Source organism: Solea solea, chromosome 14, assembly GCF_958295425.1.
Source record: "Solea solea chromosome 14, fSolSol10.1, whole genome shotgun sequence".
Lineage (NCBI taxonomy): Eukaryota > Metazoa > Chordata > Actinopteri > Pleuronectiformes > Soleidae > Solea > Solea solea.
This window is the reverse complement of record NC_081147.1, coordinates 5,106,989-5,179,077: the sequence shown is the minus strand read 5'-3', so window position 1 is coordinate 5,179,077 and position 72,089 is coordinate 5,106,989.

Sequence of the window (72,089 nt, the reverse complement as noted above, 5' to 3'; positions counted from 1 at the left end):
AAAGCTGCTGTCTTAGCCAAAATATGTACATTACCTATATGTGTGTAAACAGTATAGTGTAAATGCTGCAGTTTAATAGTGTGTATGTTACTTTTTTGGAAAGTACTCCAAGTAGCTCCGACATTTGCATGTTTCCAAAAGACTGAACAATAAGTTAACTTTTTTTAAAAATTGGTTATGATCTTTATGAGAATACTGATGCAGTGAGGTCGTTTTCCCAGGATCAAATACAGCCAGGCCTGCATTGTTCTCCACATAATGCAATAACGAATCATTCAGTTTTAGTATATATGTGCTTAAATAAGCCAGCTCCTTCTTATAGCCACAGTTTTAGCTTTAACAACTTACTGATAGACAAATTATGATCTTATCTTAGGTATATTTAAAAATAATTAAACATAATTACAGTAACCTATGAGGTGTAAATTGATATTACAAACTACAAACATGAAATAGAAAAAGGGGCCAACTTGTTTGTCCTCTGCTCTCCCATCAGAGAACCTGTGTAAACTCTTCATAAAGTAAGTGTATTTTAAAGTATAGGTATTATATTAAAAAATACTGGTTCTTCCTAACCCTGAGATTATACTGCACGGCGTATCCACCAGCTTCCACCGTCACGTTCCGGCTCGTCCGTTGCTCCCGCAGAAAATATGAAAGTTTTTGAGTTCTATTTTTGCCAGATGACGGAACACAACGCAGCAGTACACTTATTCATTTTTCACTGTATGAAATGTGCAAATGTGCAAATACAAACACTTAATGTTCACAGTGACACAGTGACAGTTTCAACTCAACTGTAAATGATGCAGAACTAATAGTGCAACTTAAGCATTTTCCTTCTAGACACAACAAAAGATGTTTTACACATCACAAACCTTTCCTGTTCTCTTAAAACGATTTCTTACACTACTTCCTATATGTCGCTCTGAAATGTGAGGATTATAAGGTTTGTGTAAAGGAGAACACACAGTCATGAACAGTTATGATGTGTGAGCTCACATTTAGCATCACATCTGATGACAGTGCAACTTCAATTATGGCTGATCTTTGCTTTACATCACACACTACAAGGGTCAAACGAACAAAACGAAACAATGATATTAAGAATTTAATTCATATTCTTTTTTAAACCTCTGAGCCAAGCATTTTTTAAATTAGAAATTGAAGGTTTTGTCAAGGCATTTTTTTCAGTCATTGATGACAACAGCAGTTGCTGTTGCACCTGACACTGTGGATGTTCTTTATAATGGAGTGCATGGACAGGCACCAACTAAAAATATAAGCTAAGTAATAAAACTGTCATTAGATGCAGAGACACACATAATAATTGATATCAATACTTAATATGATACTATTGAGTATACTAGAATGCAGTTATTCATTGATAAGCCTTAACTGTACCAGGGCACATTAGTAAAAGAAAAGAAAAGAATATAATTTTATTAACAAAACTTAATAAATTTAAAGTCTCACTTTAGACAGATGTTCTTGGGAAATTATATGTTTTAAATTGGAACTTTAACAGTGCGGGCGAAGACCCTAATAAGCCTTCACTTCCCAGCCGTAAATGCCAGTGTGCGCCAACTCAAGTGTTCATCTGGTCACTACAGCTAATAAGCTCAGCAGCTCACACTTGGATGAGTTTTACTGTCTTCTTGGATAATCAGGCTCTCTTGGCCTGGTTTCTACTTTTCATCTTTTGAAAAGTTCAGAGGACTCGTATTAAACTTCCTCTTCTCTTGTGTTTGTCACTTTACCACAACTCAAAAGTAATCTGACAGATTCGGATTCATAATATGTATTTCTTTAGCTCGGGTCACATGACGTGGCAGTGATTGACAGGTGAGCTGGCTTTGGTGGCTGGTCCTTTGCCGTAGTCAGATTTTGAAACTTGCTCTGGATGTTCTCAATAAAGGAAATGCTTGGAAAGGCCTGATGGGAAGTGAGGTGACAAAAAGCTTCTCTAAACTTTGTATACAGTATATTCCCTCAACAAATTAAAGATTAATGGCTCATCTCACGTTGTAAAAGTGCAGCCTCTGAAGACGAGGTCTTATGACATTCATTTAGTCAGTGCTGGTGGCTTCAATAATTTTCTGCATGGTGGGAATTCATGTTTCACTCACAATATAACTCACAATATAATAAAATAATACTAGACTATAAAACTAAATTAAATTTTTTATAAAGCAGAGTTACACCAGAATACGGATTTGTATTATATACAAAGTATTCACCTGTTGCTGCCCTCTACAGGAAGGGTCACAGCTCTACCTGTTGAGGAAACGAAGGTCCAACAGTCTCTCTTCAAATTCTCTATATAATAGATCATTTAGAATATATATCCATCCTTTATCCTTCTGACATGATCCAACCAACCTCGTAGCAGAGTGTATCCCGTCAGAAGACCTGAATATGACAGAAATTCATTGGCATGCCATTTCAAGGATGTGGTGAAGACTGTACAGATGCAGCATGTTCATGCTCTTCTCCTGCTTGGTATGAGGGTCTACTGAAAAGTTCATATGCTGACCAAGAAACTTGGCATGCATTAAATCCAGCCTTATGTCAAACTAACTGCATTGTTTCCTCCAAGATAAACGCACATTTGATAGGTAAGTGAGGACTTTAGTACTTAGACATTTTGTGAACATGGACAAAATTTGGCACCATGGTGTTACCAAACATCTGCAGAAAAAAAGGGGTTAGCCTCCAAGGACATTCATACTGACATGGTCGCTACATGATGATGCACCAGCTTTATCAACTGTGCAATAGGTGGCAACGGTATTCAAGCCACCACCCAAGAAAACATTGATCATGTTCACTACACGGTGATGTATGGCAGACGTTTGACTGTTAATCAGACAGCCAGTGCTGTAAGCAGCTCCCGACGAACAAACAACACACTTGGCATGCCGAAGGTTTTAGCTTTTGACCTCTGATCAAAGGCACACCAGACTGGTCATGTTGCAGGAGAAGTTTTAATATAATTCCGGCTGCTTTTCTTTAAAGTTTCCTAATCCGAGGATGAGTGTTGGATCCACCACTGTGTCCATGAAGTGGAAGGAAGCTTTTATTTTCATCGCTGGCGTCATGTCGTCCTCTCAGGAGAAACTACTGTACGTCTGTTCGCCTCAAGGTGTCCAATTATTCTCATGTCCAGCTGCTAAAGAATCCATCTGTATGTTGTACATAAGCTCTGGAGAAAGTTTGCGGCTATGCGTTGTGGCTTCTTCTTCCGTAGCATAGCAGAAGTGAGACCGGTGTCGGCAGGACCAGAAGCATTCGCCTTCATTAAGAAGTAGAGCAAAAGATTTGCGCTGTTACAGCCACAATTTAGTTCTCCTGCAATGTGTTTTTCCTCGTCCAGAAAACACACGCAGCTTCACGATGTAGCAGTAACAGTAACCTGTGTGTCACAGATACATTTGTTGATTTCAGCATCCAGAGAAAGGTTGGCTGGTTTACCTATATTCAAAATAATATTGGGGGTTTCGGAAATGTAAATCTTCAGTAAAAATCAGTCAGAAACATTACATTATGCACAAATGTGGTCCGTCACAATTAAATTACAGTTTGTCATCTGTAAAAAGTGAGTCCCCATAAAAAAAAAAGGTTTGCACATATTTAAATACCCCATTTATAGGGAGAACGATCCACCCTCAAATAGGCTTTCAGAAAGAGTAAGCTGGAAATCAAGTGTGAGTACTTTTATTTAATCTAAATTCGAGTTAGAATACATTAATGAATACTGTAAAATGTACTTTCAGATAGAAATGCACCCAAGGAGTAAATGTTGCTGTGTTATATTGCTGGAGGGAAGCCAGTGGGATTGATAATGTTCTATGATGTAACTATTAAATTAAATAACACTCTTGGGCCATAAAATGAAGTGCATTAACGTGTCAATGCATACAGACTAGAAGGAGAAGATCACACTGTCCCCTACTGTATGTGCAAAGCAGCTATAAAATAGACATTTGTACAGGCAAACATTTATAGCCTGTGCACAAATATGTGGGTTTCCTCATCGATGGGGTTTTTATGCCCCTGTTTTATTTTATATTGTTTATACATTTATTTTATTCTTCTTCCATTGAATTTATTTCTTTGTCTTTTAATTGCCACTTGTTTTATATTTGTTGTGACTCGTATTAACCTATAAAGAATAACAGCAACAAAAAACACTCAGGCAATTAAATAAAAGTGACCCACAACAAATAAACAGTGCTGAATAAAGAATCACTAAAGAAGAAAACATAGATTTTAAGACAATAAACAGGAAGCCATTCACAGAAGCTGCAGCCCACAAACACACAGCAACAGCCTGCACTTTGGCGCAGAAACAAATGTTGTTCTGTTTGTATCTTATTGTCTAAAAATCTTTAAACTCCTCCACAATCTGATCTATGTGCAGTGCACACAACTGTTCCTCACCAAAACTCTCTGTTTTTTGAAACTAAACTGCAATCTTGAATAATCTTGAATTTCTTAATTAACATATTTCCTCACATTTAAGAGCACACTTTTGATATGAAGTACATTTTGTATTTCGGTTTTCATACATGGACTTTAAAGATTAAATATGCTGAGATTGTCGCTGGGAGTGACCAGGATTAGAAATGAGCATATTCAAGGGACAAGTCAGGGTGAATGGTTTGGAGATAAAGTGAGAGAGTCAAGGTTGAGGTGGTTTCGTCACATGCAGAGGAGGGATAGTGATTATACTGGACAAAGGATGTTGACGATGAAGCTGCTGGACAGGAGGAAAAGAGCGAAACTACAGAGAAAGTTAAGAGGACAGTCAGTGTAATAAAAGGGGACACAAGGGAAAGGACAAGACAGAGGCCGATGATCCACTGTGGCGACCCCTAAAAGTTATTGGAGGTGAGTGGATGCCGATCCTGCGTATCCTCTCTTGTGATGGCTGATGATGGGGCATGCTGACAAATCTCTGGAAGGCAGTAAGAGAGGTTTGCTGAAAAAGGATGCAGGTCTACGTCTCCAGGGTCCCAGCAATCGTCAGCAGCTGATGCATCTTGCACAACCTTTGCAGAATGCAATATGAGGAGTTTCCCAAGGAGCAGATGGCAGTGGTGGAAGAGCCGGGGCGTGTTGAAGCTGACTTTGCTGCACCAAATGATATGACAATAGATACCAAGAATGTTAAATGGTCTGTATTTATATAGTGCTTTTCTAGTCTTGATGACCACTCAAAGCTGCCAGAGTGGTCATCAAGTTTCAGATGTTTACTTCCACTGACACTATAGCCAGGAGTGTTAATACCTGCCTAAGAGACAACACCTTGTCTCTGGATGTGGCCCCTCCCATGGCAGGGGTCAATTTTAGAGTGTGAATGAACCCAATCAATGGGGAGCAGTGGGGATTATGTACCTTGCTGTTGGCAGTCAAATCCGCAACCCTCCGATTACAAGCCAAAGTCCCTCTCCACTAGGCCATGTGCTGCCCGGAAACAGAGTTCCATATTGCAGCTTTAACTTCATATGTAGCACAGGTGTTTTAGTCTTTTTTAAAGTAATGGGTTGGCTTTTTAGCATGAGCTCATCCTGCTTTCCAGCCATCAGTAGTAACACAACACATCACTCTGCCTCACTGGGGTGTCATTAAATTGGACAGCGTCGTTCTCCTGTAGTGGTGCTTCCTAACACGAAGCTGCCAAACAAGGTTCACGGAGCCACTCGCTGCCTGCGTTAGCACACTGCATCAGGACAGAGAGGGAGTGTGAGTGTGTCCAGCCATTGAGTGGCTCAAATTGCAGATGCTGTGAAAAACTACAGTGGAGAATTCGGCGTCAGCAGTTTCCTTGCTGCTATTTCTGACAACGGGAGTATTTTCTCCGATAAGGCTCTGGGTCTCGGCTTGGTTCCCTTTCCCCACTGTGATGAGCGGCGCTCCTCAAGGTCAGCTCTGCCCACGGCTTACACACACACACATTCACACAAATGCAGTTTAACATACAGACACAACAGCAGATCCTTTTGTGTTTTTAGCCATGCAGAAACTGCTGTGTTCGTAAAACTGATGAGAGTTGTACACTTTTCAAAGCAGGGACTAAACAATTGATGATGATAGTGTTCCCCCGGTTGCTGTATCTACTGTATGAACAGACCCAGGCCATCCCAGCTTTCTGTTCAAGTTGCGCTGTAAGCACAAGCTCATCCGTCTCCATTAAGAGAAAGTGGCACACATTAATTATATGTACCTAAAAACAGAAAACAGAACTATTCCCTAATGGGATTTAAAAACCCTTTCATGGAAAATTATTGTAATCAGGCTTTTTTTTTTGCGTCTCCTGCCAGTGTTCTAATCTGTGATGAACGTTGTTGTGTTGAAGGTGCTGATGAATGTGTTGCTTTGTTGGCCTCCACTCCTGGTTCTCCTCCTCCTCCTCTTCCTCCTCCTCTGTCTGCCTTACACTGTGGGGTGGTGAATCTGAGCCAATCACAGCCCAAATAAGATCTACACCTGAAGACAAAGAAGCTGCTGGCCATCACTCTGCTGGAAATGTGCAGATTTATGACAGAATGGTTGTGGATGTATATATTAAATCTGTATTTTTTTTCTTTAGTTTTAATTAATATTTAAACCTTGTGTCCTGAGAACATCGGGTTAGTAGCCTTTATAAAACTCTGCTTTGGGTCTCAAACTCTTACTGCTGACTATAGAGATGTTATTGATTAACCATTGGCTAATTGTTTTAAGAATTTAACCTAATAAAAATACGTATTAATCAAATGTAGCGTTGTAAATGTGTTGTTATGAGAGGACGCAGGGTGTTAATGATTAACCAACTACTCTTTTAACAATGATTAAATACATGGAATTGCACCTGTAGTTGATGGCAGGTTTTAATATAGCAAAACCAAGACCTATATCCTAAGACACAATGTTATAAATTAGGTATTAACGACTTCAATGTGGATACAGCAGCATGATAGCCTTTTTCCCAATATTCATCACTGAAGCACCAAGTAAGCATTTAGCTTTTGTAACATAATACAGCTGCTCCCTCCTTTTCCCTCTGGTGCTTTGAATCATAGTGTGAAGTTGGAGTCATTGTGAGGGCGGATGAGAGGGCTCCTTTTTACCAAACATCACAGTCCTACAAGTGCCCTCCCCAGTGGCAAAAAAAGCCACCTCATTAGTTAAATAAGTTGTGAGAATATTGATTGGAGGTGTTTAATTTACCTCACCTCTCTGAGCGGAGAGGGCCTAAAGGGAGAAGAGAATGAAGGCTGTAGAGTTCAAAGCAGAGGCGGCAGAATAGTGTGAGAGCTGCAGCTGGAACAAAAGTATAGATCCAAACACATTCTCAAAAAATCCACGTTTTATTAAGTGATTAATGACATGCCTTTCAATGATAGATCCTAACCTGTGTCAGTATGTGGAATTTTAGAAAGCTGTTTAGAAATGCCTCTCTATCAGCAACACCTGAGTAAAGTGACAGGTGACTCAAATAACCCACCATTACGGAAATACCACCCCCTAGTGGTTGGGGGGGAAACATCCTTTAATACCATATACCATACCATTATACCAAACCAGCCGTCCATTGTCTACAACTTCATCCTCCACATGAGGGTCGCAGGTCACGGGAGGCAATCCCAGCTGATAAAGGGCTATGCTGTTTCTCATCGACTGGTATTGCTACCTAAGTTCCGACTTCCGAGGTTTCAATAGAAATGGAACACAACATTACTTATTATAATGCCAAAATAACCTTTTTAAGCATAATGCAAATGACATGATGAGTCAGAGACCTCTCACTGCCATTAGTCTCTAGTCTCTAGTTTCATCCCTTAGGGAAATCCGGTCTGTGGCTGTAGAGGTCGACTGGAAAAATCAAGTTGATTATTATATTTGTGGCCGTGAAGCTCAAGAAAAGTCCAGGCATCTCTTAACAAACTTTAGGGCATTAGTGCACAGCATGTTTCCTCATCAAATGACTTTCACAAGTGCTTGTAAACCTCCTTCATCCTAATATATACAGCGCACGCCATAATAACACTGTGTAGATCAAACAATTTTGATTCCCTGTGCTCAAGTGTATAAGGCCTAATTAACTCACCTGTTGTCTTGAACTGACTGTTGCAGTGGAAGCAATTTATCTTAGACGTGTAAAATAAATCCTGAAAATAATTAGTTGTTTTCATAAAAAGGGATATGAAATAACTGCTGGGTGACATGTTTGTGAACAGGTTGCCTGGAGGTAATGGTAGCCAGGTTGTTATTCCACGACTTGCTATAGAAAAATGCTAGAAACTGTATGTGACGCTGTAAAGGCATGGTAGTTAGTAGGTAACAATGCAACAATTTTCTTTAACAATTTGTGGTGTCATCCTGTTTCAAATAATTGATTATAAATCATCCTGTAAGGACCGTGGATGGATGCACCAAATTTTGGGTGTGTTATAAATATTGAGGACAAAAGTCAGGTGGGTTTATTAGGATAATAAATGGACAAACCTTCATGGTCGTCAGATTTCAAGTAGTAGATCTGGTGATCTTGTTTACGGGGATAAATAAAAAAAACTATTTATTAGAGATGGAGGAACCCAACCTGTCCTCCAACTGAAACGTACATATAGGTCTTTTTTTTTAACCCCTGAAAACGTACATATAGGTCGACATCGGCGAAGCCACTAGATACGGCGTCTAAGGCGGAAGTGGTTGCTGTTATGTATACAACCACTAGGGGCGCATGTTTTGAAAACGTAAACATAGGTCGTAATTCCTGCATACGACCTATATGTACGTTTTATTGGAGGACAGTCTCGAGGAACCCATTAAAGTGCCATTGTGCTTTTCACTCGTTGTCTGCCCTTTGCCACCTATGATGAGCAAATCATAGGTTGCAAAGGGTGAAAGGCGAGGTACACTAGTCTAGAGTTCTCAACGGGTCGGGTTCAGTGCAAAAAAATATGCAAATGAGGAGGGTTGGGCCGGTACTTGGGCTTCCTTTTTTTCCGCTCATAAAACAAATTTCTTGCAGGTTGTTAATGAAATTGTGCTTGTTGTTAATCAGCACTGTTCGCATGTGGTGAAGAGTAAGTCTAGCTGCCTGCTTGATGGAGAGCGTGCGTAATCCCCGACACTTTGGGCATGTTAGTGTCATTTTTGGAGCCCCTTTATGATGCGCTGCCATGGGCAGAACGACTCAGACATCACTGCCGGCAAAATGCCAACAATACTGCACAGAATGCAGCCGTGCATCAACGGCATGCACACCGGTTGGGGGAAAAAATGGCAAAGTCCATCACCGATCTCCACAGAGTCGCAACATTCCTGTGGCCGAAATTCAATTAGTTGCAGATGCTGCCCGCTGACCAAAGGGCAAATGTACAACAGTATGTGAAGTCCCGCCTGTTAGCTGTCCAGCAGCTTACAGGCTGGACCCAGAGGACCTTCCGGAGGACCCTCCGGAGGACCCAGATGACGCAAGCCAGGAGACGGGTGCTGCGTCAACAGCAGCAGCAGCACCTGCTCCTGCTGCAAAGAAAACAGCGCGCTTCAATCAATGGGAAACTCTATACCAGTCCATGACAATCATAGGGATGAACAATCATTCACTCTCACATTCACACCATTCTGCATGTTTTTTGGACTGTGGGGGGAAACTTGAGTACCCTGGGAGAACCGCACACGCGCACAGGGAGAATATGAAAACGTTCTGTGAGGCAAGAGTGGTAGCCACTAGAACACCATGTGGCCGCTGAATATCACTTTGTTCTTGACATGTGTGCGTGGGTTCGTTCACGTGGAATCAAAGCCCCACTTAAGTCACATGATAACATATTTGAACTTGCTGATGACAGCAGTGGCTCAACATTCTCTGTGTGCCAGGATGTGAAATCTCCAATCTGTTTGGTATAGGAAATGAGCAGTTAACTAAGTACAGTTTTCTTTTCTTTGAGATATGTTTTCATATTTTCATTAGATTTTATAAGGTGAGCCTTTTGTTCAGTGGCTAATCTGTTTACCCTTCTATCCTTGTAGCCGGCTCTGTTATCAGTGAGAGCGTGTTCAGGTCCCTGGCTGGTTCACGGAATGGCAGCGTGCCCTGCAGCTCGGCAAAGTTAGTGTTGATAATTTGCCAATTTAGCCTCATTCAACCACACTTCAAAGAATTTAAATTATCTCTATAGAATTAGTTGCGGATTTGAATATGGGGGCAAATTTAGGAGATGGCTCAGCTGTCACTATGGGGACAGTTGGGCCTTGGCAGTATTTGCTTTACTGGGTGTCTTTCTACTCGTCATGCCTCATGGTGTGATACTGCATAACACAAAAAAACAGCCCCATAATTCACTTCATCTATAATTTCAGCTCCTATGCTCATTTGAAAACTGACTGAAGACATATCCGAACACATCCATGTTGAACAGGATTCTATTTTGCACAGGTTTGTTGAATGTGGAATAACAAATTGCATTCAGGTTAAAGGGGACATATTATGCAAAAGCAACTTTTTAACCATTTCAATACTTATATTTGGGACTCTGGAGGCCCTACCAGTCGCCAAAGTGTGGAAAAAGAATACTCAGTCCTTTTTTCGTGGTCCCCCTTAGTGTAAGTATAGGCGATAAAACACGCAATGTTGAATTCCCTGTGCATTATGACGACAGCATGCGCATTTCACCGCTCATCTTGCCACCCCACCAGTAAGTTTACCTCGAGAGCTCCATCTTAGCTCCGCCGTAGCTCCACCTTAGCTCCACCTTGTCCCTATAAAATGCGAGAGTGCAGGCGAGGGAGGAAGAGTGGTATTATGTCAACGCGGAGGGACAAGTGTGCTGTTCGTGGCTGCACAGTGGAGCACAGTGTTTTACACAAACTTCCAGCCTCAGAGGATTTTATATATGAAGCTAATGTGCCGGATAAAGTCAGAAAACGTGTGTTCGTGTGTTCGCACCACTTCGCATCAGACTGCGGCCAGCGGTCGCCGTATTTAGTCAGCGACCGTATTTCACCGACGTACAAACACACACATTTTTAAGAAAAGGTCAAATAGAGGTCATAACTGACCATTCTGACACGTCCTAATTACAAATATTTGTTCAGTACGTCCTCCATGACCGGAGCACAGACTCAGTCTGCTGTCCCTAAGTGTTTTTAACTGATTTTCAGTTCGGCACTGTTCGGCTTGATCCTTGTGTCGGCCGTCGCTTCCTGTGACGCCACTCAGGCAAAAATATCTTAACACTGCTAAACTGAGAACGAAGAGTCGCGTTGAGCTTAATAAGCATTGTGTGAACTCGTTTGACAAGGGTTTTAATGTAATGGACATTTATTTTACATTTAAAAGTTGAGCGCTACAATATTAACGAATCACCTATACAGTTTTCCTATTTTGCTCATTCTGCTTTTGTCACCGAATTTAAGAGAAACAAGTCATTAAATATGTGCAAATAACAGCCAATTAGTGCTTCACAGTTCAAACATCCTTAAAGTGGTTGGTATGCTGGGGTTGATATTCTAGTGAAACATCATCCTAGATTTATATACTGCACGGCACACTCCTTGCATTTATTCATAAATTAAGCATGGCTGCTTCAAAATATTTACATAATGGACTTAAAATAGCCTCTACTAGGGAATTTACATGCTGTGGCAGAGACGTGTTGCCAATTTCAGACTTTTGAGACCGTGCTGTTCCCTGAGATTTCAAACCCAGCCCCACCCATCCCTTCAACTGTCTGTCCACTCGGTGGTCAGCCGGACAAAATATGGCTAGGAGGGACACAATGACGGAGGGAAATTCTGACTGTCACCACTCTCTTGACCAACTTTCTTAAGTTGCCACTAATCAGCAAAGGCCCTGTTGGGGTTGCAGCCCAGGGGGAAGCCTCAAGCTATTTTCCAATTACTGTCACCAGAGAGACAAATAGGAATTCTACACAGCACACTGAGGCAAGAGAGTGAAAACAAGAAGATGGGAGGTGGAGGAAAGAGGGATGAGAGAGGATGAGGCTGTTTCTTTGCTGAAGAGAACACTGCGAGGACACAGAAAGAAAGAGACGGTACAACAGAAGAAGAGTGGACAATGTCAAACTGGTGTTTCTTTTCTCTGGGGTGAGAGATTAAATGATTGTGACAGCAATTTGGGCAAAACAACATTCATCGTCCAGACGAACAGCGGGCTGAGGCCTGTCTCGGAAAATACTCATTTATTACTGTGGCCATTGGAAGGGAATGTGGAGACGGACAGCACTCCAGCTCTGCAGTATCAATTAAGTGCAGCTTGCTTTGTATGCTGGGGCTACGGATGAAACTCGACTGTCCTCCAACAAGTCCTGTCAGCCTTTCAAAATGCAAGCCCTTTCTATCAAGTGTGTTCTCACAGCTCAAAGGCCTCACAGTGCTCCTCCTCCTCCCCTTCCTAACCCTTGCATCAAAAACCGTGAAGCTCACCTGACAGAGAATGGCAGAACAAGTACATAATATTTTTTTCTAGTTCTATATGTCTTTTTTCTAAACATTTTTGGGTGCATATTCAGATTTTCACAGGCACAGGAGCTTGTTCTATGCTCATTTGATAAGTTTGTGTCACATATAGGTTAATCTCGTGAGCTCCACACAACACAAATCTCACAGGATTGGCCTTTCTGTGCGGGGTTTGCATGTTCTCCCCATGTATTCACTCTAGACTGACTGTAGGTGTGAATGTGTGAATGAATGGTTGTTCGTCTTTGTGTGTTGGGCCTGGCAATTCCAGGGTGTATCCCACCTTTCACCCTATGTCAGCTGCAGTGGGAAGCTCGTGTCAGGCCCAGTTATTTATACATTAATTCAACTGGCCCATAAAGATCAACTGAAGCTGAACTTCCACTGGTTTTAATGTGCCGAGCTACAGGAATGTACGAGAAGATAATCATGTCATGTTTATCTGTGATAAACAATCGTGTTTTAGTAACAAAATGTAAATACAGCAGCACATATTTGACCATTTATTTTAAGCCATTTTAGGGGAAGCAGAGATGTCATACAGCAGTCACCTCTGCTCACCTGGGATTGGCTCTAGCCCCCTCGCAACCCTCATGTGGGCAATAAAGCAGTGGACAATAAGTGAGGGTCAGACCTTAACCCAACACTGATTATCATTTCAAAATAAATAAGCTTTTTGTCCAGCTTGACCATGAATTCTGATTTCAAATCAGCCAAACAGGGAGAAAGACAAACAAGTGGAGTTTGCTTTGCAACCAGAAGATGCTGTATGCATTATGTTTAGTATGTGCTGTGATATACTGTATGTACTTAATTGTGTTCATGTATTTGCAGTTTGTTTTAATGTATTTGATGTATTAAAAGCCCGAATAGGGACTGGAGTTGCAAATTTGAAATAGCTATAAACGTTTAATTGCAGCTTCATGCTGTGTCTTGCAACTGTGTGTTAAATAAAACAAAAAAAAAGACTACATCCATATTTATATACAGTTTATGGTCCAAACCAGGAATTGGCCAGTGACCCACAATAAACAAGCTAGAAGAAAAGGATAGAAGCTGTTAATTTCCAAAATTTACAAAGAGTATTGGTAAATTTGCTCCAGTTATGTTTTCCTTGTATTTCTGCTAGCAGCCATGTTTTCAAAGAAAGCCAGCATCCACCCAGTCAGCACTGATGATGTGTTATGTGTCAGTTCATTGTACAATCTCTTACACTCTTCAAATTCTTCATTTTTTTTTTTAATCTCTTCTAATTTGTACTGGGTTAAAATGCATTCAACATTCATATGACTATAACAGAACACAATGTCCCCGTCATCTCTGCGTCCTTTTCAAAATGTCTCCTTTACTCCTAGGTTTTCAGAGATCCTCTTCATTGTGTTCCCCAAGGTAATTAGAAGAGTGGTTTAACACTGTTGGATTCCAGTTGCAATAATCATCTCCAATGTTCAACAAAAAATACAACATGCTTTTGTCCATTTCTCAAAAGTGTTGTAGCCAAAGTTTCTTCAATGTTCACTCTCCTCAAACCACAGGAAGTTTATTGTCCAAGGGTCAGGGTTACATTGGGTGGCACCCAAAGAGTAATGGAAGCTCAAGCAATGAAAATTGATTTGATTTTTTTTCCTTCCTCTGTTGAGTGTAAACACTTACAGACAATAAACACTTATACTGAATTATAGTCCAGCCTTAATAAAAATGAATTATTGTTGTACCTGGGACAGCTGGCATTTTTCCCGGGCATCAGAAGTTGATGGCAAATGCAGCTGCCAGTTTGATGAGGTGTCAGTCTTAAAGTTACAAGGTTTTTTAACTTTTGTTCTACAACAGTGTCCTCCTCTGCTATCAGGAAGTGCTGTTTGTAGGGTCCAGTTGTCAGTCTTATCCATATTTTGTCCAACTGCATACCACTGCTCTCTGAAGAGAATCATTGCAAAATCTGGAAGTGCCTCATTATCGTGGTTCTAACATACCAAACTCCATTTTAAATGTTTGATATCCTGACTGTTTCAGCCAGAAGCCCTTTGCCAGTAAAATCATCCTTTTCTGTCTGTAATCTCATGGTGACCAGATGCTCTTGTGTGCATCCTACAATGCATTTGTACGCAGATATTGACAAGTTACAATTTTTGTTCGCTTTTCAAAATAGCAGAGCTCATCAAGATCATACTAACGAACCAAAACCTTGTCTCTTAACGTCTTTTTTCTTTTCTTCAAAAAAGTGAAGGCAAGAGCTTGATGTCTGCTGAATAAATTAAGGAAGTTGTCAATCTCAATATGCTTTGCTTTGTATGGAATTGGAGGTAGTATCGCAAGAATAGTTATTCTCCCTTAATAACATCTAATGAATAGGGTCTGTTCTTACATAACAAAATTACAAGTGTCAATAGTGTCCAAATTACTCTAAATTAAGTCTTTGTTACTTAGAATATGTTCTCCATACTGAAGTCACATCTTGATGTCTACTAATTTACTAGTAGTTGAACACTTATTAACCTTAAAATATATATATATATATATATATACCTTATATATACCTTGTATACCTTATAAAGTCCATACCAAGCAAAGCATATTAAGATTGTAATTCATATACAACAGCTTCCTTACTTACTACTAATAAGCAATAATTATAAAGGTTATTGAGGGAAAACGCTTAGTTAATGGTTTATATGGTTGTATAATAAGGCCATGCAGAACAAGGCATTAATAAGTACTTAATATTGACTAATTAAGAGCCAGTATGTTACTAATTTGCATGCTAATAAGACACTAATTAATGGTGAATATGTGTTCCCTAATCTGAAGTGTTACCAAAAATACATATTAGGACCTATACACTGGGATTGGGGGGAGGCACCATTAACCTTATTGGCCAGCATGTTGTGGAAGTAAAATTACGAAGGGAAAGGTCAAAGGTCAGGGATCCAGCAGGTTTGGATATAACTTAGGGACTGGAAACATCCAGATGTGGCTCCGATGAGTTTGGTTCCAAATAATGAGTGTTCTGTTTGATTAGGGAAGTAGGGTAAGGTCGGAGTGACCCTTCTCCCAATATGGTGTGTTTATCAGAAGGTTTGGTAGCCTGGAAGCAGTCATGCAAAAATATTTTTGCAGGAATAAGGAGAAATAACCAAATTACACACACACACATGGGCGAATGCTCATTGAGGGAGGTGTGGGTTGGAGTATAAGAGTGTTCACATTTTAGCTCAGGAGAGGTTATTTGACTGTTGCTCCACTGCTGTGTAACATGTAAATTGTAAATAAAGCTTTGCTTTGTCTGCGCTCTCAATTATTTTCCACAACAATGTCAATGTGGGTCCCATATTTGGACTGACAATATGGGTCCCAATCCTGTGTTTGCCCACATGGGCTTCCTATCTGGGGCCCATGTTACAGACACCATATGAGACCTAATAGTTTGTCCAACAATGGGCAAACCAACTTGGGACCCATATTTTCAACCCTGCTCCCTAATGGGGCCCACATTAACATGCTGGATGGGTTTTTATAAAAGAATAACAGATGACTCATTCATGAATCACTCATTATAACTTATTTGATATAATTTGCGGTCCACATGTAAACAATTGGAGGGCCACATGTGGCCCATGGGTTGTGAATTTGAGACCATCCGTCTCTACTTTACCATTCAATAAACTGAATGGTGTTTTTTGACTACTTTGTGACTACTTCAGCTGCAGACCCTAGCTCCAATTAATTTCCCCACTGCATCTGGCAAAATAAGAGAGAATTCAAACACAGGTGCCTTATATCACTCAAATGACTCTTGAAGTTGACTGGAACATGCTTGGTACAATGCTCCTGTATTTCACAGGATGAAATGGTAGCATGCTGAGGTTTAACATCAGGCTTCATTTCTTACTCAGTAACAGTCGGGTACAGACTCTCCATGATAATTAGGGCCACTAGCGCACTGGGTCTTAATTAAAATGGAGAGCACTTGAAGTGAGGTAACAGCCAATTCTGACAATTCTTACAAAACCAGCTCAACTTGAGTGACAATCAGCAATAGCATGGCCTTACTGTGAAATTATGAGGCAGTACAGTGGTAGTTATCAATACATGGAGAGATGATTTCTCTTAAGAGCAAGTACAGCTGGATAGCTACTCCACAGGTATATAGGTACATATATATATATGTATATATATATATATATATTATATATATATATATGTATAATCCCAGAAGACCCTACAACATCAATACAGCTGATATGAGAACCATGTTCTTCAATTTGTACCAGAACCCCATGTGTCCTAATTACTAGTTTTCAAACCAGCTTTGGTACTGAGAAAACCTTTCTTTCTTTCTTTCTTTGCTTCATTCTCTTTGCATTTTACATGATCTATCCACCTGGCAGACAAAAGTTTGAGAGCAAAGAGAGAATTGTCAGGATGCTGGGACAGTAATGGATGCTGGACTGCTGTGAGTGTTGTTTGGGGAGTAGTCAGTCAGTCTTCTTACGAAATGAAAAGAAGTGGATGCTGTGAAGTGACCTGCTGTGCAACAAATCCTATTTGATTTGCCTGGAAATGGTGATATCCTTGCATCTGTCCATTGTGCCATAGATTTTGATGGTGGTCATTTTCTCTGAGAAGTCTTTTTCTTGTGAAGTGCATTTTTGTTTAGTTTCTTCCTCTTTTAAAACATGCAACTGCATACAAGTGTGACTGCGTTGTTGTTGCCATGCCTACATTCTGCTATCAGACTTCCCAAAGCAAAGCAGTTCTGTTAAATCACATAAGCCTTTAAATAAACTCAGGTTTAATGTAACCACACAGGACAGAGCAAAATCAACTGAATGCCAAATGATAGCCTCTTATGAAACAACCGGTTCATAGTCTGATCTAAAAACTAGACTGGAAACAACGTGCTAGAGGCTAACTGCCATCTGATGATCAAGGCTGACATGAAGATCTACTTCAGGGACTTCTTAAATGTTGCAGTCCTTTCAGTCAAAAATCACACATCCAAGAAAATCCATTGTGACGACACTCTCTGCACCACTGGATTGATTACCCAGCATCCTCTCTGAATGAAGAGCTGGCTATATCTTCTTTCCATCCCAACATGGCTAAGCAGGAAATCAAACTGGTCCTGAACATGTAGTCCAGTTTCAATAATCACTTGAGTCTATGGAAGACTAGAGTGATTTTGTAGGTGTGGTCGGCACACAGCCAGTGTCTTACACAAAGATGAATGAGCTGTGTACCTATTGTGCCTGGAAAGTGCACGAGCCAAGGTTGACATATGCTCAATATATAAATAAGACAAAACATGGCTACCAGCAGGAACACAGGGCAAATAGATTTTAGCTACTTAACCAAAGGCCTATTTAATAACGTTATGCCTGCATAAAGGTGCTATCCATAATTGGTTTCTGAAACACATGACCTTACACAGTTGTGACAAACAATACCCTTTACCAGCTGTAGGCGGACCCCAATAGGAAATATTACTATGTGTAACATCAAATATATTTCTCACAAAGTCTTCACCAGTATTGTTGGAGTCTTTAGGACACACAGGCCACTGGGGATTTTTTTTTTGTTTGCTCAAGGTTGAGCCATGCAACAGACATGCCTTTCAAATATAATATCTCCAACCTCACATAGGACTGTCAATTGTACCTCATGCAACCACCAAAATATCTGACCTTTATCGGCTTCAGTTGCTGCGCAGCACTCTGCAATCCACAGTGTACAAGCTGAAAGATAATCACAAAGGACAGAGTTTCCGCTTTTATCTCACTGATTTTCTATGAAAGTTCAGAAAAATCATTAAAAACAAATTTGAGTAGCTTTTTCAAAACAGTTTACTAGATTGTTTGGTATGATTAGTTTAATTTTGCATATCAATGGTTTGAATGTTGTTTGCATTCATAAATACATTAAAAAAAATGTATTTTAGACATGTTTTTTTTTAGCTCCCTGTCATATAGATGATTTCATTGAGCAGTTACATTCAATGATATGCTTTTTCAATAATGTAACACCAACTATGCTTATGTATATAATATTAAAAGTCCTGGAAGGCAAGAGGACATACATATATACACTATTCTATATTTTATACATGCATGTTTTTTCTTCATCCACAGGCTAACAGGCTAACAAGCACCAGGTCTGCTGTGTGATTGTGAGCTATGAACGGATCTGCCGAGCTCCCGAAGCTCCCGGGGAAGCGTCTCCTTTGCATTCTCTGCTGTACATGCTCCGGCGCTGCACGTACAGCACAGTGTCAAGGGCAGAGAGTAGGTAAGAGAATGAGAGGTGGTACCTGCAGCAGCCCCTGAGTCCAGTCTGTGTATACAAGTTTGAAGAGGAACTGAGAAGTTTCAGCAGGGTGCACATACAGCCTTGTGCCTGTCAGTCAAAATAGGTAAGAATTCCACTTTTTTTTGTGTATCGGCAAAATCAAGAAACAGCCCTCTTGGTTATTTCTCCTAGCAGCACCTACCTAAATCAAAAGCGAGAGAACCACGGTTTCATATTGGTTGGGAAAAATACTACATGCATGGAATCCCATGTTAGGGTTGGAGAGGTTTTTTCGTGTGTTGCCTGCAATCTGTCTCATCCACTGCAATCTGTCTGTTTTTTTGGGTTTCCCTCCATGTGTTTTCACCTTCCTTGATACCCATTCTCTCCTCTACTATTTAATCCCGTTTTCTTCTGTGCCAGTTCCTCACGTATCCTCGCCCTGAAAAGCAGCACTTTTTTAAGCAACGAGTCTTGTGTATGACCATTGTTTTATATCTTTTGTGTTCCATGATTTGCCTTTCATTTTTATGGTTTGTTTGCTTTCCTTGCCAGCCTTTATGTGTGTGACATTTGCTGATATTTTTGGATCACCCATTGTCTGTGGACTTTTGCTTTTGGTTCATTAAAATGTAATTGATTGTTTACTTCAAACTGCTTTTCTCTTTTAAGGACTACATTCAGACAGACTGGGCTCAAATACAAAAACAATCTGTCTATCAAACCTTAAGCCATTAAACTCTCTATATAACTGTACAATTTTAGTGCTATCACTTTTTCCAAAAAATGTCTGAACAAATTCTGCTGGACTCTAAGGGGTACTACTTAAATAGATTCCTAATGAGAATATAGCATTTAACAAATAGGTAATAACAGTGCAAATGTGAACTTTACATCCCATGTTTGAAATTATATTTAATTATATTGAAATTATTTTGAATTTCAAATAAAACATGACACCCTGATACTGTTCTACTTCTGACATAGGAAGCTCTACAATTGGATATTTAACTATGATGTTATGTAACATACATGTAATATCAATATTACATTTATGCATATATAAGTATTCACAAAGGACCGTAAACAATCTCTCCATGTCTTCAAGTTTATTTGCATCTTAGACAGTAGCCAATGCTGGAGAACCAATTTGTCAGTAGTATTCAGAGAAGTTGTCATAGCCCCCTGTCTGTGAACGTCCCTGTGATTGGTAAGATCACTTGATATACTTTATGCGGAAAGACTACTAAAAACGTTTGATCAACAGTGAAAAAAAAAATCCTGCCTACTCTACCTTTTAGATTCATTCTGAAAAAGTCCTCTGTTATAAGAAATAAACTTCTAGAAATAAGATCTATTCGACAGTGAAGCATATACTGTGTATGTTGTGTTTTTATTGGGGATCATGCAGACTTTGCACAGCCACAGACAGCTTCGTGTCATTTCCGTATCCCTTCTTGTCCTGTGATTGGCTGCAGTGAACCACAGAGATCTCTCTCATGGATAACAGTGAAAGTCCATTAGGAAACTATACGGTTCTTTTGTATAGACAGAATGTTGTCGTCAGCAGATAGGGGGTTTCCATAGGATGTCCATCCCACTTACCTGTAATGTCCCCTTTCTTCTCATTGGTTTATGCATTGGGTTTATGTGGGTGGAGCATGCTCTGGCTTGTTTGTTCAGGCTGCTGTATATCATTCCTTTTTCAAGCAATGATATACTTATGCAAACCCACATATGGGTACTCTATCTTTACATTTGCACTCCATTTTGTTCAGCCTTGCTTTATCGTCTGTGTGCTGTGCAGAACAGTGTAAAACACACACACAAGGACGAGTGAAGAAGTCAGAGAAGGTTCCAGGAGATGCGACGAGCCCGCCGAGCATCCTCCCCCTGCCTCCTCTGATCCCATCATCACACCATGCATTAGTCAAGCCTCATGGCCCTCTGACGTCTGCAGAGAATATGTGAGCGAAAAAAAAAGGGAATCCATCAAGAGTAATGGTATTGCTGTATGCCCTCAGGGCAGCCATCTTTAATCCTTTACCCATCATGCCCCGGCCATAAACTATGCAATCACTGCCCCGTTTGTTGGCAACAGGCGGGTCCCACTCAGCGAGCGTGTGGTCTTCATGCTCTATTTAAGAAAGAGTCAGGGGTTCTACTTTAGATATGCCCCCTCTTCTCACTTCTCCTTTTTACCTTAACCAGACATGTCAGGTCCCTAGCTTCTCCTCCATTTTCGCGCTCTCTTTTTCTTTCTTTCTTACTCTCTCTCTCTCTCTCTTCCTTCTCTACTCCTCTCCTCTGCATGGCAGTTGTTCCCTCACAATGCCTGCCATTTCTCTGTCTACCTCCCTTCAGGTATGTTTTCAGCTCACTCTCTCTGTTCTCACAGTCTCCTGCTCACTGGGTTTTGTGGCCAAAATCCTAATAAATCCGAGCACTGCTGTACTCAGACCATGATACTGTGATGTAGCTGCTGAATTACAAGCAGCTGTTGGGAAATGCAAACCATTAGAGAGTTGTAATATCTGTTGTAAAGGAGTCTGATGGAGTTGTGAGGCAAATAATATAAAGTTAGAATGCTTTCACAAATATATATATATATATATATATATATATATATATATATATATATATCAATGTATCAAATCAAGTACAAGCTAAGCACGTGTGGGAGAGTGAATGCTTGATAAAGTCATTCAAACTTCCTTCCTCCATCAGAGATGGCAAGTTAATAGCAGCAATTGATATTTTAGATATAACCCATAATACTTTCTGTGTGAAAGGCCAGCTACTACTTACATTCATGTTTATACAGTAAAATAATAGCACCATCCCCCCACCCCCACTGTTCACCCTTAGCTACAAGCAAAGTAAATTAATTCTGCCCTTGTCCGTGAGATTCAGAACTTCCTCTAAAGTGCAGCATTTAATGAATATATGGATGATTCCTGAACCCAGCACTGGTGTGCACAGCTGACTCCCTGCTCTTAGCAGACAGCATATCTCCACTTTATGTCTAATTTATTGCCCCCATTCTGTCATGTAAGCCCACCTATTTAAAATGGACATTTATTACATGCTGTTTTGTTTCCAGTTAGTGTTAATCACATTCAATTAAAGTCAGGTTCTCTCTCATCCTCTCTGGACCACGACTCTCGTTTGTGTGGTGTGACAGGATGCAAAAAGAAGGGAGGGGGGAGGCCCAAAGCGATGCTGCCACAGCAGCCACATGGCACAAGCACTTTAGTTCACTTCACAACAGGAAAACAACAACAAAAAATACTTTTAAATCTCACTTTATCCAGTTCCAAACGAGAGTTCTCCGAAAAAATATGCAAATGGGAAGGGTCTGGCCTCAGGCTTCCTTTTTTTTCCGCTCATAAAACACATTTCTTGCAGGTTGTAAATGATATGTTGTTTGTTGTTAATCATCACTGTTCACATGTGGTGAAGGGCTGCCTGCTTGATGGAGAGGGGCACCCCTGACGCCACTGCGTGCGTAACCATCGACACTTTGTGCATGTTAGTGTCATTTTTGGAGCCCTTTCATGATGCTCAGCGTGAACTGGAGGGGGACAAATATCCCACTCTGCATCTTGTGCTGCTATGGGCAGAACGACTCGGACATCACTGCCAGCAAAATGCCAATGATACTGTAGTCGCGCGTCAACGTCATGTGTCAGGTCTGGTTGAAATTTTCAGGGCCCGTTGAGAATTCTAGTTCAAATTAACTTTTTAACCACCCCTCTGCAGGACAGTTGACATAAAACTAGTTATGTGGACATGGGACCGATGTCTGGAGCTAAGATTTTCTCTTTTCTTTATGTTAACAAAGTCATAACTTATAATGAAATCCAGCTGATTTAAAGAAAAAAACATAGAAATGTATATGTAACAAGCTTATTATGAATTAAACTGCAGCTCCCACATACAGTGGAGGAAATAAGTATTTGATCCCTCACTGTGTCTGTACGTTCACCCACTGACAAACAAATTAACGGTCTATATTTTTAATTGTAGGTTTATTTTAACAGGGAGAGACAGAACATCAAAAAAGAAAATCACATAAAACAAAAGATTTAAATTATTAAGTTCTTGGTGGAGAAACCCTTGTTGGCAAGTACAGCGGTCAGACATTTCTTGTTGATCACCATGGTTGCACACATCTCAGGAGGCATTTTGGACCACTCCTCTTTGCAGATCCTCTCCAAATCCTCAAGGTTTTGAGGCTGTCACTTCAAAACTCGAAACTCGAAGCTTCAGCTCCCTCTACAGATTTTCAATAGAATTTAGGGCCAGATACTGGCTAGGCCTCTCGACCTGTGCTTCATCTTAAGCCATAACTTCATTATGCCATGGCTGTATGTTTTACTGGAAGACTCATCCATGACCCATTTTATGTTTCCCGGCTGAGAGAAGGAGTTTGTCACCCAGGATATCACGGTACAAGGCCCCATCTATCTTTCCCTCGATGCGGTGAAGTTGACCGGTCCCCTTAGCAGAGAAACACCCCCAAATGCTTGACAGTGGGGATGATGTTCCTGGGGTCATCTGAATTCCTCACTTGACCACATCACCTTCTCCCAATCATTCTCTGAATCATTCAGGTGTTCATTGGCAAATTTCAGACAGGCCTGTACATGTGCCTTCATGAGCAAGGGCACCTTAGGGTGCTGATGGATTTTAATCCATTACGGCGTAGTGTGTTACCAATGGTTTTCTTGGTGGTACCAGCTGCCTTGACATCATTAACAAGCCCCTACCGTGAAGTTCTGGGCTGATTTTATATTTCTTCAATTTTCTAATTATCACACCAACAGTTCTCACCCAGCTTCTTACCAATGGTCCTGTAGCCCATTCCAGCCTTGTGCAGGTCTACAATTGTGTCCCTGATGTCCTTAGAAATGTATTTGGTCTTGCCCATGATGGAGAGGTTGGTGTCTGATTGATTCATTCTGTAGACAGGTGTCTTTTATACAGGTAACAAGTTGAGATTAGGAGTACTTTATTAAAGTGAGAGGAGTAGTCTGTGGGAGCCAGAATTCTTTATTGTTGGTAGGGGATCACATACTCATTTCACTCAATGAAATGCAAATAAATTTGTATCCTTTTTTTAAATATGACGACTACCATTAAAAGTATAGACTGTTAATTTGTTTGTTAGTGGGCAAACTTAAAATATCAGTGAGAGATCAAGTATTTCCTCCACTGTATACACATACACATTAATGTATAGGCCAGTTGTGTCTGTACTTCATATGTATAACAGTTCAAAGTAGTTCTTAATTTCAAAATTCATTCAAAGGACTTTCTAATTGCTCAGCTATGGAAATGCTAACTTTTGTGTCAAAAGGGAAAATACTGGTATGGAAACCATTTGTGAAAAACATGGAATAGCCAAAGTGTCAACCTATCACGTTCTGGAAGAGCACTCCAATGGAAAGTTCCTTGTTTGCTTGCTTGTTTGTGTGTGCTGCAGTGCATGCTCTCAGTAGGCACATTTGGAAAATGTTTTACGTTTGAGGGTTTCAAAAAGGCACAACTTCCGTTTCCCATGGTAACTGGACACTAATCACAAAGAGTGATTGTAAAATTCAACATGCGAGAACATGAACCTGTTACAAGAGATGATGTGATCATTCACTGCTTTCCTCTACATAGTACATTTCAAAACTGTCAAATTAAGACCAATTCTGATTAGATACAACAACCACGATTACACACTAATAATTAAATGTAGCTAAATTGACTCTTTTACTGTTCTTTTAGCGCTTCTAGACTGCTTTACTGTGCATAATTATCACATTAAAACAATGTGATGCAACTGTGTCTGTATTTCCCAAATAATGATAGATAGATAGATAGTGAAGCTATGAACAATCTGAAAAGCTCCAAGGTTGGACACAATCTTATTTATTAAAAGGCAATAATTCTAATCACCAAGCCTGGGTTTTAGTTTCGTCAGGTAATTTTGAAACAGCAGGATGCTCATGTTTTGCAGGAACAGTGTGATCCTGAAACCAAGTAACTGACGCAGCCGCCGCCATGTTTTGCTACTGGAAAGAACTAGTTTACTGCTGCTTCCTCTTCTGCTCCAGAAATTGTACCCATCATCATTGCACCAGCACCCCCAGGAATAAGATGGATTAATTTAAAAAATGGTCGTCAAATGCTATCATTGAGCCCAATTTATACTCCAGTGTGCGACACTTTTAAATGTGTCTAGCTACAGATCTGGACAGAACTTTCCTGTTCCTGACTGGTGGGCACAATCTTCATGGAAACATTTCATCCCCAACTGTCAGACATATTCTCTCTGTCACTCTTGTTTGTTTTAACCACTGCACTGCAACCTGAGATAAGTGCGGAATGACAAAGTATGAAGACTTCTGTGTGGGGCCCGTCAATGGTAGCCTATAAGATTGAACCAGAGTGAGACTGAACCGCAGATGTTCAGCTACATCTTTTTCATTTACTTCATCCTTTGCTGAGTAACAAATGAACATTCAATAATGGCAGCACTCTGTCTGTCACTGGCTCTTTGCCTCCTCCCACTGGGCATAACGCATTTATTTGCAACACAGCGCACACACACGGTGCAGAGCACTGGCACTCGACGGAAAGTTCTTGTGAAGTTCTATTATGGAATATCACACCCGATGAAAGACTGCTGTACTTTTCAGGGTGTTGTTTGATTCAAACCTCATGATGTGGCCCTTCTTCTTCTGCACAACTTCTTAAGTTATTCCAGACTCTGGAATAACCTCCCCCCTGAGATTTGCATTATCACTGGCCTGGGCCTTTTTAAATCTAAACTTAAAACATATTTATTTAGAATGGCTTTTAATACCCAGTAGTGTGGTGACAGTTCCCTTTTTTTTATTATTTTATTTATTCTTTTAGCTCACTTTTCATTCCTGTATTTTTTATTTGGTATTTTATATGCTTTGATTTATGAATTTGTTTTTACTGTCTGCTTTCAATGCTGTGGGTCTTTAATGTTTCTCTTTTGTAAAGCACTTTGGTCAACTGTTGGTTGTTGTAAAGGGCTATAGAAATAAAGTACATTGCATTACATTACAATACAAATACATGTGATGTTGTTGATGTTTCCTAATATGCTACACTTAAACTGTAAAACCTGAAGTGATGGGTATTGACCACATTTGAGGCACATGTATATAAAGATTTAATTCACGGAAGCTTCCTTCATTCCTTCATTATCTAAAGCTTTATCCTGCACATGAGGGTCACATGGGGTTGGAGCCAATTCCAGCTGACATAGGGCAAAAGACGGGGTACACACTGGACAGGTCGCCAGTGTACTGGTCACAATGCTTCTGTGTGACCCCTGAAGCTCACTTGAGGCCCATACATATAACCTGACTTAAGAGGAAATGAAACAACACACTACAAAAGTTAGTTTAGATAAACATTGCACAAATCAGAATGCAAGAACTTTTAACTATACACTGTTAAAGCATCTCTTCAGTGGTTAAAGTTTGTTTAATAGATAAATAGTTAATAGAGATGGATTCTGCAGCATTGGAGGTAAGCAAGTTGACATTTCTGTTGTGGCATCTCCCCTGCAGTTTGAATGTGAAATAATTCACAATGTGCAACCCCAAAAATGCAGAAATATTCTTCTTTCAACATAACTTTTGTAGCCTGACGAACTGCCTAGTACTGTATATACTGTGGATTTGAACAGTGCGGCTTCACTGTTTGAACAGCGTTTGGAGATGCATCTGCTATTAGCTTTGTAATTTGTCTGTCAGCGCCGGGAGGAAATAGAGGTGTGGAGATGGCTAATTAAAGCACAGCTGGGGCTTGTTGGTTATCATGGTTATCAATTTGCAAGACCAAAATATTTCACAACATACATTCATTTGCTCTGGTTATGTTTCACTTGTAAAGCATTCAGCTCCAGCCGTCAAGCTTCCCTGTTGAAAATTGTAAGTCAAGTCCAGTAAGTTAAGTTTGGATTGAGAGGAAATGAGGAGGTGGACAAATTTGCAAAACAATCATGAAAGAGAGACAACTTTTCATTTAACAAGTCAGATATCTAATCAAGAGGAAGAAGATGACTCTGAGAGACTAACTGCTGCCCACACAAAAGGAGACACCTGTCTGGAAACCTCGAAGCATACTGAACCAGAAAGACTCAGACCCAGTATTGTATAATTTGGTTTTATTTTGTTTATCTGGATTCTGCAGTGTCAATAAATCTCCTTTAGCTGCAGCCTGACCTTTCTGAATTGTATCGAGGTAGACTTGCTACTGTCTACAATGACATGACTCACTAAAAATGTGCTTGTTGTGAAATAAGTGATGTTTAACCTCCATCTTCTTCCTTACATCCCCTTCTGTCAAAATAATCCTGTCCACAAGCTAATTATAAGGAAGATTGCTGGATTGTAGCACAAATGCAGTGCACATCAAGTACTCCCCCAAGCAAGGCAGCAGCACACCTCTACTCTGCTGTGAAGGCCTCCACTTTTGTCTGGTAGACAGGGAGTCAGATGCCCTTCAGGTATGTACATTGATATTGGCATGTTGTGAATCTGTCCAAGTGCATTTACTCACCTGTCAATGGTAGGCTAAGAGCCCTAGAACTGAGCTGTGGTGTGGGATATTAGACGCTGTAAATTACCATGTGATACCACTCAGCCAATCGTATCAGTCAATCAGGGCCACACTCGATACATGAGAAGAACTTCCCAGCAAGCGTTTTCTCAGAGCGGGTGAACGGAGTCGCGAGAGACCATTTTGGATAAATTAAAAACATTTCTGATCATTTCAACATGAAAATTAAAAGTATAAACTTTGAAGACGACATAGACCGGAAGCTCCAATTAACGCGTTTGTGTGTGTATCTGCGGCATTACCTCGTTTATGAAACCCTAAAGTTTCAGAACAAACAGTTCAAAAATAGGGTTTTTATTGTTTTCCTGGGCTCTGCGAAGCGGATCGGCACTTCCATATGTTGATGTTGTCATCAGTATACCTCACCACTCCTCTCACCACCGTAGCGCCTCCCGGTGCGGGCACTAGTCCGGGCACATCCGGTTGTGTACATTCAACTGCAGAAGAAGAAGAACTACTCTCGTAGTAGCTGCTGAGATGCAGAGCATCCACCGTGCCAGAAGGGGGAGCTGTGTATCTGAGAGCTGGCCTATCTACGTCACTTCCAGGTAACTGGCCAATCACAGGACAGTGGGAAAGCTCTCGTTGGCTGGCCAATCACAACACAGTCCACGATCTGGGGGGGTGTGATTTTGGTCTGAAACAGCGCGGCTGACGAGAGCATCAGTGAGGAGATATTTTGATCGGCTTGTTTGCAGCGACTAGGAGGTTTTTAACCATGAATACAAGTTAATATATGTAAGTAGACCTCCATAACTAACATATATGTGCGATACGAGCATTCGATATCACCTTTAATATGAGAGAGAAAACAAGTTCAACTAAATGAAAACAGCAACTAAATGCTCGTCCCCTACTGGTTGCTAGGTGGATTACAACAAACAACTCCACAAGCTCACCTCAGCATCAGTCAACACATACATAACAATTAGTTTAAACCACTTTTCAGATAAGGGCTAGAGTTACATTTCTTGTCAGACAGAGCAGTGAAAAGACATGACCAAAATATTGAGTATACACAGGAAGCCACAGAAGACAGAGGTTATCATTATCAGGCAATAGCTGATAGCAGCAGAGAATGCCTTCAGTGTGACCCAGCATCCCAGTTGATGTTAGAGGCTTGAAAAGCTCACATTAACAAATTGTCTCATTGACTTATTGTCGCCACATGTTACTGTAAAGGTTAACATTGTTGCTGCATAGTCAGAAGGTCACCCGCTTTGTGTGGAGTTAGCGTGTTCTCCCTGGGGTGTGTGGGTTTTCTCCAAGTGCCCCAGCTTGCAGATAAGTTAGGTTAATTGGAGACCCTGAAATGACCGCAGGTGTGAAAGTGAGTGCTTGTATGTTGTGGACAATCAATGGTCAATGTCAGCTGGGATTGGCTCCAGCTGCCCTCCCTGACCCTTGAAAGACGATCGGTAGATAAATAATGATCTGTTGTGTGGTAGATCGGAGTTTTCTGCTCTGATTAGAGTACAATCATTACAACCTGACTATTACAAATTGGGACAGCACACTTTTTTTTAATTTAATCTCACCATTTAGGATTTGGAAAGGTATTGGGCTTGTAACAATAGGGTTGCTTGTTCAAATCCTGGGACAGGTCAAGGCGACTTGTGTGGCCAGCTTGTGAGTGTTCAAGGAAGGGTTAAATGCAGAGGTCAAATTCACTATCATGAATTGGTGTGTGTGTGGAAATAAAAACTAATTCAAATTCTTATTTGACTTTATAAGCGCCTCAGAATCATTCACTTACGACTGAGTTTCAATGAGGGGCCGAGGGAAAAGAAACACAATAGTTACTGTTACATTGTCACTGAGCTTTATTGTGTTGGTATCTTCTTCCTCCTTGTACACCTTCAAAACACATATACTAGAGACAGGTGTCTAGGGTCCACTTCGATTTATTTCTTTTCTGAAGCCGTTGCCAGTGTGTTCATGGACTTTTTAGGGGGTTCCTCTGGGTTTGAAAATCCCAGGTACCCAGGTACAGACAATGTTAAAGAGGCTTATGTTTACAGACGTTTGTTACCCTGGCTTTTCATGCCACTGCACAGTAGTCAACAACAATAGTTCTCTGCTCTTTGTCTGTATGGTAATCCCATGAATTTTTCAACGTGAAGCTTTTTAAGTGGGGCGTCACAACACTGACGTTAAGAGGTCCATGACCTTGTGTGATGATCTGAGGGGAGGGACCTTTATTCCATGCATGAGTGTGTGTGTCTATGTCTATGTGCTTGTCTTCTCACATTTGTTCCCTTACAATATTTAACCAACACGATTGAATCTTTGGAAAAGACCCAAAATAAACACTTGCAATTTATTAGTCTGATGATTTAAAATGGCTTTAAAAAAGGATTATTTCTCTCCCAGGCTTTTTGATCCATTAATCACCCTGCATCATACTGTTGTAATGTTCTAGTACCTGTCCATGGTAATCCTGCATAATGTGTACAAATGCAAATATGGCTGGAGAACAATGCACTGTGTGAGAACAACACCATTTGTTACGATTTTGCTTTCCTGTAAATTGTGGTAAAAGTTAAATTTGCACATTTAGTACAGGGAAAAAAGTGTGACTTTGAGGATTTGCCAAATATGTGTTTAACATGTCATGTCAACACTTGTAAAGCAACACAGTTCGAAAACATTTGATGCAAAAATGTTTCATGATGTCCACCATACAGCGAAGCACAGGTCTAGACCATAATGGTAAAAGACTAACACTAAACATTGAAGTATAAATGGTAAATTAATGGTATTTGTTTGACATTTGGAAGTGATATTGTGATACCATCTAATTTCTAATGACCATGTAAAAGGTTTGTCATGTATAATATCTTTTTACATGGAAAGTTCCATTCCCAGCTCCACTAGTCTGCATGCCGATGTGTCCTTGGGCAAGACACTTGCTCCTGACAACTCTGCCGGCAGTGTGTGAATGGGTATGACATATGTGTGATAGAAAAAATATGCTGCACACAGACGTGTTGTGTTATGTTTTTCCAGTGTAAAAAGTTGGTTTTAAAAAGTCATTGTAAAGTTAGACTTTTGGAAATTGCTATATGAGAAATGTCACTTTTCAAGCCCCAGGAGGATTTTAGGTAATTCTCTGTCGCAATCTCCGTCAAATGTTAAACAGTGTCTTTTAATTATTATGTGGAGAGAAAGAATAAAAGAAACTATGAACAAAAAACATGATATTTCCCAAGCCCAAATTAGGTGCTTTTTGTGCCACATTCATAACAAGAGTATGAATATAATCAGAAATGTTTCCCACAATTCAGCTAAAAGTGCTAAAACCAGTAAAACCATAACACATTAATATGCGTGCCTGTGAATAAGTAATGTCATTTTGGCTCACAAAAGTGAGCTTGCATGTGTCTTTGCTTTGCAGAAATGTACAATGCAACATATGCAGCCATAGAGAATGGGCTGCAAGGTCCTTTCAGAGGTCCTTGTCCCATAAACACACAGCATGGATATCTTGGATTTGATATTCAAGCAAATTTCAACAAAAGGCAGATTTGTCACAACAATTCCTCCTGCTTCGTGATATTTAAAATAAATAAATAAATAAATCTTCACTTATAACTGAGCAGTGCTGATAAAAGCTCAGTCACACACACCTGACATTTGCATACTTGAAGTTGTTTTTCAACCTCAGGAGATGTAACCAAATGCTTCTTCCGACTGTGTCTGATCAATGTAGAATTAAGTCACAGGAAGACATAAATCTGGCAATCCACTGATCACTAAGCCACAGGGACTTCATCCCCTTTTATCAAAAAAAAAAAATTTCCACATGGGTATAAGAACAGGTTGCCTGTTCTTGGAGATGTGACGCCTTTGATCAGTCATTACACATCACCCCAAGCAGTTGTGAAATATGGCTTTATCCACTAAAATAATACTCCTTAGACTGATTGTCAGTATGGCAAAGGAGGACAAAAAAATCTAACATGACAACGACATGGGAGCAGCTGGAAATGTTAATTTATCTCTCTCTCATCGTGGAAAGCTGGATGGATGGATGGACGGATGAGTGGAAGGAAAGACGGATGAAGTGATCTGTAGCTAATTAGTCGTCAAGGAGAGAGCTCTAAAACTCCCGTTTAGCACAATCTGCAGTAAAGTGAGTCATGCATCATGTTTAGCTCGTTAAAATAATGCACAGTTACACCTGTAAACTGTTAAAAGATGCCAATTGGGTATGTTTGTGTAATGCACAGAAAGACAGGGGGAAGTGCTTACTGATCATCACTACGGTAATTAACTGTTGTAGAAGAGGGCCATTTGGAGAAAAAAAAAAGCAATCTATGGACTTTAATGAGCTTTTATCGCTATAAAACCTGACCAGTCATGGTGTTTACCTCGTTTTTTATGGTTCAGCACAGAGCACAAACACGCAGTTCTGTTTCCTTATATGGCCATCTTTCATTCAAATGAAGCTCTGTCATAGGCTCAGATTTTTTTTTTTATTATTGAAACACAATGATCTTACATGTCTACAGACTCACATATCAACTTGGTCATATTTTAAATGGCTGTGGCATTTGAATATGACTACATAGTAAATAACATCTGCTGCGGTTTAGTACCAACAGCTAACCAGGTAACCATTGGTACGGTTTTAGCATCTACATCCTTTCTTTAAAAAAAACAAATTGGGTTAAAACATACTTCTCTGGGCAGCCCGTGACCAAGATATAAGGAATTGGGCTTGTAATCCAAGGGTTGCTCAGCTCAAATCCCAGGAAAAAACAAGGTCTGGGACCAATCCCCATTGTTCCCCGGGCACACATAAGTGCTGCCCACTGTCACTACACTATACTTTTGGTATGTGAGGAAAAAAAAATCACAAATTCTAAAATAAAATTTAATAATAATAAAAAAGTCAAGTTTCATAGCCTAGGGCCAGACAGTGAGCAATGGCTCGCATTGTTGCCTCCCAGCGAGAAGGTCATTGATCAAATTCCAGTTCAAAAAAGGGGTTGTTCAGACTGAAGTTTGCATTGTCTTACTCCAGCTTCCTCCCACAGTACACAGATGGACTGGTGACCTGGCCAAGGTGTAACCCCCATAGGCTTAGAATAAGCTTTTTATGTAGCCACGTGTTTCAGAGGCTGCCATTTTGTGCCACCATAATTTCACAGCAGCCCTGAATGGACAAACCAGCCAGAGTATGCGTTCCACATACTAAGATAATCCTTACTCCGTAAATGAAGAACAGCTCCGCCAAAATAAATCCATGTATATACCTAGAGGGTAGAAGGGAGAAATGGCAGAGAGAGTGGGTGAGTTCTGAAAGAGGTTTTACATCCCATCTGGCATGTGAAGGCCATCATAGTTACTCGAAGCACTATGGAAAGGGAGGGTTGAAGGAAGGAGTCCTCTGTTTGTTGCTCTCTGCAGACTCACCATTAAAAGTCACAAATTCTTAAACACCTTTAAAGCACATCGGATTCCTTCATACCAGCAGTAAAACACACTGCGACAAGTTAAAAAAAACAAAAACATTTGTTTATGAAGCATTATTGAAGATGCACTTTATTTGTGGGCAAGTCATTTTGGGAGACAGTGTTAGTCCCTGTGGTCATTAAAGTAACATTGTTCTGTATTAATGATACAGTACTCAAATCAAATAAAAAAAGTGACAACAGGGCAATCCATGGCTTGGAACAGTTTAAAACGTCGACTAATATTAATTTAAAAATACAAAAGGCATTTGTAGGGAAGTGGTGTGATTAAACAATATTGCCATGCAGTAAGAATTTCAGTTTCTTTCTGGTGCCGACGACGTGTAAATCTTAATTATGTGATTATTTGATCAAATCTTTGATACCAGTTCGTTTTTGTGGCTGTGTCATTACTCGCTGGCTGCCAAAGTGATTGTCACAATCGGCTGCTCTGTTCCTCTCTTCAGCCATTGTCTCATCACCAGCCCTATGCAGGGCTCACATCCCATGTCTCCAACAGATTTCCGGCAACAATCCTCTAAAGATATATCAGCTTTTCATACATATTTGAAATGCATTTCAAAGTATCTTTTTTTTATTTCTTTGTCCAGTCTCAGCAGGATTACACTCATGCAGACTCTAGTTTGATAGAGTTCTGGTACGCGAGCTTCCACCCGTTGTAAATTAAACAAAAACATTATAAATTAAATAGTTGCAATTAGAGCGACCTTATCTCTTGCTACGTCTTAATCTTTGCTACAGTTTATATTAGCGTCTGACTTATTTTGTGAGAACGAAAGTTGAAGGTGTCAGGACATTTTGGGTCTGGAATAATGTTTCCAAACTTGCACAAAGCACGCCGGGGGCATCATAAGGACCAGAAACATTCAATCTATAAAAGTTTTAGATATATCACTCGATCTCCGTGGATTTAAGGTTTATTTCTGCTGCATCTTAGTCTGCCAACTTGGGGGTACTGAAATCTGAATATGAAAAGCTTCTGGATGAATGTTTCAACTTAAATATCCTGGTACAATCTTAACTGAGGCTGACGAAGCTTGCACACTGGTTTTCCAGGATTGTCGTCACAAGCACTAGTTTAAATGCAACTGTTGCTAAATCTCTTGCGCAATGACTCATTATCTGTACATAGTGAATCTCACACAAAGTGTTTATTTTCAAGATGGTTGCACAATATTTTTCATAGCAATTTCATTACTACATCAGCTCCACAAGCTGTTGACAACCTGCGGCAATGCTCAGAAATATGACATAATACTGTTACAGTATAATATAACAGTTATAAATGTATCTGGTATTTTTGAACTGTGTTGAACTGTGGATGTCATGTAATTTACATGTCGACTGGAAATACTGGCCTCTGAGCTGTATGGGGGCTTCTGTTGACAGCATGAGTTTGCTGTTCTAACTTTATCAGTCCAACTCAGCAGCACTTCCGCATTGACTTCACTGTGTTAATATCTATCCTATTGTTCTTCATTCTCTGCATCTCCTGTGTACATTGTAATTTTATAGTGCTGTCACAGCAGTAGGTTGAGATTCTGATTAGCTTCCCATTAAAAATCTACCGGATGAATTGACATGTAAGGTTTTTTTTTTACAGCTTGGGAACTTAATTGTGATATGTACAACTCAGCATGGCAACGGCTGCATCTATTACTCACTAACTCCGTTTGAGCGTAAAAGAGTGTCTCACGACATTGGCTTGATGTATGGAGGGTGGATGAAAACAAAACAAAACACATGCTTCACAAAAGAGCCAGTGCGTCTTCACTTTGTTATTCCAATATCCTCTTCATTTATTTTATAGGGTGAGCATGATGGAATCATTAGTCATCTGCCAAAGAATAATTGCACTCGTCATCAGGTTTGAGTGAAGAATGATGGCTGGAAAAAAAAAAAATTCAAACTCTCACCACTTGTGCTTGAGATAATCTTATTTTTGACTTGAGTGATGGGCAAGGATTTCACAAACACTCCATCTGTTTCTGATGGCTCTGCCTTTATGCCAGAATTGGATTTCTTAATCTAAATGCAGTTGTTCGAAACCAGTGCAGCCCCCCCAGGTAAAACACATCCTCTAAATCACCAACAATAGGCAGCGCTCAATTATGATAATGGCAGAGTAAAGTGAATTGCACAAATAATATGAGACCATTTTTGCAAATCCAACTTAAGCCCTATAGTTGCCTAGAATTCAGCCCAAAACGATTCCAGCAGACTACTTGGATGATGATTCATGGATGGGTGGCGTATTGGGCAACAAGATCAGGTGGACTCGACAGAGTGAGTTGGTTTTGTGTCGACCAGGATTAGAGAAATGATCTCTGTCCCGGATGTTTCTTTAATGCACTGTCTCATTATGTAAATCCCCACTCCGTACGAATGCCACTGTATTTGTCTGCCTGCTACATGTTGTCTTTCCATGAGCTTCACGGATTGACCTCAATTTGTTTCACATCCCCAATCCCCCAGCATTCCCCCTGCCTCTCTGTCGGCTCTGCGCCTCACACTTCTGCCTGGGAGAGTGTGCAGTTTGTAAAATGACAGCACACGTTTCCCTGTTGCTGTGTTTACAAGGATGCAGCGGGGAAGATCACAAGATGTTCTCACCGTGGAAAAAAAAAGAAAAGAAAACAAAGATGGAAAGTTTCGACGTCAAGAGAAGAAACGCTCCTGCTGCCTACACGAGCCCTCGCACACAGAGATGAGACGAGTCAGTCCATACTCCTTTTCTCTGTCTGCTCTTTAGAGACCGGTCATATCCTCAGACTCTCCCCTCCTCCTGTTTTATCTCGCCTGTCCTGCTTCCAGCCTCTCTCCACCTTTACCATCCATCTCACTGATGCCCAGAACCAGGCTAATTGACAGACTGACCTGGGGAAAAGTGGTGTTATACTCTTCCTTTTGTCTGGATCAAACTTGCGTCTCGTCTCTCCACCGTCCTCCCGGCTCCTCAGCCTTGCCTGGCATTGAAGCCCGCCGCTCTGTGATGTTTTCCTGCGGACTGTGGAATGAATCACGGCCGCAAGCGTGGGCAGGTGGCCATGATAGAAGAGCGGCACAGAGCCGCGGAGAGGTTGAACTCTAACAATGCGATGCCTTCCACTGAGACCGACCTCCGGCCCTTTCTCTGTCAAGAGGCTTTCATCGTATCAGACACTCGTACAAGTTCAGGTCTTTGCGTGAAACCTCTTCAAACAGACCGAAAAAAAGGAAGCCAGCCGCCCTTCTGTTCTCACTTCGAGACATATCTTTAAGAAATTTGTACATCTGCTCTCGCCTTGTTCTAACTCCCTGCTCCTGTGTTTTCCTTGTTCTTCTTCTTCCCCACTCAGTACGTCTTATTTTGTCCACTACCTACCTGCCTTCCTCTTTGTATGTTTTGGGCTCCAGTGAGAAAATAAAAAAAGTCATGTACACTAGCAGGACTCTAAGCCCTCTGTTGGATTTAACAATGCTGTCAGTCACCACAGTGGGTTTTTTCCCTTTTTTCCACTCACCACAGCGCCACTGAACATTATCTTTGCGGCTGTGAAAAGCGACAGCTGCCAGTAGGAGTGAAATAATTGCCACTGCCAGGGTGACAGACATTATTGGCTCACTTGTACAATAGCAGAACAATGGTATTTTTTTTTTATGTGTATGGAAGCCAGAGGAATTCATGGCTTCTCATTCAGTGGACAAGTTGGCTGTTTGCAGCTGGAGTAAACGGGTTTTCGAAGTAATTACAATATAAAGCTTTGTCACTCTGTCCTCGGGAGACGCTGCTCATATTTTCACACTGTCACTTGCCACCCGCATCCAAACGGCAAGATAATTCTCAGCGGAAAAAAAAAATAAAAAATCTGCTCCACTGCTTTACTGGTGCAGAGTGGATGTAGCTAATGTTTACATGGACACAAGTAATCAGAATCGAAATAAAACAGTCACCTGGAAACAAATTTCACTCCGATCAGGAGGGCTGGTATATCATCATCCAGTTTGGTGCTGTCACGTGTCTTATCCACGTTAATGTGACATATTTCCTTTTTGTTACTGCTGCATTTCCATTCCAGTTAAAGAATAATGCTACAGACACCAAAGTCACAAAGTCTGTTGCGTACATTTAAACGAAATTCCAATTTCAACGTGACTCTTTGGAATTAAGACATTTTGCACAACATGACTGAATGTCACTTGATATGTCACATCCTCTTGTTTGTTTAACTCACCAATTCCTCATGTGCAAACATATTTTACTCACATGCAATCATTCTCTCATTTGAATTCTTCCAATGTATTCACATTTTACACATATTTTGATGATTTAATGGGAGAAAATGCGAAAGAATTAAAATTCATTAAGAACTGGACCAAGTCCAGTGAAACACCCAGCATTGGGTGTCAATTGCTGCCTATGCTTCAAATGAATTAGAGCCAGCACAAAAAAAAGACAGCTCAAAGGTCACTTATGTCAAATAATGTCTTCAAATGTGAATGTGAAAATGAACAATGGCTAATATTAAATATCCAGTTATTTTACTGATATGCAATCACCTGGATTCTTCCAATTTATTCACATTTTATACATATTTTGGATGATTTAATGGAAGAAAATGCTAACAATGAAAGTGTATAATGGTTACACATTTCACCTTTGAAACAAACACTTAATGAAAGAGAAAATAAACCAGATGAATAAACCAGAAAGGGAGTGTGTAGATAATTTGTGAAATAATGTTTACATCCTTTTTGGTATATCCAAAGCTGTTGGGTGAGCGAAGGAGTCCTCATGATCAAGTGTCACCAGTTGTTACACACTGGACATTTAATATCTACATTTACACAGCAAATACCCACAGTGAATAAAATCTAAACTGCTGCACTGTGGAGTTGCGATCCTTCACTGAGCTGCAAAGTGATGTTAAGGGAATGGCAGCTAAATGCTCAGTAAACTTAAAATGTTAGAAATGTTAGTTGTTTTTTTTCTCTCTATGCACCTAGGAAGTTGTTCTTCCTTTTAGATACCAATAGAAACCAGTGCCATAGTTGAAGGTTTTCAGTGCCCAACTCTAGTAATATAGCTGCGTAATAAGAGTGTAAATTGTTGCTATGGTAACCTGACTCTGATATACCTGGGAGTGCAGACGATCAAAATATAATCTTGCTGTAATCTTTCTATAGGCTTGTGGTGAGTATTATGTCAATATGGATTTTTTGATTAATGTGGTTATTATTATTATTATGGATTTTTTAACAGGTATTGAATATATGCCTATAGTATCTAAACACAGTACCAGTTGCTATTTTTCATTCGCAACGTCATAGCACACCGCACTCATTATACTGACTACATCCATCCATTTGTGTGAATGCAGTTCAAGTACCTCAATTTTCTCCTGATGGTGGCTGATATTAGTCATAATGGAGTCAGTGTTAGTGTCATGGCTTATGATGGAGCTGATGTATCAACCTGGTTCATTCACGCTCTGTTTTTATCCACTAGAAATCACTCAGTGGTCACATGGTGAGCTGCTTTTTATAAAAAGAAGTGTAGAAGAAAAATAAATATGCTTTTTGATTTAATTTATCGGTTCCAAACATCGATTGTGATTGTTTCACCATATTGCAGCTCTGTGGTCAGTGTTTTAAATTACATTTGGTGAGACAGTGACGGTCTGTTGCTTCTGCAGAAAACATGCATTTGTTCTATTTTTGCTGGATGACGGAACACAACACTTCAGTTCAGCAGAATTTAGCACAAGCGCGACAGGAAGTCAAACGCTGATGCAACATTAAGCGTCCGTTGTTGTTTTTATTCAGAATAAAAGCCTCCGTGTTGACACCATATCGTATTTCACGTAACTACATCACAACGACACTCTTGCAAATCCAACGTTCTCTTCTCGTTCTCCAGTCGGTTCTTCAAACATCTCTTTCTTGCGTTTTCAGTGCATGTGTAGTATTTTTTTTAATTACCGCATCAAATCCCTGTCTCGTGGCTCCAGCTGTCTGGCCATGCTGCATGCTGACTGAGCTGTGAATGTAGCCAGTGCATGCAGCAACGGTGGAATGGAGCCGTCACATGATGCAACATGGGCAACATGGGTTAGTCTGGCTAACACCAGACTGGAAAGGGAGTAGTCACCTCGAAAATGCCTCTATACATATTTGGATAGACCTATAACCAATCAATCAATTACAAACCAACCAATGCAGAGCAACAGAAAATGTGTCAACATGCTTGTTTTCTAGGAGTGATAGCTATCTGCCTAACAATGGGGGAGCTCCATGGAGCAAGTCGCTTAATAGCCACAGCCGAATCAAAAGAATGCTGCTGTATTTATTTCTTAGTCTTTTTATGTGGTTGAAAAATACATCAATTAGTAAATACACTTTTTAAGGGCATTTAAAGAACCCCCACCCCCCAAAAAAACAACCCCAAATCATTTCCCAATTCTTCCAAAATTCCTCAAATTTAAGGAGCTAATGCTTTAATATTGAAGGTGATTCTTTCCACATTCTTCCCTTTGTTTTTAACACTTGTAGGTATAAAAGTCAATATTTCTGTATACATCTTGCACCACAAATTATTCACATTAAAACAGGCCAAAAACAATAATGATGGCTTCCTGGGAGAGATCAGAAATACTCTGATCTCTCCCAGTGGCTCATGCTGAAAAATCTATGAAAATGTTAATTCTCCATGTCAGAGAGAAGCAAACTACATTAGTGCTAGAATATAACTAAGCAGGGAAAAGCCAATTTGATTTAATTTGCCACAGTCAGATGCCCTCACATTTTAGATTAGATCTGCCATGGCAGCCCCTGTGGGTTAATCACTGCAAGTCTGAATTACACAGACTTGTCTTTCTCTGTTAACCTAAACTGTAATCACATTTCAAATGATAATTTTTTGTTTTCTCCTTTTCTGGTCATTCATAATGACGCAGCCTGAGTGTTCCTCAAAGATGATTATATTCAAGAAATGATTTATTTTTAGGGATAAAATGGCCAATAACACAGCACTTAAACACTAGCTGGTAAGCATTTGAATAACTGAATGATACTGAACCGTAAAAGCCTCAATGCCTCTCTCAAAAATGTCTTGACTAGGAGAAGAAAAAGGAGGTGTGTTGAAATATAGACGGCTGGAAAAGGAGAGCTATATTTTACTTGGGGTATGCCTTTGATAATGTCATAAAATACTGCTCTCTAATCAACAAAATACAAGGACTCTGGTAATATTTCACAATAAAAGTCTTCAGAGAATGAAGATAGTAAAATGCTTTTACTTTGAAACAGAAACAGGTGCATTTTCCAAAGAAGGAATGGTCCTTCAGTGTAATCCAGGATGTACAAGTTTGTATGCCCCAATTCCACCAAGTGGTACAGTTTGATTGGTTTGGTACATTTCAAGACACATGATGGGGGCAGTGGCTACCATTGTTGCCTCACATTAACAATGTCACACGTTCTCCCTGTGTGTGCGCGTGGGTTTTCTACGGAAACTCCCATGGTCCAAAAACATGCAGAGGTTAAATGGACTATTGAAATGTACTGAATGTGAACTTGTGTGGAAGTTAAAACAGGAGACACTGAGTGAGAATGGAACACAATTGTTTGTATTTTGATCTTGTCAAAAATTGAAACACATACCTGAAGGGTATCCTATTTCCTACATGGCCTTATACAATAAACTTTTAAAATGTAATATTTAAACATAATTTAATATGTATAACTTTAATTGCTGACTACTGCAGTGAGTGCTGCTTGATTGGATATAGGATGTAAAAGAAGCACAGGAACAACAAGGCAGAAAACCTTCTTCTCAAGTTCCATTAAAATGTGCTGAAGACTGAGGAAGGGATGGGGAAAAACGACAAAGAAGAAAGTGAAAGACTTGAAGGACATTCAGCGTAGGACATTCTATATTCCTGTACAATGAAATAAGATGTAACAGCTCTTTAAATTATCTTCTTTTTTTTTTCTTAGAAAATACAGAAGGCTCCTCTTCCTCGAGCCATCTGTTCCCCACAGACTCTTAGTTTCTGGGGAATTTACTAATTAGATGATCTCACACTGCATTCTCATCAGAGGCAATAAACACCACATTTGCCCTAAACATTATCAATGAACCATATTGATCTATTCTTAATGTCTTTGCTACAGCACTAGGTTTTAGTGGCTGAGAGAGGGATAAAGTTACACTAATCTATATGAAGAGATTAAAGGTAACATTTTATAGATTAAAGTTTGTATGTTTCTTCTCAGGGTTTAAATAGAGGAGGACACATTACCCCAGGGTTTGGTCTTACCGTTATGTTCCAGATTTTTCTGAACTTTTTATGTATCTACGTCAGGATTGTATATTGAAATCTTGTGAATTTTGATTCAAAGGAAAGATTATGTGAATGGGATGATTAACAAGACAGGAATTCACTTTAGAAATTGTTTATTATTACTATCAATGTAGTAGTAGTAGTAGTAGTATTTGAGATATTATTTTTGAATTAATTGTTTTTATGTCTCACTCAGATTACCACAATTTGTTTTCCGGTGTTAATTTCTCTCTTCTTCTTTACTTGTTATTTTTGAATAATAATGACAGAAATACAATGTTACAAATGCTAATGTTTGTACATTTATATTTTTGACAATAGATTATATTTTCTTCATATATATATTTGTCATTTGAATTACCAAATGTGAATATGTTGTGGTTTATTTGCTCCTCTATATCAAAGACGGGAGAAAAAAAAAAGATTTTGAACAAAACCAAGCATCTTTTGTAGGAAACACAAGTGGTATTTTATCAACCAAACAATTAATCAATTATAATTCACCCCTATTGTTCACGTGTTTGTAGTCTATGAACAAACTAAATATTAATAACATAAATACAGGACACAGACATAATAATAAGATCCAAATAAAGAAAAAATAATACAAAAGAAAACCAGGGAGCATGAGAAAAAGAAACCAAGGAAAACATACTTGAATTATTGATTTAATCCTCAAAATAATTTACAATTGAGGGATTAGGACAGACAGAGACAGTGCTTTGACACTACTCCATGTGGGTCTAATGGTTCATTTGCCCTGTATCCATATACAATTTGAAGTATTTATAGGGACCTACGTAGGTAAACAGTAATTTGCTCTTTTTCAAAAACCCCAACTGGCCTCAGAACATTTTATATCCACCCCTGCTGCACTGCTTGTGCACTATGTGGATAACTTCCAGTGTGTGAATATGAAGCAGGGGCACAGCTTAAAAAAGAGCATAGAGCCCAGACAGGCTCCTCAAAGAAATCAGGGTTAAAAGAGGTGCTCGAGCATTGGGGGATATGTCTGTTGTGGGTGGCAGAAGAATGAGACAAGCAAGTGGATCTGTGAGCCAGACAGGAGAGCGGGAGAGAGCGATAGAGAATTGCCTGTAGCATTGTGGATGTAATAGGGGAAGGCAGCGATGCGTTTCTGCCTGGCTGCTCTGGTCACCTGGGAGCTCCTGTCTCCAGCGTTCACTACTCATAGGCCAGAAACTTTCTCCTCCTCATGCGCCTCCCCGTGCCTTTGCTTTAGTTTTCCACTTTTCTATTCAGCCCCAGTGCCGCTCCAGGTAAATATAAGCTCAGCCTCTGGAGAGTGGATGTACCATTTCACCTCAATGGGTTGTTTGTGGCATGTTTGTGTCTGATTTTTTTGTTCCTTACCCATCCTTCTGCAGAGGGCCATCTCTTTCAAGCCACAACAGCTCACACACTGTGTGGGGCCTGTCTCTGCTGGGCATCTGCTAATGCCCGCTCAATTACACACAGCCCTATGCCTGGCCCACAGAATTCAGCGCTGATGTGCCTGATTGTGAGGCGGATAAACACCTTTTGAAGCCCTGCGACACTGCCCCCCCAAGATGAAGGAGAAAGCAGGCGGATAAACACAAACATTTCAGAGACCAAAATGAGCCGTCCTCTCAGTTTGATACCCTCAGGGGAAGTCGGGGTTCTACTGACACGGTCTTGTGTGTGTGAACGCGCTTGTACGCAGGGGGTGGCTGCAGTCTTTGGCAGGGTTAAACGGGCAGACGGGCCTTCAATTAGTGTGAACTGTGCTTCAGCGTTGCTGCAGTTCATTAAGGGGACTGTTGCTTTATAGCTGGTGAGGCAGGGACCCAGGGGACGTGGGTAATTACACCGCTCAGACTCTCCGATGGGCGTGGAATGGCGGCTCGTGCGCAGCGGGGGGGAGCTCGCGAAATGGATGCCCGCGTGTCTGGTTCCTGTTGGGTGTAAACACACCACACGGCACGCAGATGCAGGCTCATTTAAATAAAACGGAGGGAGTGGATCTGTGCAAATCAAACCTTTAATGGACAGCACAAAGTTTTATTGTTGATCTTTTCTGTCATGCTGAGTCTCAGAGGCCACACCGCCAATAAAGCTGTATGATATATCATGTGATGCATTGAATACAGTAGTGGACATGCATTACAGCTATGTAACTTTTGGGGTTTCTTTTGTTTCCTCTGTCTTGGCTTTAGCGTCAGCCTATTCCATTTTGGATCATTTATTACTGGGTGGGTTTTTGTGTTTTCTTGCAAACATGTTTTTGAGACCTTAACGTGTGTGGACAGGATTATTTTTAGCAGGAAAACCCCAGGTTTCAAAAACACTCCTGTGGACTAGTCTATGCCCTAGTCTTATAAATAACTTGGCCTAGCACTGAAAAGGACATACCCAACACAGACAGAAAATCACCTCCCCACACAGTTGTGGAATGGTCACGTGACACTTATTAATTGACAGTCAAAAATAGTGTCATAGCAAGGAGCTGCATGACTGACGGGTTTTAAAACTTTTACCATTCATGTCATTGGTGGTTGAGTGACAGGTGTCCGGTTTCCAAGCCACCATATTTCCACTTTGTCACTATAGTTATTTATTATAAAGCAAATGATGTTTACTCTCTAATATGATGTGAGTGCAGAAACGTGGAATAAATTAAAATGTCCTCACATGCTTCATGTCATGTTTTTTTGTTGGCATACATGTATGCATACAGTGTGGAGAGGCAGATTATTATTTTTCTTTCTTTTTTTACGTTGATGTTTACGCTGCATTGGATAATTAGAATCTACATTATTCTCTGATATGAGAATAATCTACTCGACAATTTGAAATTGGTTCTTTTGAAGGTGTTTAATTGCATATTAGGCTATTTACGTTTACTTATTTGTATTTTCTCAATGGTAAACTGAACTTGGAGGTTGGTCGTGTTATAAGATTTATTTGTTTTAATTTGATCTCATTCTCTTCATGTAGCACCTCATGCTATGGTGTTGCTTAATCTACAATGAAAGAACATATATCATTATATATATACATATATTCTATATCGTGCCCAAAGAAAACATAAGAAAACACAACAACATAGATGCAGGTCAACAAGGTGAGATAATAGCAACCATGTTCTTCATGTGTTCCAAACCTAAAACCCCTTTTGTGGCTCTAATTTACAGGTTCCATCCCCTGGTGTTCCAATGCATTTTTATCGAATGAATATAGAGACACCCCTATTATTTGGTGCTGCCCAATTTTGAGGATATATAGGGGAGTTCTAGAGAGGGAGCAGTCGAAAGAAACATAAATATATATAGAAACAAATTTAGCCTGTATAGTGTATGGAAGATAACAAATCAGAAATCCTGATACGGTGAATTAACAAGTTTTATGGAATTTTGACTTTCAAAAATGCCACGCAACTGAATTTGAATACATAAAACCAGGTTTTGATGGACCATTTTACCACGGAAATGAACACACACAAACTCACATACAGAAGCAGCTTTAGCATCATAATCACAAGTGTATATTTTTTTCGTGTTTACTTTTCTTACAGTTAACATCCACATGTTCTAGATAATTCAATCTTTTTAGGGTGACAGTGGCTCAGTGGTAGAGCGAATCGTCTTTCAACTGGAAGGTCAAGGGGTCAATTTCACAAGTCTACATGTTGACATGTTCCCGGGCAAAGACACTTAACCACACATTGCTTCTGACTGCTGTGCCAGCAGCGTGTGAATGGGTACGAAAGCATTGAGTGAGTCATCAAGACTTTAAAAATGCTATATAAATACAAACCATTCATCAAGAGTTTCCCTGAACTTTTGCTTCTTCATTCTGAGTTAAAAGTAGTTACGCAGGAGACAACAACATATGGCGGACAAAGCTTGTGCAGCTCAAACGCGGGCATTTTATTAAAGTTTGAAGGTAAACTTATTTCATGGTCAGATCACATCTCCAGCTGAGCAAACGTGATTGCTGCTTCAAATACCAAATAATGAAAAACGAAAAGGTTCAGCACCAAGTCAGAGATGTTTCTGGTCTCATAACAAAGTTACCTGAGAACTAATTTCTCATTTTGTGGGAAAAACAAAAATTGGCAGGCTTGTATCCTATATCCAATCTCTTTTCTCGCTATACACACACTGCACTTTAAGTCCAGGTCACCACAGGGAGAGGATAAGAAGGCGCAAGTTGACAACCTTAATATAGAGTACCAAGCAAAATCATCTTCCCAACTATTATTGCATTCATATTTGCTTATTTGAGTTGAGTTGAGGAATGTTGTCGTGGTTTCCTCATACGCCCTCGCATCTATCGTTTCTGATATTTTTCCAGTGCAGAGAAATTCGGAAACTGGAGTGATGTTTCAGTAATGTGATTTCTAAACATCATCATTAATTCACTGCACCTCCTCCAAGCCTTTTCAAATGTTCTGTTTCCATTAAGTACAAACTGAAAATGTGCACACAAACAGGCTGAAAGAAACCAATAGGATGCTTCAAATATTTTATAAAACTATTGGGTAAGGCAACTGTTACATTGTATACGTGAATGCTCAAGTAAACATTTGCCTGTGATGTATCTTTGACAATAGATTAACAGTTGCCAATTCAGTTAGCTTTCACCACAACCTGGTATCCACTATCGGATCATGGTCATCGCGCCTTATGTTACCTCCCCCTCGTCTCCTGCAAAGATTTATGGAATGGACTTAAGAAAGTCGTCTTCGACAAGCAGAATCCCAACAAAAGCAGAGGAGACTGTGCAGTTTTGTTATGCGAATGCATCTCTGACCAAGTGGTTTGGTAGATCGGATAACAATCGGTCCTCAATCCGATCACAGAGAATGCACGACCATGTGCAAAGGGTCGATGAACAAACCACAACTGTAAAACTAAACTTAGAATGTGCACTTTTGTATTCTCACAGAGAGTGTAACATAGAATATTCTACAGAGAATAGTTTTTAGGTTCTATTCTGGCCTGTTAGGGTGATATTGGTTGAATTCCTGGGTCACTAAGACATCGATGTGAAATGACACAACTGTGGAATCAACGACAATAATAACAATCATGTTTAATGTTTTAATCCATGCAACTTGCCTTTTGTGCAGCAGGTTTCCTAGAGAGTGCAGCCTGGATGATTTAGCTCAGTGTCCTTTGTCCTATTTATACATATATATATATATATATATCTGATACAAAAATGATATATCTGAAATGTTTTTCATTCTTTAATGTCATTGTAGAACTAATTTTCAGTCAGTTCTAGGTTTGTGCTGTACAAGTTTTATTAATGTTCTTATTATATATTATTTTTGATGGACATTATTTATATGTAGTAAATGGAGATGCATCAACGCATATCTTCATTCTGTGAGCAAATGTCACTCACCTGGAATATGATTTACAAGCAAAACATATCTCTGCACAGATTAATAATCAAATAAAGCTGGTTAAGAACCAAACCCTGATTTTTTATCATTTAATAATGACAGGGACTTACAATGTTATTTCAAGTCGTTGTTCATAATCATATCTTCTTTTTGTCATGTTATTAATTTAGAGTGTATTTATTCATTGTTTATCTGTTGAAAAACACAAAAACAAAAACAAAACATGGTTTTTGATCCAGATAAAAGGTGCATTACACCACATGGACAGTCAAATGTCAGCAGCATATGAAGGATCTAGGACGGAGGAGCATTTTGACGACACCCAAACGACAAATCCACACTTGGAAGATGCAGCCTTGACTATTGAGACACAGCTTCTCTTTCGCACAGCTCATTCTGGTTTGATCAACAGCTCACACATGTCACTCATCCACACACACCCACACTCACCACTGATATTGCAGATAACACAATTTTACTTTTTTAACATTTCCCTCCTTTATTTGTTTGTGGCCTCGAGCTGCGTCGTGACAATCACACATACAGTACTGTATACACAAGATCTGTTCTATATAAATTGCTCATGTCATCTTGATTTCTTAGTTATTCTTTAAATATATTATTATTATTTCAGTTTTCCTTTGAGTGGCCATGTTGTTTTGATTTTTCAATTAGTTTTTTTTAATTCTTGCATGCACTAATTAGTCCTTTATCTATTGATTCATTTCTCATCTGTTGTTCTCGTTACCACTCACACACATACAGTAGTGCAGATGAGTCACTGTTTCTCCCTCTCTGTTTTTATTTAGCTTGTAGTTCCTGCAAATCCACGGCTGACAGCATCGTGTTTGACATTGTATCAATACCCTGACTTAAATTATGATCGCTCAGGGACTCCAGCGCTGTCGCTCTGACTTACAATTACAAGGCAGCCCAGGTGGGCAATTAAGCTCGCGATAAAGTGCGATTCCTCCAAAAATACACCAAGAAAAGGGAAAAAAAAAAAGAAAGAAAACAATGTCCAAAGGGCCGACGTGCGCGACGTGATTTGTGCCGCGATCAGTGGCGAAGACTCAAACGATCGCTCCAAATAGACGGCTAAATTAGAAATCAAACCTGAAGAAACAATTTGTTGTCATGACAAGCTCCTTCAAAAGACCACAGCATGCCTGCTGCCTCCCCCTCCATCCCGACTGCCTTTCTTCACGTCTCCGGCTCCTGACAGGGCTTTGTACGCGACTTGTCACCTCAAATCTGTCTGACACTGCTAAAAATTTTCCACACACACCCCTCCACCCACACCCACCCTCAGTGCCTCATCAAGTCGAGACACGATTAAAGTTAGATTTCCTCGTTGATCAGCTGGGGTTTCGAATTGACGACTCGTAGCTATATGTGCTTTAAAAAAAATGAATTCCCCGTTATCTGATACAGATGCCGTGGACATTACTGATCGTTAGTGTGACACAGTGATGCTAATTCCCATTGATGGCCTTTTCCTTTCAGCTTGGTTGTAACCTGATTATGTCAATCAGAGTGTCTAATGAGTGGAGGAGCTGTTGGCAGCTTCCAAGCCCCCACTCCTGAACCAAAAATATCCCCCTCCCCTCTTTTTGCAAAACAAATTACATAAAGCTACATTAACTTTGCTGAACGAAGGGGAGATTCAGTGCCGTGCATCATTATTCTCACTATGAAATCTCACCTGAAGTAAAGCAGTATCAGGACAGCAGTATCCCTTTAGCCAAGAGGCAAAAAAACAACAACAAAAAAACAAATCCACGATCAAAGCCTGAAAAAACATAATTTGCACAATTATGCTTTCCTTGTGGTTTCCAGCCCTTGTGGTTTTAAAATTATACTCATTCCACTTTAAATCAAGGAACTAGCCATTTCAGTTGGGTTTATTTTAGATTTCCCATCAGCTGCAGCGACACTGCAATAACAGTTATTCTAGAAATAAGCCACATATCCTCAATCTGCCAATGGGGTAAACATATTTTGCTTGGCTAGACTTCTTTAAATATACCTTGTAAATCTACAACCACTTCCAGAGTTCCTTAAAATTAGGAAAAACTGTTTCAATGCTACACAAAACTGTAAAACAAATAACGTAAAAATTGCACCGTGCTAAGGGTTTTTGCTTCTGCATTGAACACAACCTTTATAGACAATAGACAGCACTTACTGATCTATTGTGCTCAGTGACATGGTTCTCAGTGTTAAAGTGTTGTGCGATATTTTTCAGCGCTCCACAAGAAGGTAGTCCACAACAAGTTTAGGAGAATCTGCCTTAGTTTTGTGTTGTTTTCGCTTTTTATCCACATAGAAATTGCATTTTGGGAGCCCCAATATGCTATTTTTGGAAAATGGTGCATGAACTAAAGTGCATGCGCACAAGTGTAGCTATGTAGGTATTTATACTCAAGTGAGGCGAAGTGAAGCACGAAAGAAAGATAGTAAGCGCATCCAAATTGAATTATGTGCTAAAGGAGACAAAACAAGAATATAAGAACAAACTTTTTTTTATTATAAATTTGCACATAACATAGCCCTTCCTCTACTAATCTAGTATTTACCTTAACGACGTGCAGCCAGTATGCTAAGGAACACAGAGCAAGTTGTGTGGAGGTGAATTTGACATTGGTTTGAATGGAACAAACATTTGTTCATATTTTACAGTTTTAAACTATAATTCTGTTCTTGATACATTATTTTTTTCACAAAATTCTACCAACATGAAGATATAAAATAGTAATAATAACTTGCCTATGATAAGATTTTTTGCACGTTGTGTATTTATCTGCACCAGCAATGAGATCAGGAGTAAATAAGCACTCTCCGACTCTGATTCCTGAGCAAATCTGGCAAAGCTCAAAGTTTACATTTACCGGAGAATCTGAGGGTCGGCAGGTACAACAAGTGTTGTACAGGAAGAAGAGGTTTGAGATGTCAAATCACTTTCGTGTTGCACTTTATGACACTGGGCATGACTGTGTGTCATGGCCCAATAGGAGAGCACCATCATGCAAGCATTGCCTTCACATTCATTCATAATGTGGTCGGATGTGAAGTTTTTTTTTTCCCTGAATGTCGTGTTCAAGCTCAACAAGCTCTAGCATCACCAGAAAGGTCTGGGTTGCCAGTCATGTCAAGGCTACCATTGAAAAGGAGGTGGAATTCAAAAGATGTTCATAAATATCTTTAAATCTAGTGCATGTATATAGCCACATGTACTGTATGTGTATGTGTTATTTTCAAATCGAAATCATTACTTGAAACACGTGCATTGCAAAGAGCTGCAGTTCATCTGTTTGATTAAAAATGCAATCCTGTAAGAAACAATTTGTACTTTTCAGTTCTCATGATTATATGAGAGCAGTGGGCTGCAACATAATTAAACCAGACATTTGCATTATTTCAATTTAATTTTTATACATGCTGTATAAAACACCACATAACACATTTAGTAAAAGCCTGAAAAATTAATTGAATATATTCACTGAATATTCTGAATAACAGCTAATTGATTATTCTCTACTACTGAGGCATTTAAGGATTTCCACTGCATAGAGGCTTTACATTACATTCTACATTTCTATTTGCTTCATTGCCCAATTTCATACCTCTCATCTTCACACCTCCTTGTCTCTCAGTTGCATACAGCTCGCTATTTTTACACTTTGCAGTGTGATAAGTTTGATATGTGTTTGCAGGTACAACAGCAGATCATCGGAGAAAGAGTGAACAAAAAAAACAAAACAAAGGAAAAATCTAAACGCTACATACATTCATGCAAAATACTCAGTATCCTGATATTGTTTTCATGAGAAATAAACTGTGTTGATGAAGCTAAATTGTGCATAATTTCATAATGACTCCCTCCAGCAAATGCACAGTTCATACACCCATACATAACATGACTGTGGAATTCCCTGAAGCTAATTCTTCAAAAATCTGCTGTTCCCATTTCAGAGTGTGTTCTTTCGTATATTAACCTGTCTACTGTTTCCTGCAGACATTATTGATGTATTAATCATCGTGAAAGCGGAGAGGAAATGTTCTGCACATGAAAAAGCCTGAAAAGTTGCCAAATGTCACAAGATGGTGCAATGCTTTATTTAGCATATGCAATACATGATAACACGATGTTGTGTATAAGAATTGAATACAACACTCGCAATGAAGTTGTTCTCAGGTTCATGTTTTGTTTGTCATGCAAAAGAACCACAGTCACGCAGTAGCTTTCCATTAAAATATATCACAAATTTCCCCCCCACAGTCAGGTGGAAAAGATCATATGGATCTTAAGGTTGAAAACTCAATTATGAGAGGAACGTTCGGAATATGGCATGACGTTGTTAAAAAATACAAGTTAACAGGTGACTGTAAACTGTTGATCTGGCCTTCTCACACCAGGTTCAGACCAGGTGTAATAGACAAAACCTTTAAAAAGTGGAGAGACAAAGGAATAACAGCTATATGTACACTCATAGATAAGCAACATTTTAAATCATTTGGTCAACTTAAAAATGAGTTTGGATTGGACAACAGAGATTTTTACAAATTTCTTCAATTAAGACACTTTTACGAGACAGAAATTAAGAAAGACCTCTCATTGGAAGGGAACGATGTGATTCAGGTGTTGACAGGTGCATATAAGCAAACTCCATCAAAAATAGTCTCTAAACTGTATAGAGGTTTAATGAAGCAACAAGGAAGGAATACAATGTATATAAAAGTGAAATGGGAAAAATAATTTTACATTGAGTTGTCTGAGAGTGATTGGCAGCCCATTTACAAGACCCTACCCACATCCACAAGTTCTAAGGGATGGAGTGAGTTTGGTTGGAAAAACTTAACACGTTTTTTTATTACACCACAAATTAAACATAAACAACTGGGTCAACAGCAATTCTGTTGGAGACAATGTGGGCAATTGAATGCCAATCACTCTCATATATTTTGGTCCTGTATGAAAAAACGAACATTTTGGGACAGGGTTTTGAGGATCGTGGGGGACATTTTTGGATATAATATTCCTGATGACCCCAGGAATATGTACCTGGGACTGATACCAGATGGGGGGATAGCTAAAGACGATGTGTATCTGTTCAAGATCCTATCCCTTGTGGCTAAGAAAGCCATTACAAGAAGTTGGCTGAAAACTGAACCACCTGGCTAGATATTGTTGAAGAAATTTGATCAATGGAACAAATGACCTATAGCCTACGGACTAAATCAGAGTTATGTGCTGCGAGATGGACAAAATGGCATCTTTATGCAAGATAGTAGTGTCTTCCCCCTGTATTTGTGTTTTGTTCTTGTTTTACTGAATGAAAAATAAAGTTTAAAAAAAATATATATATATCACAAATTTGGGGGAAGATGGCGGACCATACGGGGTAGACGTGTTTGTAGGGCGCTCCACCTTCACCCAATTAATTAATCCGAAAGATTTTGACTTAACTTTTTGCGAACTGGGTGAGGTTATGTGTGTTTTCATTTTATTATTATTCATTCTTGAGGTAGAGTTGAGGGAGGTTAGTAGTTATACGCTAACGTGGACTTGTAGCCAGCACCAATGTTTAGCTTTGACTTTAAGTTTGGGGGCCGCTCATGGGGTGTGCTTCCCCCTGGACTGTGTTTGTGTGTTTTGGTCTAATGTTCTCTTTTTCTCGTGTTGCATATTCTTATTTGCCATGGTCATGTTACACTATGTAGCTTTTACTTATGTCAAGGGAGCACACTCAATGCTTCAGTATTGGTGGTCTTCAAACCATACACTTTGTATTTGAATTTGGGTTGTTTGATCTCTGTGAACCGATTCCAAGTTGGGTGTGTTGATATTTCGTCACAGAGGAAGCGCATGGCTACTTTATACAGCCGCTGCTGCGGAGGCTCGTTACTGTTACTGCTACTTCGAGAAGCTGCGTGTGAAGATGGACAAATGCATTGCAGAAGAACTAAATTGTGTTACAGCGCCAATCTTTGGCTGTACTTCTTAACAAAGACAGACGCTTCTGGTCATGCCAACGCCGATCTCACTTCTGCTATGCTACGGGAGAAGAAGCCGCAAATGTGTAGCCGCAAACTTTCTCCAGAGCTTATACGCAACAAACCGATGGATTTGTTAGCGGCTGAAAGAGAGTGACAGGACATGAGAATAACTGGACACCTTGAGGCGAACAGACGTACAGTAGTTACCATCTAAGAGTAGTATAATTCTCAATAATTGTATACATACATACATACAGTATGTCTCATTATCTGGTTTAAATTTGGAGGCTTCTTAACCCCAGAGGGAGAGATTCTGGAGTTCACAATACTTATTCGAGGATCGATTATTTCATATTGGAATCTAATTAATAGCACAAATAGCAGACTGCACTTATCACAATATTCTCAAATCAGATCATGCCCAGTCTCTTTCAAACTTAAAGTGAATCATAGGCAAGGAGAATTCAACTGGCGCCTAAATAATACTTCATTGAAGGACAAGGAATTGTGCTCCTAGCTTTCAAACAAAGCAAATTTATACATAAGCAATAACGACACTGGCAAAGTTGACAATTCCACGCTTTGGGAGGCCACGAGGGCTGTTCTCAGGGGCTACATTATCTCCTATGAAGCAGCAAAGAGAAGACAATTTAAAGAAAGGTTAACTGAAATAGATAATCAACTGTCTGATCTAGAAGTGCTATACAAGTAAAGTAATAAACCTTAGTTATTAAGGAAGATCACTGCATTAATGTATGACTATAATTATATACTGTCCAAAAATGTTTCACCTTTGCTCGTCCAAGTAAGACAAAAATCTTACGAGTTTGGTATTAAGCCCCATAGATTACTTGCCCGCCAGTTGAGGCAATCACGAACGACCGGGCTCTCTTGACAGATCCTGGAAAATTTAATAAGTGCTAGTTTTTATGAGCGTATCTATCAGTCACAGGATGAACCTGATCTTGCAGGATTTTCTGGGATTGCCTAGATTATCACGAGAATTTTCTCCCTCACTAGATGCAGATATTAAATTGAACAAGATAAAGGAAGTGATTTCCTCTTTCCCCAACAATAAGGCAGCATGACCTGATGGCTTCAGTATTGAATTTTTCAAGGTATTCAGCTCTAAACTATCGCCTCTCATGCTACGTATGTATTTTCACTTATCCTCAAACCTGGTCATGAACCTAACTTGGTCTCTTCGTATAGTCCTATTTATTTGTGATTTCTTTAGATGAGCAATTTCTGAGGAAGAATTTTGAGGGTTTGTCACATCTTGGTGTAACTGTGACGAAAAATCCTAAGGACCTCTTACAGAAGAATTGGCAAACAGGATTGAGCAACTTGAACCGGGTATGCATTTTTGAAAGACTCTTCGTATTATCTTGTAGGAAAGATAAATGCAATTAAGATGATTGTGTTGCCACTTTTCCTACATCTCTTTCAGTCTATTCCATGTATTATTTCCCAGTCTTACTTTCAACAATAAGATTCAAATGTAATACATTTTATTTGGAACTACAAAGCCAGAGATGTTACCCTAATGTTTCACGCATGTGTAACCGATGCAAATCCATGATAGGTGATCTAGCACATTGCCTCTGGTCATGCAGTAACTTTAACTCACACGGGAAAAAAACATTTGTCACTGTTTTTCAGAGGCTTTTGGATGGTGATTGCATTGAGTGTAGAAAATGGACTCTGTGCCATCATACGACTTGTGGCTGGGAGAAATATCCAACACACTTGAGAGACTGAGACTGTATGACAAAGATAGAGGAGATGTTTTTGATAAGACATGGGACCCTGTAATGAGATAACCTTAAGGGGCAGGACTTAAGGAAAATGTAATGCCTCACTGTGCACAGATGTATATGAGTTTGCATATACTTAATTTTATTCATTTGTTTACTCATAGGTGTTTTCCTTTTGTCATTTGCCTTATTGTCTAACTATGACAATGGACTGATATTAAAATTTAAATTTTACCTTTAGTCATGTGTTATTTGATCAGAATAAACTGAAAGACTAGAAAATGTATTTGGTGACATAAGATATATCTGTCACCTAAGGATTCCAGTCTCCTGCTAGTATTTGATATGTGTTCTCACCTCAAATAATGATTATAGCAACTTAACTGAGTTTACTGTCTCCATCTTCCTTCTGTTTTCACTCTCCCCTTCTCTTGAAGCAAGGTTCCTCTATCTCTCATGCTTAAAACATAAATGTGTTTTTTTTGTGCTGCAGAAAATCAGGACCTTGAAAAGTTGTCCTTGGCTAAAACAATTATTGAATAGTATTTATTTATATTGCGTTTTTGTAGACTTGATGACCAATCAAAGCCGCTTTCCATTACCATTTTGCCATTCATTTAGACTAGTAATCAACCCTTGACCTTCCAATTTAACGACAAATCACTCTACCACTCATACACTGTCTGAATACTGAACTAACCTGTGGGGGCAATGTTCTGATCTAGGGTTGCTTCATCTTTACGTTCAACAACGTTATGCGGCCAACAAATTTAGGTCAGCTGACAATTACTGAATGACCAGGCATTTTGGGGCATATTCCTTGATGGCACTACCAGGATTCATAGGGCTCAAATTGTGAAAGAATGGTTCAGAGAGAATTAGTCATGAGTCTAGAACCTAAACCCCATTTGGGAATCTTTGGGATGTGCTAGAGAAGACGAAACACAATCATGCAAAACCAAACCTTGGTGAAAAATGAGTGCAACTGTGAAATGAAGTATATGTTGTGACATTGCATAAGCTGCATACGACACAATGCCACAGCTAATGCGAGTCATAATTAAGCAAAGGGCTGTGTGAATGACTTTGGCCAGGCAGTGTATCCAGTTATTGACAAATGAGTATTCAACCAACCCATTTAAGAAGCAATTATAACATGAAATCCCATCTTGATTGACAGAAGAGTGGTTGTGGTTTATTAAACATGTCAGTCACCATCTTACTTTATAACACCGAGTGTGCAATGAGAGGCGAGGATCTAAAAAAATACTACCAGTAATGACAGCAAGCAAATGTTTTTTTTTTTTTGTTTTCACACCAGTAATCACAGCATATAAGGGACTGACATGGAATCAATTGAAAATCATTCATGGCCAATTTGTGCGGCAGAGTGAGAATGCACAAGACGATATAATTACTGAGCATTGTAGCTTAAGACCTCCTGTGTACATGCTCACAGTTGCTCATAGACATTGATCAAGTTAATGATGACTTCTGGTAGAGCACCTTGTTCTGAGGAGACTGCAGGTCATCATTGCTCCTGGTTCTGCCTCAGGAGTCTTCCACCTTCACGAAATCCCTCCACTAGCCTGCAAATCCTAATGAACCGAGTTTTGTCATTTTCAGGTAATTTGCATTGGGTAATTATTATTTCCTTGATTGGCCAAGAATAACATATCTATGTAAGTTTATACATAGTTTTCTTTTCAGAAACTTCACAAACCCCAACTTTGTTTACCTTTACATTTCCCATCGTTGCTCATAGTGAAGTATTTTTTTATTAACAGTAATCACAGCTGATATTGTTAAAATCTGTATGACCATTAAACTGTTGTGTTGTATCCAGTAGCAGCATTCGAGAATCAGTGGATTGATCCTAAACATTTGAGATTCCAAAGCCTATACTTTTGATATTTGTATTTATTTACTTTTTACCAACCATAAAACAAACACATTTTATGTTGTCAGTGGTGTAATGTTTGTGCTTATTTATAATTTATAATAATTTATAATGATTCGGATTATTATTATTATATAATACACACACACATTTATACATAAATAAACACTGAACACTCTTCACAAACTCTCTGTTCAAAATGGACTCTACCCCATTTTCGCTAAATTAACAGTTTAAATCCACCTCTGATGCTCTTGGCCTTGTTTCCCTTCCACTTGGTCTCTTGCACACACAATAGCTAGCAATAGCTTCTTTCTCTCCATCAAATCAGCCAGCTCTCTCCGATTACCAGTCATAGGACCTACATTTAAAGTCCCTATAGGCCTACTCTCACCTCCACACTCATACTCTTCCTTCTGTCAGTGATCCACATTTGATTTGGCAAAGGTTTTACCCTGGATGTCCTTCCTGACACAACCTGGGCTTAAAACCAGCACTAGGATTACAATGGATGTGGGCCCCAGTAATAGTTACAAAGAGAATACACATATCCTATACCATAGGTCACTAATAGGCGGGCCGCAGTCTGGGTCTGGACTCAGACTCTGGCCTGTCCGGACCCAGAGTTGGAACCGACATGTCATTGAGTTTTAATCAGTTTTGGCGGAGATTACATTTTGACCGGCCAATCACAGGTATGTACAGCGGGCTGTCAGCCAATCACATGCAGGCAGAGTAGGGTGGGCCTGAATAGAGGCGTGGAAAACAGCCGTCACTCTTGATAGCGGCAGCGACGGTGACATGGCGAGATCATTACAAAGGATTGAGAAGACAAGAGAGAGAGAAAAGCGGTGAAAGTGTCAAAAGTGTCAAAAATGCATTTGATAAAAGCTACTTTGCTTATACTTTTGTTTTTTATTCTTTCTTATTTATTTTATCTATTATATATTATTGTATATAGTCCTCCAAAGTTGCGCTGAAAATAGAATTACAGCTTTCTTCATTTGATTTGAGTCATTGACTTCACAAATGAATTGTAATGTATGACTAAGTTATAATGCATCTTAAACATGATGATGCTGCGGACGGAAAATCTTCTCTATCCGGACCTCCTTAAATCATACCTTGACTACCTCTGTCCTATACACAAAGAGCTGGGACACATTTAGTTAGCATTCATAGATTATTCTGGGATTATTCAATTTTTACACCTCTTAAATAATCATTTGACTTGCATGATGTTAAATTTGTTGTGTCCTTCTATATCATGCCAGGTATTAGAAAGTGATGAGTGAGCTCAGGATTCCATGGAGCGGTGTACAGGAGGAGAATGTGAAGCACTGACAGTTCGGGTTACAGTGCCAGTGAGAACTTCAATGTACTTTCAGTATTGCCACAGACTGAATGGAAACCGCAGCTCACAGAAGAGTGCTAATCTTTCAGCTTTCTAGCAGAGGATCCAAAAATCCATTCCCAGCAGCAGACATTGGTTCCCTACCACTGATACGCTGTGGTGATGTTATCTCAACATTGGCATTTGGATTTGGCTGAAGCAGTGAGAACCACTTTTCTCCCCACGACTATATCCACCACAACCAAGGCTGCATGTAATGACTGTTTTGATAGTTGACTTATCGATGATTACTGCAACAAGTAGTCGACTAATTGGATTGGATAATTAACAACTTTATCTAGACATAGCTAGTAGGACTGACACATTTTATCTTGGATATCTATTCTCAATAATGAATCCCAAATGTGTCTTCTTCTTCAAATAAATTCTGGGACGGTGAACACTAAGAGATGCAATGCTGCCCTCCAAAGTCCGATGTGCCCTCTTCTTGCTCTGGTGACATCCGGTGTTGAGAGCTGTTTTACTGGGAAAGTGGTGGTGGTGGGTGGAGCCACAGACACAAAAGTCTAAACTAAAACAAACAGCATTTTCTCAATCTCGGACGACACATTGTGCCCATTTTATGTCTTCATATAATGCATCTCTTCAATATGTTACAGGAGGCCTTCATTCACAGCTGATAGCCAGGTTGCGGCTGATAAGAGCCAATCAGAAAGTGAATGCATTATTACAGGTCACTATGTCATTGTTTCCAAAGGTCTCTGTCCTGACTAAAATGCATAGACCTGGAGTTTTAAAATGAATCTGGAGCCAGTAGCATTTTCCAACAACAGGTGTTTATCTGAAGACGTTTATTTTAGTTCAAAAAGTAAAGTGAATGTAGCCTATGGCTCTGTGTTCAGCACATTAGCTGACAATGTGTCTCTGCAAGAAATATTATAGAAAATAGACTTACTTTTGAATTTGTATATACTTTTGAATAAAAATAGTGTGAACGATGACAGACATATCATGCCCCTATCTTCTACAAGCAAATAAGCTGCTTTACACCACCCAAACCAGAAAATATACAGTGTCTACCAAGAGTGAAGTTGAGGTTCAGAACAAATTATTCTGATTTGCAAATGATGGACAGACTTGGAACTGCCATAAAAGAGGAAGATATTAAACTAATACACATGAGTATGTACGTCTTCAAATGCTGTAGTGGAAGGAGAAAAAGGGCCAGAGTAGAAGGCCACTGAAGTGAAAGTCCCTGGATTGAGCTGTAAAATAGGATGGTATGTCGGATCCTTTTAAATATGTAGTAGAAGAATAGCCTATGGCAAAAAGTAAGGTATGATAAACAGTTAAGGTATCTTAAACGTGAAAGTATTTTTTATTAGATTTGACATGTCTTGGTGGGCATGAAAAGCGTCTCTCACCACATTTATTTAGGGAGACACCTAGTCTTGTTGGCCTGAAATCATTTCCCAGAGGTGTTACCAAGATGGCTGAGACTTTGGCCTTTGCAGACTGCCAAGCTCAAATTGGACAGCTGGTTTGGGACCCGTTAGTATCTGACTGCAAGTATTACTATTAGTGACATGCAGAGTCACTTTTCAATTCCAAGTAAGAAAAATATCAAATGATTACTGCTGATAGAGTTGTGAACCAAGTGCAATCTTGCTGGCTGCTGTACAGTTCTTCATGGTTAAACTGATTTCACGCTGGCTGCTGGGATTCGGTAATATCCTGAGAGCTGAGTGTTCAGCTCTTTGGTTCAAATCCAGCTGCAGTGGAAAGAGAGCAGAGGTCATTTCAGCCACTGCTGAGCAAAAGTAAATAAAACTTGGTGGATCTAGATTGGCATTTACTCTGCGCCGACAGGGGAGTAGAGTAACAAGAAGACATTAAAAGCACAACAACAAACTGTGAGTTGTGTCTTTTCAGAGGGAGAGATAAAATGAAGAGCACATTTGTGGATAACTGAGTGCAAAGTTTTTCACAGGCTCCCCAGTGGCTGCTATCTTTGTCTCCTGTTGAACAATAAACAAAAAATAGAAAAAGAGATGGGGAGAAAAGCAAAACAAAAAGTCAAATTATTTTAAGAAGTGCACTATGTGTGTGCTCATGTGTGGAAAGTGGACGGGTCTGAGTCGTCCTCATTGATTTTTTGAATCTGGGGTGGAAGGGGTTGGCGTTACAGAGATCAATGCTAAGGTGGTTTAGTTGGCCATGCAACTTTCCTGAACACTCATTGGGCCTTTCAGCACACTTAACAAGATATCAGAGAACACAGAAACAAGTTCAGTGTGGAACACACTGTCGGCATCACAACAAATTCACTCAGAGTTAGTTTTATTTGACAGACTTGGATTTAAGTGGCCAACAGGCATTTCATGTGGAACTTTTAATGGGAAAAGTCAGGTTTTTGTAGTCTGTGTGAACCCAGCCGAGTCTGCCAGTGATTCCATTCCACTCTGCAGACACGTCTGGCAAGGATGCTCTTTTGGCCAACTTTAGAAATCTCCTAAAAAAAGGGGACCAATCACAAACCTTTGGCACATTAGAGGCGAACTTAACACGATAATGAGAAGCAAGTCATTAGACGCCATTACTAGATTCCCATCACTTCTAGAAAACTACAACAAGCATGTTTTGTTGACACGTCATTGGTCTGATTGGTTATAGGTCTATCCAATTAAGTCCAGGGGCATTTTCATCTATGTCCGTTGGTCACGCCTCTTGGAAATTGAAGGTGCTACACCCTTTCCAGACTCATATTCAATTTCCAATGACATAGTCACTTGTCCTGTGACTTTTTATTTCACCCTTGCATCACCTGTGTGTTAAACCTGCAGTAAACGAGTCAGAGGAACAAGAAAACAACACAATGGAGCTGCAGTAGTTTTTACATTTAATAAAAAAATACTACTATTTTGGGTCTTGCATTCCCACTGATGCTGATAGGCCAACAAAAATCCTTGTCAATACTGTTCGGTATAAACTTTATTTGGACTTTACTGATGTGGTTTGAGTTTTATTTTTGTCATGTTGTTAGTATCGTGACAATTATTATGGCCCAGAACAATAATTTCCCAAGGTGCACCGTTCTTGTGAGAATTTAGTCTTGTTTCTTGTGTCTAGAGTTTTTATTAAACAAGAACAATATATGAAAAGTTTCAAAATTGCCACTAATTTTTAGTGCTATTCACTGATTTTCCGGTTTATTCTTACATTTTGACATGTTTCCTTCATGAAACCGATTATTTTATATATATAGATAGCAAATAGTGATGAAATTAATAAATTACCTGACCAGATACTGTAGAGGAAAAGTGTAGGGCAAAAATTGTTCTAGAGAAGGCAGAATGATTTGTTCCCACTATTTTCCTTATATTACATAAAATAATCATAGCCTACCTGAGGCTCCTGCTATGAGGATATACATGTGCAGATTTCAAATCCTTATTCAATATATATAATTTATAACATTTTCAAAAAAAAAAAAGAAAAAAATAATATTGGCCATATATTTTTTTTATGTGTGTGATATATTCTGGAGACATGGTCGTTAAAAGAATGGCAAAAGATGTCAGTGGTGATGTAGCTGCATGTAGGCTATAATTGAATTATGTAAATAATTAAACAGAACATCAAGTGAAGAGCATTAGGACTACAGTCTCTTGTTCCCTCTCCTTCCTCTCGGGACAATCAAGAAATTAAATCAATAACAATAATTACTATCAATGAAACAAAAATGCAAATATAATATACTGCATAAATACTGATGATATTTTTTTTTAAGAAAGATAAGATATTCCTTTATTTGTCTCACGCCAAAAATTAAAGAAACGCTTGGAAAAAATGTGCAAGATAAGGTAAAGAAATAAGAATATTAAATATTATTATAATGATTATATAGTAATGCACAAGGAATGAGGTAGTTTTGGTGTGGGTGTGGTCTACTGGCAGTGTGTACAGTCTGCGATTCCTCTCCGTCAAACACTGATGGTGCAGCATGTCCAGTTTCCTCCTGTCATACAAGCAAATACAAATTAGAATAAAAACAATTAAGCACAGAGATGTGACATAGTTTACACATCTCTCTGTTTGTTTATGGTGTGACAGGAGGTGACGTGTTTCGCAGCCAACACTGAACTTCACTCTTTCTGTTTCACCCAGAATTAAAGCAGCCTTGTTTCTTTTCTTAGATTTAGACTTTGGCATTCGGGAGAATATGTTTCAAATGCTCTTATACTGTATGTTTCTGTAGGTTTCTTTACTTTTTTCGAAAAAAAAAAAAAAAGTGTAATTCTGTCTCTACAGCTCTCTTAGCACATTGGCAGCACAGCCTGTACTGTGTGGGCAGCCAGGTCTGCTCGTCTCTGTCCTTGTCTATGTTGTGCATTCTCAATGTGTTCCTCAGTCTGGTGTGGTGAGGTAACCTGCTACAGTCTGTGTAGTCCCAAGTACAGTACGAGTGTCTCATGTTATTTCAATAATTCATGTATTTTCTTACATTTCTGTGTTTAACTGAGTTTTAACATGCATTTCTGAGGGATAGTTTAGGTTTTCATGTGAGGTTATGAGGTATGAATTTTCAACTGCTATTTCTGAGGAGTGCTATCTATATAAACATCCTGGAGCTCACTCTCCTTCATCAAAGTCCATAGAGAAAATCTAATATATGGTTGGGTTAGTAACACGTGTTCCTGTGAGGTGACAAAGTCAGAGGAGACATTTTCTATCACTTTACATGCACTTTAACAAAGACTTCATTAGCAAACCAGTTGTGTCTGTCGAAGTGTTCTAGTCCAGTCTGAGCCTTGTCCTTGTTCCACAGACTGTTTGGGAGTCCAGGGTGTTAGTGTGGCTGAGCGGCTGTCTGAGAGTGACACCCAAACAGGGTTTATGGAGGTGATCCTGAGGAGAGAGGCACAAACAGAGTTAGGGTTTTAGATGAGGCAGCCACGAAACTACTAAACGTTGTCTTAAAGGTCAAGTTCAGAAAAGAGCTGGCATGAAAGGTAGACCATGATCTGGTTTTTGACTGGTTCATTCACACAGCAGCAGCAGGCAGTTGACTGATTGATGGATGAATCGCAGGTGGCTGAATGAGTTGGTGAATCAGCAGCGCACTCTCTGAAGGAGACACACAGGAGCAAATTGAGGACAAACATCCAAAAGTGACACCACCTGTACATTTGAATGGGTTTGGCAGCCATTTTAGAGATAAAACCTATTCAGACCTCCCATTTGATGTACTTGCTTAACCTAAACCTGCATTATTCAATACACAAAATCAATTTTTTTCTTTTGCTTACTTCTTGTTGTGCAGTTATCAACCAGTTTAATCTATAATAGGAACAATATGGGATCTCAGCTGGCACCAAATTCATTTTGTATCACAGTTTTGCTTTAGTCCACATATCATAGGGTTGCTCTGTGTTCTGAGTTTACACAAAATCAAATATGCAAATGAAAGACAAAGGAGATCCGAACATTGTCAGAGAAACCCTGCAGAGTTAATGACTAATAAGTTAATCAGCATATCTAAGTATGCTATTACATTAACAAATGACGAACATGGTGAACAATGTACATGCAAAATACCCGCATGCTTACATAGTCAGTATAAAAGTAAAGGTGTTGCAGCAGTAGCCGTTTACAGCATGTGCTTGTGGCACAAAGAAAGTGTGCTCGGCTGTTAATGTGGGGCTACTGGTGAGAGAGAAGTCACAAGTGTGCACTCCTGACAGGGCAAGCGGTCATAAAATATTTAAGAGACCTGATGTTGTTAGCTCAACACAGTGTTAGAATAAGTTTTTGGAGAAGCTTCATGTTTTGTAAATGGATGAAAAATGGCTTGTGTTGTAGTGCTGAGTGGACAGCTTTGGATGAAAAATGTTTAATTCATAATTCCTTCGCTCTGTCTGTCTCGTTCTGTTTCTCTGTGTGTATGTGTGTGTGTGGTGCGCCCTTAAGCTGGGGACACACTACAAGATTTTTACCGTAGTGTCAGAATACGACAGGAAGTAGCATCAACATGAATCACGTTGGTCACACGTCTTTAAAAGGAAAACACATTGAGCAGGTAATTATTTTTGAGAATTTGTACAATTCGGGAGATAATTGTATTAGAAATCCTGTAAGAATATCACCAATACTTTCTGCAGGATTGATGCAGGTGTGCATCATTGATACCCTGATAATCCCACCTGGATTGGACTTCCCTTGAACCACTTTTTGCCCCCTCGTACTTTTCACTTACACTTCTTTTTTTGTCTTCACAGACATAATTTTACATTTATCTATGAAAATGAGAGCCAGCCCATTTGTCTTGATTTGGTCATTTTGACAAAATGGAACTGTGTAGCAGTACAATGAAAATGTAATCAATACTATATTGGCAGCATCTGTGGGGCCTGATTACATTTCAAGACAAAATTGGATGTGTATATCAGTTTGATAGAAGCTAACAAATTGTATGTTAGTCTGGTTTTTGAAAAAGATTGCCTATGAGAATGAAATTTGGTGGATATACATAATCCCAGTGTAATCTGCTGCATAGCAGAATCTTTGCTGTGTCTATCGATAGTAAATAACAAAAAATCCTTGCACTGGACTGGCGACCTGTCCAGGTTGTACCCTGCTGTTCCTACTTTGTCAGCTGGGATTGGCTCCAGCAGCCCCATGACCCTCAAGTGGAGGATGAAGCAATAGTAAATGAATGAATGAACACGGGAAAGTACAATATTTCTGACTTCTGAATGGAATTTTGCTTGTATTTTCTGCCTGTTCCTGAGGTGCCTCCGCCTTAGCTGACTGCACACCTGCTTTCAGTCAAACTCATCAAGCAGAGCATTTAAGAACCTGACGACAAATTCACTACTTTGGGAAAACAATGATGTCAAAGCCCCACCTGCCTAACCCTTAATCCCACTAGACGTCATGTAGCAACTCCATTTACAATGGCAGATTACAAACAGCGTTTGTGTATGTGCTCATGGACAGTAACATATGTGCCCATTTGAATGTAGTATCATCACATTTACATAGTCCAACCCCCTCCTGGTCTAGCTGTCAGTGACATCTGATATCTGTAGAAACTATTGTAGTTTGAACAGTAGTTTTGTAGTAGTTACTGCTTGTAATACGATCATCTGATCGAACATAGCTTCCGATGTGCGTATCATCTGCATTTTCAAATGACAATAGTCTACTTAGCCAGCTAGTAACAATGTAGCCACATAGCACTCTGAAACGCACAGTGGATTATTAAAAGATAGCATCTAGCATGAAAAAAACTTTTTTTAATCCCTGTATGTGACTTCAAATTAACACTAACGTAACGTAGATTAACGACGTTAATGACAAATGACAATAGTCTACTGAGCCAGCTAGTAACAATGTAGCCACATAGCACTCTGAAATGCACAGTGGATTATTAAAAGATAGCATCTAGCTTTTTTTAATCCATGTATGTGACTTCAAATTAACACTAACGTAACGTAGATTAACGACGTTAATGAAAACTCACCCTATAAGTAAATGGGAGGTTAATAAGAGGTTCAAGGGTCGACCTGGGACCAAAATAAATCAAACTGCCTTTTACAGAGCGTGACCCCAAGGATCTGGTTTTGGGCTTCCATCGTGCTCATGGTATGCTGAAATCAAGCAGCCATCAACCGACTCCATGGACTACAGTAACCGCAAAGGCAAGCATTCTCTTAATACAGGCCGTCCGCGACTACAGGTACAGATTTATGGATGTTGTAATAACGTGGCCTGGGAGTCATCAGCAGGATCCCTGCCCTAAAAAACAGATTGTGGACAGTGACGAGGCCATACCGATTTATCTTTTTGGTGACCCAGCCTATCCTCAGATTCCTTTAACAAATTGCTATAAAAATACAGGAAATTTTGAACAGTAATATAACGTTCTTCATGAAATCATGAAGTGGATTGAGGATTGCCACCTGCTGCTTATTTAACACAAAGTGATCCATCCTGCACTTACTCAACAAGGTTATTTCAGTAAACTATACTATTTTATGCCAGTTTATATTTAATTAATGTTATAGTCAGTTCATTTAAACGAAATTACAAGTGTCAAAAGTATTACTTAATGTTACTTAATGCCACATGTTTTCAGTTTACATTAGCATCGTTCACATTAGCTGCTAAAATGACAACATTTTATTTGTTTCTGTGAAAACAGTGACTATTATTTTTAAAGCCAGGAAACTACATGAAAGTTCATTATCTACTGTCAATATTACTAGCCTCATATTTTATTCTGTGTTACATTCTTAGTTGCTTTGATGGTCTTAACCCTAAGAGGGGTACAAAGGCCAGCCAGGGGAAAGTGGTGTCCAAGAAGATGGGGAAACTGGTCCAGAGTAAGGCATCAACTGTAAATTAAATGTACCCCTGCTATGTTCTCCACAGTTTGTGTGAGGCCAGTGAAGAGGCTGTGTTTGGAACAATACAAGGTGACAAGGACTTGCAGGCTCCTACACAATGCAAGAACTATCTCAATGACTGTAATCAAGGGGAGAGAAATAGAGGGTGCCCACCTCTCTGACAAGTACCTCGACCCTTAGAAACGAGTGGCCATCAGACTGATTGAAAGTCTGGCCAATAAAATTGCTGTCCACTAAATTTAACTTGCATATTCCTAATGGCATTTTGAAAGTGTTGTGTGAAACGTGTGTTTTGTGAAAATAAACAAATAACTGTATATAGACAACATCATGGAGAGCAGAGAAACTGCAATGTCATTTATATATGCAGCAGCAGAAATTGTTGACACAAATCTAGAAAGAGTGGCCGTTTATTATTATTATTGTTATTTTTTTAAATAGTATCTAAAAGTAATTGTTAATGTGTTCTACAATTGTACCTTAAATTAAATTTGAGGAGTGAAAGAAACAAAAATCAAAAATACAACCACTTCTGGTTCTAAAAAAAAGCTTTCCTAATATGTAAATGTAATATGTAATCTCAAAAGAATAAAACAAATAAAAACATAGATATAGAAAATAAAACAAAAACTGAAAACATAAACCGTACAGAAGAAGTGATAAAATACATATTAAAAAAAGACACACTATTGAAAAATACTAAAGGTGAAGCCCTGTGGAGTGTTCGGTATCATTCAATAGCAGGGCTCACATAGATGTGGATCTTTGTTGTGTTGAGCCGTGTTGTATGCAAAAATCCTGGTGGGTTTCCAAGGTATTATGCACATGGAGGTGCAGGAGGTTGCTGGAGCAGTTGCTCCCTTAGCCAGAAAAGCCATTTCGAATTGTTTGTAATGTTGCTGTGTGTTTGTTGTATTTGTCTGACTGCTCCATTAGCTTCAACATCCTCCTCTCTATTTGATGCTCCTCCCGTACCCTCTTAGCCTGTCTCCACTGTGGCTGTTCAGCTAGAGCGGCACAAAATCACCTTATTATGCAAAACAAGTTAAGGCCAATGCTCTGTTAAAAAATGATGTAATTAAATAGCATGTATCTGCTTGCACATTGAATAATGCCGTAACATAGCAGATGGATATAGCCAGCTCACTAAGCTTGAAACAATTAATCAACCTGGAGTCATCCCTGTGCTGCTTTACAACCGCTAGAGGCTGACTGTCGTAGGACTTGATGGAGTTTGGAGACTCCAGAGACGTAGGGCCCGTAGCTGGTAGCAGTGTCTAAGGCTCAGTTTGTGTAAAAGGCAAGTTTCTCAGTCTCTGAATATACATCCAGTGCCCCCTCTCTTTCTGAGCTACTCTGTGATTGGTCAACACCTCCCTTAATGCTACCAATTTAGCTGTAGTCTATATCAATTAATACTTTGACATCAGAAGTGGTAATTAAGGCTTTTTCTCCAGTGTTAATCCTCTAAACTTCAAACTGTTAATGGTTTGTTTATTGTTATGCTCCATTCTCCTTTATCTCTGTGGCAATGATCAATCATGTTTTTTTACGGTTTGCTTTCTACCACATCCATCAACTTTTCATCTGACATTTGCAAACAATTCAAGTATTGTGCCGACCTAGTAATAAATCAGCGATGAAAACAAGAAAGGTTGCAGGTAAACCAGGGCATGTCAAATAATATCAGTTAATTGGAATGATTTTGACCAGAGCATTGAGTGGAGAAGCAGTGTCATCTTAACTTCAGCTCTGTCAGATTTTGCCCAAACCATGTGTCTGAAGCATGTCTGAGGAAGAGGAGGATGAGGGACCACCTGCACTCTCCCAGGACAAAGTGGAAGGGATAACCATGAGTGTCGTGAGTGATCTGATCACAAAAAACAACACAATCTAAAATAAACAAGATGGTTTTGGGACACATGTGACCACACTTCTAAAATTCCACAAATTCCAGGACACATTAAAGTAGCCTCATCAACTGCCGTGCTCTAAACTTCTGTATTTTCCCACATCTCAGTGTCCACATGTTTAAATTCATTTATATTTCACAGCAGCATGAGGAGTATTTTGATTTAATCAGCCCTGTCTGTCTTTTTTTTTTTACTATCTTTGTACTCTCAACAAAGCAAAGCAAACAGTTATGAAGTGTGTATTAGCATACAGTATAATAAAGTAAGATCTTTCCCATTGATCTGGGCTTGGGACCGATTGCAAGTATACACTGGATATGCTCAAAGTAAGACTGAAGCTTTTTGAAAATCAGAACTGATGATTGGATTTTGGTGTCCACACAACGAAAAAAAAAAGATAATCTGTTAATCTAACATCTAAACATACTGGTTAACCTTAGTGTGGTAGGTGGAGTTAGTGACAGGTCCTGGACATGTGTAGCCTAGCTTAGTAAAGCCTTAGAATGCCTTCGTCACTGTGTTAAGACTCGTGTTCATCACTTTGCCTGCCGTACAATGACACACTGTGGCACGAAAAACAAAATGGCTAATTTATTGCCGCCACAGTCGCGACCCGCTGACTAATGCATCAGGACTGCGGTTGTCGGGTGGCTATAAATAACTGGCATCTGCTGCCACCGCGCTCCATACGCCGGTGAAGAATTGAAATGAAACGTGGCTCAGACTCATAAAAGTGCTGCAAGGATTTATGCCACTGTGTGAATATTAAGCGGCTTCACTTATTCATTTAGCTTTTTACAAACTGACAGCCGTCAGAACTCATAGGAGAGTGACAGGCAGGCAAGCAGGCCTCCAGGGGAAATGACGGGGACGGATATGGAGGGACGCAGGGAGGGCGGCGATGAATCTTTTATAGCGTCACTTTACTACTCCATTTGCTCTACTTTGTTTTGTGCATCTTTTTTTTTTTTTTTTTTTCCTTTTCATTTTTTTTTTTTTTTTGCTGTTGCTCATCTTCTTCCTCTTGTTTGTTTTTCGAGAGCGTTCCCTCAGGGATCGCAGGAGTAAGTGCCTATGCGAGCGTGACAAGCACTTAAGGGACCGTTGAACGCCCCTCTGGGTATATATATATATATATATATATATAAAAAAAGCTGCTATCTCCCTCCCTCTCTCACATACACACCACTCATCGGTTTTTGGGTCATGTGATCGTCATACAGGCTAGTAAATCCAAAACCATTTTGCTGGTGATACGCCTGATCTAATCAGCCACAGATTCACCTTTGACCCCGCTGAATCCACTATATCCTATTGCTTTAGTCTGTGTGTCTCTGTGCTCAGGTCTTTTTTTAATAAAAATCTAATCCCTTCACAAAGAATTAGACGAGAGCCGAGTATGGGGGGCTTAACCTTTCCTGTGCCGTCTTTGTTTTTAAAATTATTTCCATGAATGCCTCTGTAGCTTCATTGATTGGAATAGGACCATGCAGGCAACATTTGCAGCAACCCCAACACACGCAGAACTTTGTTCATTTTAACAGCAGGAAGAAATCGCTGTCGATTTTTTCAGATCGTGGGCGGCCTGTCCAGCAGCAGTGTGTCGAGATTGTAAAATGTCAGTTTACATGTGTTAATGTTTACTGCCTTTTCATTTATTAAGAACAATTTGTGCCATGTGTCAGTTTTATTGGTTTATTTTTATGTGCACCAATAAAAGCATAAAATGATCGTTTGGGTTTGTTTTAGTTTGTACTTTTATGATTATCATCATTTCTTTATCTATTATTGACCCATATACCCAATCACATCACCCCTGAGACTTTTGTGAGGGAAGGATAGCAGCAAAAGTGAAAGGGAAAGTCTACAAGATAGTACTGAGGCCTGGCTTTGAGACAGTAGCAGGTGGAGGTGGAGCTGGAGAGGCTGAGATCTTCGTCGCGAGTGACCAGGATGGACATGATTAAAATGAGCCATATTTGAGGGACAGCTCAGGGTGAACAGTTTGGAGATAAAGTAAGAGAATCAAGATTTGGGTTGGTCACGTGTAGAGGAGGGACAGTGATTATATTTGACAAAGGATGTTGGAGATGGAGCTGGAGGAAAAGAGGAAGACCACAGAGAAGGTTCACACAGTAGATGTGAAGGAGGACATGAAGACAGTTGAGGTTGAGTTGTAACAGAAGAGGACACAGGGGATAGTGCAAGATGAAGGCAGATGAGCCGCTGCGTCGACCCCTAAAGGGAGAAGCCGAACAAAGAACATTCGTTATTGACCCAGACATGACTCAGTGTTATTTAACACTACAATCACAGTCAGTTTATGGATGGCTCTCATCACTGCGTCCCACTGGGACTGAAACTGGTTTCTTAACAATTTATCGGAATTTGAAGTCATTTTTTTTTTTTCAAACATTTGTTAAATTTCACGTATTTCTATCCATTGCTGTTTAATGAATCAGGATCACTGAGATATGCAGGAAGTGGAGCAAAACTGCGAACCAAAGAAGACCTGATGAAGTAATTAAAGAGCACCAAGCAAGATTTAAAAGTGTGCAATCGGCCTCTCATTTATAATTGTTGTCATATTTCCTCCATGAACATCTAGAAAGAAAGAAGAGCAATGTTGTTTCCTCATAAGTCTTCACATCCACTGTTTTTGCTGGTGCAGAGAAATGCAGAAGCTATTGCACTTATTCTCATTTGCCTCTCTCTGTCGCTGCCTCAACAGTGTCAACCTTTTTGTTTCTTTATTGTGTATTATTTAATTTTAACTTGAAAACAAGTTTAACTGTAGTTATGGTGTGAGTGTTGTGGACTTGACCCTGACACAAGTTTAATTCATCTATCTATACTGTACAAACATTATGCTAAAATGTATTTTTTTTTTTTGCAAAAGCAATTCATCTTTTTTTTTTCTTACATTGGCAGAGTAAGATAATTGTGAGAAGAATTGTGAGTAGAGAAGAAACAAAGCCTGCTGTGTAAATGATACTATTTTTGTTCAACCTTCTGAACTGCTCATTTAAGTTCTCATTCTTGCAATAGAATGTAGAGTATTGAATATTTTCATTCAAGGTACAATCTATAAGGACATAATGTGAACATGATGTGTCATCAGGGATTGAGGAAGCATGTTATATTGAAGTACTGGCTGCATTGATGAAATGGAGCATACAATGGTGCATATTTACATATGTCTGTTCCCACCCAATAATGCAGAACTTCAAGGAAAAAAGGCTGGGAACTGCCTTAAAGTGTCACGTGGTAACACTGTTGAACTGAACCTTGGCATAAAAAAGTAAATGAAATTATGATTAGATATTTATTTAAACATATTTTTTATTATTATTATTATTATTTATTTTTTACAAATTGTTCATTCTTAGGCAGTACAAAAGTAGTTAAGAAAATCTTAACGGGTGGTGCAGGTGGTCCCTCAAAAGAAAAATGACATAAAAACAAAACATAGAAGCACTTTGTGTGTGTAAGTATGATTCAGGTATTTCATCCCGTCATGTGTTTGCGTGTAAATGTACATGTCTGCGTGTTCACTGTAGGTATTAACCTTCACGTGTGTTTGCTTGTGTAAATCCAGCAGCAGACTCCTTTTCTCACAGAATGATGGGACAGCGGGTTATTGATGAACCCAGGTCTCTGGCTCATTTCCATTCTGCCCGCTCTCCACCTTTGTCACGTTACTCCACCAAATATCCCATTAGCTCATTTGCATATTTATGTTGACAGGTGTTGTAAAGATGGGGGGCTGCATCTGTGTGCTGTGTAGTGTGAAAGATATACAATACCTCCTACCACTCTTCTGCCAGTCGCTCATAAATTGTGCAAACAGAACACTTGTGCGTGCACGGCGGTTGCGACGCGTACACTCCTGTTAGGAATTAATTGAGCGTCACTTTAAGAATCGGAGGCTGCTTGTTGATAAAGTGCAGAGATTGATGACAGTATGTGTTACTTTAATGGATGGAGCCTCATGAAATACTGAATGATATGCAAAGGAAAGCTCCAGCTGGTACTACTGCCCTGTAGCGTGTGAGTGTGTAATAATAGTAATAATAATAATGATGTTATCAGCTAAAATTTATGTTGTTGATCAAAGTAACTAGCGGGGGATGAGGAAGGA